The sequence below is a fragment of the Mus pahari genome, chromosome 21 (genome assembly GCF_900095145.1).
Source record: "Mus pahari chromosome 21, PAHARI_EIJ_v1.1, whole genome shotgun sequence".
NCBI lineage: Eukaryota > Metazoa > Chordata > Mammalia > Rodentia > Muridae > Mus > Mus pahari.
The window spans coordinates 33,935,229-33,988,395 of NC_034610.1; the positions used below are offsets into that span (position 1 = coordinate 33,935,229).

Here is a 53,167-nt window from a genome sequence, read left to right on the forward strand (position 1 = left end):
AGGCCAGAGGACAATCTCAAATGTTGTTCCTCAGATGCCATTCACCTTAGGTGTGTGAAAGGCAGGGTCTCTCACTAACTGGAGCTCGTCACGTAGGCCAGGCTAGCTCCAGGGATCCAAATTTCCTCACCTCCCTAGCACTGATTACAAGTACTTGCCACCATGTTATTCTTTATAAAAGGAGATTCTGGGGTCTAATTCTGCCCTGTGCGCTTGCAAGGGCAGAATCTTCCTGGCTGAGCCACCTCCCTGGCCTATTGTAGTTAAGTCAAATTCTCTTCATTCAGCTACTAATCATTCATTGAGCTCCTATTGTGACCGCACAAGGTAGCTTTTTCTAAGCTCAAAAGAAAGCACAAGTCCCTATTTACTGGACAGCGGCAGGACATGTCAATATATGCTCGAATTCTTTAGTTAGTCTTAAGGTAATCTCTTCCACATAAGAGGAAATGAATAAAATAACTGAAATTCAGGAAGGGAGTGGGGGAGAGACAGTGAGTGCCTGCTAATGCTGTGCCTAAGCCAAAGACTGAGAATAGATATGGGCTGGAACAGTTTAAGCCTCTTAAGAAGTGGGGGAGATACTTACTTCTGCCATTTATGGATGAGAGAAAAGAAGCTTTAAGTTTCAGAATTACTTGCCATGATTCCTCAAGCTATACTACAGCTTAGGAACCTAGCAGTGTCACCACAGGAAAACACTCCTGGGGTAGTTCTAGAATTTCCACTACAATCTGTGCAATTTCAAAGGAAAAATTTAATACTCACAGCAAAAAAATATTCATTTTGCTTAAGTGAGATTTCTTCCTCTAGTTCAAGTTATCAGCCACGTTGCAAACTTTTCTCTTCTAAGAAACTTCTTGATCTGAACTGAGACACTATACTGTAGCCAAAAGTTCTTGGTTTCTTTTTCCTGAGAATTTTGGCTTTATTCTTCCCTTAAACTGCTGTTTTCTATGTCTAGAAATCTCGTTCTGACCGCCCCACTTCCTTCATCATTGTGTGATTGTGTGTGTGTGTGTGTGTGTGTGTGTGTGTGTGTGTGTGTGTGTGCGTGTGTGTAAAGCAGAGATGTCCTCTGCAGGCAGATCTTGTCTTGGTTTCTCTGTTTTGATTGTTTCAACACAAGGCCTATAACTCACCCAGTAGACTAGGAGGCCAGCCAGTCCCTGGGGATCTTGCTCTCTTCCTCTCCAGTACTGACAATATAACTGCATATCACCGCGCCTGGCTTTTTTATATGGGCTCCAAGGTTCAAACACTGGTCCCCTTGCTTGCATGGTACAAACTTGACCAACTAAGCTATCTCCACACTCCCTCCTGTCTTACTCTGTTTTGTTCTGATTTGCATACGGAGACAGATTCTCAATACATAACCTAGGCCGGCCTTGAACTTGGAATTCTGCTGGGTTCACGGATGTGTACCACCATACTGGGCAAAGCAGCATTTTGCTTAAGTGAGATTTCTTCATACACTTGCATTTTTTTTAAGCTGTAGAAAATTTTGCTATTATTCTCTAAACCTCTCTATATTATAAACTAAGACCCTGTCACTTATGACTTAATTTTTCTGGGAACTATCAATCATTGACATAATCAAGATCTGAGTCTTGCTGTGATCTTTACATCATTTACATTTAGATATTAAGGAAATCACCAGTGCTTAGATAAATGGGGGAAAAAACACAATGAGAAATTGACTCTTGAAGATAAGTCCCGATAGATGCAATTCAAAGTCAGAATTCCTTTGATGTCTTCTTACTTCATCCTGATTCAATACAAAGGAGTTCGCAAGCTTCTTTTCATTGGTTCTCTTCCAGAGTTTTATTCTTCTAACTTTACCTAAGACATTTTTCTGACCCACTGGCTATTCCACCATCCTAAATTGTGACTCATAACTTAGGTAGATTATTGTTAATTTCAAATTCTAATAGTAGCAAGGAGACAAGATTTAGATTTAGTCAAATAATTGAAGTCAGACATCATTCAAATTGAAAATAAAGCTTGAAAGGACCCAAGGGCCCTTTTTGGTCGCAGAAGATTTTATTCTATTGCCTCCGGAGAAAATAATAGATTTTTCAGAAATTGGGTCCTTGCTAGCCACAGTTCAACAAATGCATGCAAATGTACATCTGTGAAATAAATCTGCCACAGATGCGGCACCTGGAAATGAGGTCTCAACCAGGAAGCCGTTTATTATCACAATAAATCATATCGGTAATCTATGCAGACACCCTCACCTCTTAAAAAAAAATATAACAGGTATTTTACAGATCAGTTTATTTGAAAAGGTGACAAGCAGTCGATTGTCTGCAGCTCATAAGGGACAGACAACTCACACGTGCTCTTAGAACTTAATTTCCTTGCATCTGTATTTAAGCCCGAGAAAGGCTTTAGCACAGTGCCTAAATTCACCTCTGAAGGCAGCTCAAGTGGTTAAACTTTGAATTTTTTTTTTTTTTTTAAAAAAAAAACAGTATTATGTCATGAGTGCCTCTGGAGATGTAATCCCTTCTTAATTGCCTACCTATTTCTAGAGACAAAGTGAATGTCAGGCTCTTGCCTTTAAAAGTTTCCCGTTCATGTCCGTAATTATAGTGGCACAAGCTTGCATCTGTGCTGTACTCCCGAGTAGTGAAAGGGTGGTTCTACAGTGCGTACAGTACAGTACAGTACAGTACAGTACAGCTAAGGGTCTCGCCAAGCTCGCTAGCCTCAGCTGCTTGTTAACATTGTTAAATCACCTGTAGCCTTTTCTCAAGGAAGTTTAGACCCCATCATCATGGTTGTGTTTTCTTAGCAGAAAAGCAGACTGCCAACACCCAAGGGAAATAATGACGAGAAAGAAAAAAAATAATAATATTCCAGGTTTCCTTCTCACTCCCCCTTCTTTCCTTTATTTTCCATGCACAAAGATGTGCAGATAAGGCTCCTCTTGCCCACTGCCAAGGCCGACGTCCCTGCTCACTACCTGGTATCAGAAGCACATGGAAGGGGTGTGGGATGAGAGAAAGCAACTCGGGAAGGTGGGCAAGGGCCAAGAAGAACATGAATAGCTGACATGCATCAGGATATGGTACTTCTAACGTAACAGTCATCCCTCTACCAGATTACACTTTAAAACTCAGAAAATAATTTCTTCTTTAATCTGTCAGTGTTATGGTTATACTTATATGCGAAATCACTATACAAAACACCTAAAGTAAGAGTTCCTTCACCAAACTAGTTTATATAGAACTATGTGAAATGTTGTAACGTAATGAAAACAAAGTAGAACAACATGTACATTAAAACATAAAATGAAAGTTACTTTTCCCGAGACAGAGGCTAAATTTGAAAACTATGTAATTGAGTAGAAACCTACTTGTAATTGTAAGAAACCTACTTTTATGTAGTATACTTAAAATCAGTAATTTCCCCACAAGTCTTAGTCAACCCTATCTATGAGAGTGAAAGACTCAAAGAGCAAAGGAGAGAAATTCCAAGAGATGTATCAGACTTCTTCCCGCATGGAGTGTCCATTGAAAACCAAGTTCAATATATTTCCACAGGTGGTCGGTCACTGCCTTACTCCTAACTACTACAAGAGAGTTACTCGGCTAACTACGTTGATAATTCCAGAATTTTCCGAGCAAAATGATAAGCTGATAAGTGTTTGCAGAGTCACCATCCAGTTCCCTTTGTGAAAGAAGGTCCTAAATACGCCCCTTTCCAGTCTTCCGCATCTCATCATTCCGCCACGGCCTCTCAAAAATGATATCTAGTGGTTCTGTGATGACTTCGGCCAATTCATTAAGTACTCTAGGATGCCGGCCATTGGGACCTGTGGATTTGAACATATCTGGGTTACTGAGGTTATGTTTTATCCCTTCTTCCCCACGTCCACTGCGGATGACTGTTCCTGTCTTCACGCCAGGTTTGTACCTTTCTGGTTTCCATGAAGACTTTTGAAAAACAGCTTTCAGCACCTCTGCTTTTTATGAATTCACTTTCTCCTTTAAGCTAATAATGGAAGAGCAACACATTATATTCTTCTCAAGCCTTCGCTTTACTTTTAAATGGTCTCCTTTTTTTTTCTCCCCTCTTGCATGTCCCTTGTAAGAAAAGGAAAAATGAAAATCCCACATCGACCTTATAATAGTTCAGATTTCTCAACCGCATTATTCAACAACACGTTAGCAACTTTTAATAACAGAGCCTTAGTCAACATTGTGCAAAGGCTCCCAATGTTAATGGCTGCCTCTCTCACGTGCAAAGGCAACTTTTGTATTCAACTTGTAACTGTAGTCGCTAGTGCTAATTCTGAATGCATCTTCCAAAATAAAGACGATTCACAATCATCTTTAATCATTATCATTTGTATTCACAAACAATGATTTCTTCTGCAAGGCATTTCAGAACCATGAGACGGAGGGAGACAAATAAGGATTTCTGTGAATGCAGTAGCAGAACAGAATGAATTTGCTGTGTGGTCACTGGCGTCCGGGGCCTCAGGTTTACGTTACATTAATCATCTCCACGGTCTTACAGGTGTTGACAGTTTTAACCCCTTTATTGTCACACGGACTCCTCTGAAACTGAAAGGCAGGCACAGATGATAGGTTTTGTCCCATCTGTTATAGTCTGTCCTATGCTGAGCATCCCCCGACAGGCTCAGGATGGAGAAAAAGAAGTAGGAGAGAAGGAGAGGTTAAAGAGACAAAGATACTTAACACTTGCCCCTCTCTGGGTTTCCTGTGTCTGGGATCCAACATGGGGTTGGGGTTCCTGGTCTGTTTGTTTGCTTTGTGTTTGTTGTTGTTTTATTAGAAAAGGCTCTTGGCGGGGGAGGTTGAATGTGGTTTGGTTTGGTTTTGTTTCCGAGTCTATCTCAGTTCACTCTTACACTGAGGTTTATTCTTTGAAAGGTAACAATGCCCTCCAAATGCAATGCCATCGTTTTTTTCAGATTTCATGACGACTCTTTTAAAGAATGATTCTACACATCTCTCAGAGACCTCTCAGAATGGGCCTTTCTCCCCCTTGCTCTTGCAATGGCTCCCCGCTGACTGCAACTCATAGCTAATATGCCATTAACTATTAGCGTGGGAGACGCCATAATCAGGCAATCTAAGCTGGTAGGAAGTATTACTGACCAAGCTTAATCATTCCCCTTCCCAGAGAGAAAACTATTTATAGTCCTCTGCTTTGGTATTGGCTCTCACTTAAGAAAACCTTACTAATAATTAATATATTCAAAAAGTCACCTTTAAAACAATCTAACTTAATTCAATGCCTCTGTTAAAATCCCCTCCTGCGATTGAGCAGTCTTCAATCTATCTTAACAAGCAGAGTTGTTGGAGTGGCCTGGAGGGGGATAAGGGAGTATGATAAAGTCCCAAAGAGGAGAGATTATTGAAACACAGAAGAAGCTAAAGTTGCTTCATTTTTTAATGCTTAGTATACAAATAAATGACAGGGTATTAACAACAACTATCGTATTTACTGTGTTGTACAAGATCGCTGGCTGTTAGTATTCACAAGAAAGCAAGTTGTCAGAGTCTCAATTTAGGATGTAAGCAGTCCTGAGAAAGGAAGACCTTGGCTGAGGAAGAAAAGGTTGAGAACACACCTACCCTGGGTGAGGCACAACTCAGAGTGAAGTCAGCCGAATGGCCTTCATGCCCTCACATGCTCCACAGACATGCAGAGAGAGCAAATGCCTTTGGACAGATTATTGTGCTGCAGAGTTTGACACGCTCCACATTAAACTCGTCTGGAGACTAGAAGCATGAACTCACTTCATAAATCTAGCCTCCGTCCAACGACCTCCAGCATCTCTCCTGTTCTTGGTTCCACAAAAGCAAAGCAAATTCATCCAAGGAGCCCGGTCTTGCCATTCGCTCTTTCCCATTCCCAGGGGAAGAGGTTGGAAGGCAGACAAACGGGATTTCAACAACTGGGGCATGAAGAGTTGCAAGTTGGGAGAGCAGTAATTAGAAGAGCCCGTGTTTCCTCACGACGTGGGAAATGTTAAGATTCTCCCTGTTACCGATGCTTTCCGTGCTCTGTGATATCCCGCAGCCTAGCCCTCACAGGTCTCACTCAATGGAGTAAAAAACAAGCAGACTCAGAATCTTGACAAGCTAAGCAAACGACTGAGACCTCTTAGAGTTAAACATGCATTCAGTGGTACAACTCTAGAACCTTACTTTTTTTTTTTTTAATAGCCCATTTTCCCTAAATTCCCTGGCATTCTCATACAAGACAAATGGGTCTCTTTTCACTCCAGCAAGGAGAGTATCTATATATTCACAGTTGTTTATGTCTTCTTCCTTGGTTAGTAAGCAAGTGGGCCTAACAAGCCAAAAGGTGAGATGGAAATGTATCTCCATGGTAGGTCAAGAGCTCACCTCTAACATTTAAGAGGTCTGGCCTTATATTTTCAGTACCACAAGAAGGGTTGGGGGGGGGGAAGGAAAAGTAAAAAGAAGACCCGTGAAAGTAATAGTGTATCTGGTGGCCTCTCAAACTTCTTCAAAACCAATCCTAGGATGAATGAGCGCTGCATTGTTCTCAGGCCTTAAAACAGCTGCAGCTTTTTTGTGTTTAAGGACCAGATCTGCCAAAAAATTAAAAGAACATCACTAAATTAAGTGGGGTGCCACACGCCTGTACTTCCAGCACTCGAAATTTGGCACAGGGCTTTCAGAAGCCAAGGCCATCCTCAGTTATATGGTGAATTGGAGATCCACCTGACTACCAGAGACCTTATCTCAGAGAATGGGGGAGGGGGAAGGAGGGAGGGAGGGAAGGAGGGAGGGAGGGAGGGAGAAGTAGAGGGGAAAGAAGAATACCAAGTTTCCTGATAGGCATGGTTTCACACATCCATATTCTCAGTATTTGGAAAATAGATGCAGACTGATTTCTGTAAAATGGAGACTGGCCTCCAACCATAAAATCATTTTGTTGTTACTTCATAACTGTAATGTTCTACAGTTACGAATCATAATGTAATATCTGATAATATAGGATATCTTGTATGTAATCCCTGTGGAGTTGAGAACCCCTGTTCTAAGCAAAGTCCTACCTTTTCTAGTCCAGTAATAACAGGAGGTATGGTATGGTTGAATGTCAAAGCCTTAGCTTTAGTAGGTCATGAAGCTAAAAGAAAATATGTCACCAACTGCCTACGGTTTTCCGGCTTTGGTTGTCTTCTCTTGTTGTCTAGGAGACAGCATCATCCTCCTTAATAAGTTTTTCTGGGAGACAGCTGCTACCCGTCTCACTCCCCAGGGCATGGAAAGTACAGAGATGCTTAATTGTTCAGGAGGACCACTTTTTTTAATTTGAAAAACTAAATATGGAGACTGTGTGGCTATTGAATTTGCATCTTCAGTTGCTCTTTAGAGTAATATCAAAGTGGAGCCTCACTTCTCAGGATGTTTAGCTTGTATGAAGCTCTGGTTGCCTGTAACTAGGGGAAGAACCACAAGTTCGAAAGCACAACAGACTTGAAGTTGCCTAAAACTCAGAATAATCAACTGAGAAAAGGAGGATCTCAAGAAATCTTGATTTTTTTTTTTTTTTTTAAGTACAGAGTCATGGCTTCTTTGTGGTTTGAACTGTGTCTCCTGTCCTATCTCCCCAACCTCATTTCTCAGATTAAGGTTAAGAGCATTGGTAGAGATTTCCAGATCTATCTATAGTATATCATTCTTACATATGCATTCTCATCAACATAAGCTCTTGTTAGGGAATTTTAATCTAGAAAGTTATTTCCTTTTACCTGCAAAAAAAAAAAAAAAAAAAAAAAAAAAAAAAAAAAAAGTGACATGGGTCACTAAAGCTCCTGTGGGTCCCGACAGTCATTTTCAGTTTTTCCCTTCAGCCTGCAGCTTGGAGATGCTTAGACCGGCCTCTGGCCCCAACAGAAAAGAAGATGTGATGCCATACTGTACAAAGAACTGGTATATAAAACACCTTCACCTGTGTTGTATTTTAGAGAAACTTTCGGAATAGACGTCTTTAGATGCTATAGACGAGAATAACACTTCGTTTTCTTTAGAAACCAATATGTAAAATGCCCTCTGTCAAATCAAGACCAAGTTCTGTTGATTATCCAATCTGTCTCCATCCTTGTGGACTTAATGCTCCCTTTCTGGAGCAAATTAGCTAGATTAAAAGGAACTGCCTCTCCATGCCTCCTCCAGACACGGTCCTAATCTTCACTTCCCAACTTATCTCCAGCTTTTCAGCAAATGCAAACTCTCCTACAGAGGCTGCCTGGGAATTTTCCTACACACTTATTATTCATAAAACTCTCAGAAACACACCGAGGTTAAAAAAGTAAAAACATCTTTGTCTATGTTATCCTCGGGGCATTAACTGATGTTATAATTTTTCCAACTGAACAGTTATGTAAATTCACAACTTAAAAAGCTGCTCTGCAGACCTCAGCACTTCTTGAATGAGAGGACTTCCCACACACAGAACCACCCCGAAGGCCTGTGGTCAGCCAGGGACAGCCAGAACTGCAGGAGCTTCTAAGGGCCTGGAGTCAGAGCCTCATCTAGCTCCCCCATCAGTAACAAAGGCTCAGGAATGCAACTGCGGGGGATTCAGCATGAAGCTTTCTGTTGATCTGTAATAATTAACAGCCAGTCAGAACAGGAACCCAAGGTTAGGTCATCTCTCTTTTCAGAGGTTTAATAGTATGGCTGAAGAAGCGAAATGGAAGTGATGTCAGAATAGACAAGGAGCTTAGCTACAGTTCCAGACTGGGGGGTGGGGAAGGGATCCCATGGTGTGGACAGGGACAATTAAGGTGATAACGACTGCTGATGTCAAGAGGGATAATGGGGTGAGGTGGGGCAGAGGATCTAGAGGGGCCATGCCTCAGGAAGACTCAAGAGACAAATGACCAGAAGGGCTCAGATACTGGCCCAACTGAGGTCAGGGAAGAGACAGCTCGTGAGGGAAGCTCTGTTTTCCTTCTGCAGCAGAGGCAGGCCAAGGCTGGCTGCAGGCCAGGCAGTTGGGGTAAGAACTCTAAGAAGAGCATAACAAGACTGAAGTCCACCCACCCAGACCACTTCAATGGGGACATTGGTCTCTTGTAAGAAAGCAGGTCAGGCGGGGTGGCCCAGTGCCAGGGCTTTTGGAGTTTCTCTTCACACTGTGATGCCCATGCCTCCAAACACCATCCAAAGCATGATCAAAGCATGGGCCTAAGATGGGAAATCCCAGGATGCACAGTTCAGAGTGGTTGGCTCTCTAGTGAAGTCCTTTGAAACACCCTTACTTGGTGTCTCTGTTGCTGATAAAAGCTGCTGGTGATATTGATCTCTAGGCAGTGTTCTTGGCCCCTCACCCAGTTACTCCTCTTTCCCCAGTTACTCCTCTTTCCCTATCCCCCGTTTCATTTTCTTACTTGTAGTAACAGCATCTGTTGCTATTAATTAACAATCTTTGAAATCACAGTTAGCCTCAGTGTCTGCTTTCTCTTACTCCACTGATCATAAATATATTTGTCACGACGGTAGGTACCCACCACACACTAGGAGAGCTATTATCCGCTGCTCCACGATAGTAAGGACACTATCACTATTTACTGGGGGGAAATCTCCCAATGGCAGGCACCGCATCGAGAATGTGTGCTTGCATATAATCTCTCCTCCTCATCCCACACCAAGTTGATAGTGAACCAGAACCTAATTAATAAATGAAAAAGCTGAGGCTTTGGGCTACAGATGCACGGCTCTGGGAAAGCAGCTAATCTAGGCAGAACAGTTCTGTCCTATGGCAAGTTCCACCTTACCAAATGACATGTGTATTCAGGGCAGTCGAGTTGGCCATTCATAGTAGTCGAGAAGCATCTCAAAAGTGGAGCCTCAGTGGGAAACAGGATGTTCTACAGTGGGAACTTATCACAGATATGAGTTGAACTCACTGGAGTTTTAAGGTGGGCCTGAACCCCCATTGCCTGGTGGACTCCTATGAAGGAGAAAGGAAGTAGAAACCTACTAAGAAGAGGACCACATGAAGGGGGAAGCAGGGATGAACCGCCATAAATCCACCATAAATTCAGGGAGCCCAGCACCACCAGCAGGTCCCAGAGGGAAGGAAGAATGCTTCCCTCTTTAGAGGGATCCCGGCCTCCTTTTACTTCAGGCCTCTAGAAGCCGGAGGGAAAGGTTTTCTGTTTTAAGCCACCCAGCTTGTGGTAGCTGTTACCTCATCCTTAGGGGACAAATAGAGCGCACCTCTCAGCAACAGACATAATCTGCAAAATGATTTTAGGGATAGTAACTGCTTTGTTGTTTTTAGAAGTATATGCAAATGTGAATTTTAGTAAACAGGAATTTTATATTCACACAGAATATATAACGTTATGCAAAATGTTTATTTAGATATTGTACAAAATGCCTATTTTGATTTTGTTTATACCACTAATTATATATATATATATATATATATATATATATATATATATGTGTGTGTGTGTGTGTAATTAAACTGCTTGAATTATGTAAAGTACATTTATAAGACTACAGTAAAGACTGTAACATATATTTATGTGTATATTATATATATGTGCATACATATATATCATGTGGTAATACATCTCATTAAAGACAAAAAACACTAGGGACTGTCAAGATACAGAGTTTTCTAGATTTCTATTTTCCACTTAAACATTCACCTTTTGTCATTAACAATAAATATTGTCTGTTATCTTTCTTGAAATACGGGGCTCAGGGGCTAGAGAGATGAGTCAGAAGTTAAGAGCACTGGCTACTCTTACAGCGGACCCATCAGTGTCCCATGCCCACACAGCTGCTCACAGTTGCCTGTAACTCCAATTCCGTGGGATCTGACACTCTCTTCAGGATTCTGCACACACACACACACACACACACACACACATGCTCACACACACATGTATACATACACTTGTTCCGACACACACACACACACACACACACCTATGCTCATTCTCACACACTCCACACTCATACACACACACACATACACACACATGCTCATTCTGACACACACATACACATATAAAATTTAATTTTTTAAAAAAAAAAGAAAAGGGAAATACCATATTCAATACTATTTTCAAGTTGTCTTCTAAATATCCCACCGTGAATACCTTTGGCTTACCCACAGTAGCTCCCTCCAGTGAGAATAGCACTTCATGGAAAAGAACGTTCAGTAAGAAGAACAACAGACAGCAGCAATGTCTGCCAGGGACACAGGTCCATTCACACTTCCAGTGCTCATGGAAGAGTGCCACATACTTTCATTCTGTCACTTAGAACTCAGAATGGAAAAAAACAAAACAAAACAAAACAAAACAACTACACCCAAGCTGAGATTAAGTGGAATCGTTATTAATTCTATTGCTTCAGCGAGGTTCTAATGATGGGGAATGGTTTATTAGGATGGCAGTGCGGAGGTCAGGGGTAAAGTACAAAGACAGAGTAGCTATGTGCCAGCATTTGTGCCCGCCATTGCCCTGCTGACAGTACGCACGTTTACATGGCGAAAAGGCAGATAGTGGCATTCTTGTGACATTATATCTCAAAAGTTCCCTAGAGGGAACCCTCGGGGGTCTTCAGGCCACACTCTGAGACCCACTGCTTTGTGCTAGTTCATTTCCAGGCACCCCAGACCAGAGAGATCACAAATGCAGGAAGTCTGAGACCAAGTCCCTGAGTCTGGAAACAAAAAGCACCCTCCTCCTGAACAATCGCCGCACACTTACCCTTCTAGCCGCCGCCCGCCTGGCTTAGTCCCACAGACCTGGGACCTCCCTGTCTTGAAGGTGAGCTGACCTTTCCTGTCTAACGAGAGGATTTGCAAAGATGGCTGATCTGCTCACCAATGCCTGTTTCTCTCGGGGGCTCAGTTTGCCAGCTTTGAAAACAGCAAGCACTTTTGAACACAGGCAGCCTCCTTTATCAAAATTACCCATGCTCTCCTACCATTAGACTCAGCCCCCCAAATACTGAAGCGTGACCTCCGATAGGCCTTGACCTCACCTGCCAAATTGAAATGGGCAGGGAAGCAAGGCAAGTGACATAATCCTCTTTAGCAATTCCATCCTGGGCATATTTGCATGTTTAGTGGCAGCCTGAAGGAAGCACTGGGGGCGGGCGACATCATTTCCCACTGCTCTCTTTGTCTTGGATGTTGGCAGGGGAGAGGAGACCCTTCAGACAACAGCATGTTCTCATGGACTAGCAGCTTGGACCTGTAAAGGAGCAGCGGGTACAAAGTCAACGGATCCGCCCTCAATGGGCTGACCTCACCTAAATGAACTTTGAGGAGGCGTGAATGGATACCTGCAGCAGCCAAAGATGTAAGTCAGGCCGTCGTCTGTCTTTCACCATGCCCCAGAGGTCTCAACCATGCACACTGGCTGTTACACAGTGATGGTACCCAGGAAAAGCGGGGGACAGAAGGTGAAATAGGCCGCTTCCCTGATAGCTCAAGTCCCTGTGCACTCACAGTGTGTGGAGATGCTGCGAAGCGAACGTGGATGAGGAAGCAGAGTGGCTAGAGGAGGGGGAACAGAGTGCTTCAATGGCCAGTCAGCTTCTAGGTAGTTCTAGGACCATCTTATCCTTTCCTTACGGAGCAGCTGTGAAAAGCCCCTGGCGGGTGTAACACAAGGCCGGGTTCAACCCCAAGCTTGTGACTCCTGGATGAATGGTCTGTGTCCAGCCATCCAACCTCACCACTCTTTCAGCTTATCCTCTACCAACCCGGAATACCACCACGGTATGCCACATCTCCGAGGACTGTGGCGAGTATTGTCCAGAACAATATCTACCATCATGTAAGCATCTACCCTACACAGAGACATGAAATTACACATTTTTGTTCAATCACTAAGGAATGTAAACTCACCCTTAAGGAAGAATTGATTCTTAGGCACATCTTTCGAACAGAACCGTAATGAGCGCTCAGCAACATTATTGAGTTAGTCACCCACAAACGTTATTAAAATAGATCATGACTAATGCGCATGCTGTAAGCACTGTTTAGCCATTAACTTTTAAAATTTTCATTTAGCTTTGTGAAGCATGCCCTATAGAACATAACTGCCACAGACATAGTCCTCAGCTTGTTGGAGCATAAAGATCTCTTTAATTGTTTTAAAAACATAGACCTTCCCTCCAGGTACATGTGTGCATGCACATGCGCGCACATACACACATTATAACATGATATTCGCATTCCCCCGCCCCCGCCACGGTCTTCTTTTATTGAGAAAAAAATACTGTTTTAAAAGTGATCAGGAATTCAAGAACTTTGAATACATTTATGTAAAACATGATATTTATGGAGCAAGTTGGTACCAAACAGTTTTGGGATCTCTTGCATTAACTTTAGGCTCTGCTGCCTTTACACTGGGAACACTTTCCTAGTAGAATGGGATCTTCATCCACTAAACATGGGTCCTTAAAAAAGAAATACAGATTTTTTTTTTAAATTGGCAAAAGGGTTAAATAAATAAAAGCCATATCCCAAAATTTTAACTTCAAAAATGGCCTGAGTGTTCTCTCTGTACTTGTACTGGATAGTACATAACAGACAGGAATATTCTAAAGCGATATTTGAAGGAGCAAACATTTTTTTCCTTTTAATGCAGAGGGTTGACTTGCTCCCACCCATCTTTCCACAGCTGGGTCTTGAAATATCATTGTTTGCTCCTTCAGTAATCGGCCCCACTGCAGCAAAGACATTAAATAGAGCCGCGAGTAATCCCTGATCAGCTCTTTGGAAACCGAGATTCCAGAGATGAAATAGAAAGAACCTGCATCTCCTGGAACTAATAGCAGATCCAGGGAAATGTCCCTAAACAAAAACACAGCCCAGGAGGTTGGATACATTTCAGAAAATTTACAGTAGGATAAAAGGATTTTAGAATCTCCCTTGTCCGTGTGTCACAGGACCCACCTCTGAGCATTGTTTTTTGTTTATCAGAAATGCGTATGTGTGCGCACACACACACCCGCTGTGATCACATGTATTAATACTTTGTTTCTATATTTTTCATTCCCGTTGAAACTAAATATAAAGTCACCTTTCACATTAAAGAAGCTGTTTTTGTATTTTCAGGCATCATGTGCGAAATCATGCTACTTAGCACTACCTTACATTCGCAGATCATGCAAGTTAAATAAAGACACCTTGCAGGTTTCTTAATATAGACTCCGCTAAGATTAGTTATGCATCTGCCACCTTAACATTCAGATTGGGGGGTAGGAAAAAAAAAAAAAGCCGTAGTTAGAAATCACACTTGCATTGCAAGTACTTAGAATTTCATGGTTCATTTAAGAGCATCACAATCAAGAATTTAATTATGTCAAAAAGGGAACGGTATCTTTCTAACAGTTCAGATCGTGCCCCTCTTTATTCTTTTCCCTACACCACAAAATGAGCTAGTTCTTGTACTCTCTGTAGACCCAGTTTCTGATATATGAAATAAGGAGGTGATTCGGAAGTACCCTCTGACCTACTGAGTTTCAACTTTGAAGTTTGCAAGGACAGACAGAAGAGGAAGCAGAGGAGGGTCAGAGCCAAGGAATTACTGGCATATAGTCAAGTCCATCCATAAATAAAACAGTATTTACTGTGGTCCCCTCCCCCTCCCAAAAAATAAAAATAAAAACGGCCCTACAAAGCACTAACAGTGGACTGGCAACTCAGAACTGAAGAGCAACAAAGTATTTTAGGATAACAATGCTAACAAAACCCCTATTGAGCTCTAACAGTTCAGATTTTTCTAATGTTCTGTTTAAAAAGAAGTCTCAATCCGACCATTTGGGTTGGGGATGTAGCTTATTTGGTACAATGCTTGTCTGGAATATACTAAATACAGAATTCAGTCCCCAACACTGCATAAAACCGGGCATAGCAGCACACACTGTAATCCCAGTAGCTGGGAGATAGAAGAAGGAGAATCTATAAAGTTCAAAGTTATTCTAGGCTACACGACTTATCCAAGGCCTGGCTGCATCATAGAAAGCTTATCTCAAACCAGCAAATATGGCTTCCATCCAACTAAGACTAATGTGCTATGTCATGAATATACTATGACTGAGTGCCCAGGGCAGGGGAGTGACATAGTCCGGAACCAATAAATCTAGTAAAAATAACTTCTAATGTGACTAACAGAATAGTCATATTTTGAAGCTACTGCAAATACACAGTATGTTCATTTATATGATAGAACTACATAAATAATTCACTGTGGTGGTAGACACTGCTTTGAGTGGTTCCATTGAAGCGCAATCTAATAAAAGGTTGGTTTTATTCCTTTAGGAAGCAAAGCCTTTGACAAAGGTCTATGGGCAGGTGTTTAGGAGTACAATCCCTGAGAGAAGGGGGGGGGGGACAATGAAACAGAGTAAGCCAATACAGGATGTGGGATGGAATTAGCCACTTGACTCTGTGTTGCTCAATTACAGGAGCATTCTCAGAAGCATTAGCAAACACATCTCAGAATATTGCATGAGGAAAGCAAGGAGGGAACCATCTCCCCACCTGCTCCCATCCCCCACTTATCCAAACCATCCTGGTAAGTATTAATTTTCCTGTACTTCCTGTTTATCCATGTGAGTGCTTAGTCAGCTCCTGTAGGGAGTTCTTGACAGAGTGAGTGAAGCCATCGCTGGAGCTAAAAGCACTAAGCCAGCACAGGCCTAAACCAATGAGCTGTCAACTGGTACCTAGGTGATGTCAGCTGAAGTAGGTGTGGAATCGCTTGCTCAGCAGTGGCTCGAATAAGACTTAAGGCCAAGATCTTCTGAAGTGATGCACACAAGAGCCAGGCCATCTGTATCAGTCACGGTAGTCCAATTATGCTGCAGTAATAGATGACCCAGCATTTCAATAGTTTGCAACAAAGGCTTATTTCTCACTCATATTATTTCTCCCAAGTCAAGTCAGGGTCAGCTATAGTTCTGCATCATTTTCTTTGCTGAGGTTCAGAGTTGACCAAACCAACTCTTAGCAGGAATATAGCCAGTTCTAAGACTAAGGGAAAAGAATTAAATATGACCTTCTCACGGGTTTGTAAAGACGTTGCTTAAAATAAACCCAAATCATTTCACCATACCTTTCCTTGACCAAAGCATGTCATAATTTAAAGGGCAAGGGCTTTTTACCACGCCCTCCAGGGATTTTGAGGGTGCAGTGATAGGACAGAGCACAGAATAGACTGGAGAGGAGGCTCTGAGGGTAAGCAGCTTGCTGTAGAAACATGAAGGGTTGAGTTTGGATGCCCAGCATCCACATGGAGCTTGTCTGTATAGCCAGTGTGGGTGGGCAGATCTTGGGGACTCACTGGTGGCACATCTAGCTGAAATATCAAACACCAGGTTCAATCTCAGGACTGATCTCAAAATACATGATAGACAAAATTAGAGAAAAATGTAGATTTCTGGACATATGTGAGCAAGTGCACATGCACACACAAATACATATATACACACAAACACATATAAACATACACACATATAATACACACACAAACATACATACAAACATACAAAACACACACATTATATATATGTATATATACACATATATGCATATATATACATATAAAACACATACACACATATACAAAACACACACATACACACACACACACACACACACACACGAAATGTGCTATACTGTGCCTTCATTTAGGTGGAAGAAATCAGAGAATAGGAAAACCATTCATTCTGGGACCCCCTATGAAAGCTTGCTCACAGTATTATGTTTTCTTTGAGCACAGAGCTCAAAGGAATGTTTTTAACTTAGAAATTAAAAAAGAAAAAAAAAACCTAAAATGCAAATGTTTCGAAAATATTAACTCCTTATAAAAGAAAACAGATCAATTCCACTAGATTTTATTTCCAATGAGAAAATAAGGCACGAGAATACCATAGAGGGCACCCAAACTCATTGAAATACTATTTGTAAGTTTAAATATTTTATAGCTGTTTAGTCAGCCTGGGTTCCTAGAAATCAGCGATGAAGTAACACTGGAGCAAGTTAAAAACAGAACTTGTATAGGACTCCAATCTCTGCGTTCCCTGCCAGGGTGCGGGTGGTAGCCAACATAGTGCTTAGCATGTGATACTCTAGTCTAAATGCAGACACCAAGCAATTAGACATGTTAGCAACCAAGATAACTTCAAACTCTTGTCATTTCTGTAAAGATCATTAAGAAGTGATGCAACAGGGAGAGATTGTGTCAGTTCACAAGAGACAATCTCTTTGAGGAGACAGCATATAGGAAAACCATTAAACCTTACGTGTAAAAATCAAAGCATGTTTTTTAATATTAGTTAGAAGCTCTATTCTCCACTCTAGGGGATATTGCTACCCACTTGTGATAACACCCTCTGCCTCTTTCTATACTCTCCACTTCTTGTCAAATCAATCCTTTTTAATTCCATATATATATTTTTCCCAAATATACATATTTCAAATATATGTATATATATTATATATATACACGGATTTCTTATTGTACTCATTAAGTGAAATCTTGTGAAAATTGTTGGTAATTTTAAATCTATGCAAATTATTTTATATGACAATTAATGGCTTATTGTTTTGAGTTCCAGTGGTGGGTGTTAGTTTGCTTGGTTTGCGGTGTTTGAAGGGGGGATAATATTTGGTGTTTTCTGTGGGCCCAAACCAAAATTTATCCTTTCTCCTGACCAACTCCAAACACTCCCACAGCTAATGTCTTTTTGAGGAATTTCTTTTTCAATCTGCACTTGGACAGAAACACGGGGCTCCACAGAGCAACAATTTGTCCTTCCTAACTCGTTCTGGTGAAATGCATGGTGATCAGGGTTCCCTGGCAGACCCTCTGATTCTTGCCCTTGGAGCTTTTGCCCTTCCTAAGTAAGTGTAAAAAGGACTTGGGAACGCCCAGTAAGGTGTTCGCCGAGAAGGTGATTACAGTGTATGAGAATAAGAAAATCATTAGGGTTAGCCCACTCTAATACTGTTAATTTTCAACGTGTTTCTCTTGCTGGAAAATGAGAAATTCGCTTGAAAAGTCAGCTCACCACTGCTACTTTGACCACAGTGAGGGCCACTTGAGAGAGAAAGGAGCCAGCTGCTCTATACACAGAGTGGTCTGAGGATATCAGCTAGTAAAACATCGGGAGCTCACCTCCACTGTAGCAGGGAACTGACTTCATGGCTTCTTCGGCCCCTCTATCAGAACCCAATCCAGCTGATACCTCGAATCTCACTTTGAGCAGGGAACTCGATCAAGCTTGGAGCTTGCCCAGAAACTTAACCTACAGAACTATGAGATGATAAATGGGTATTATTTTTAGCCACTAAGTTTGTGGTAATTAATTATGCAGTAATAGAAAACGAATACACCGTGTAACGGGATTTATCAACTTCAGGGTTCTGTTAAACAGCTAAATAATGACTCTTTCCCATCTTTTGAATGTGCACCATTAATTCTCCCGAAAGGACGGAATTCACCTGGGACAGAGTAAGGAGGTCAGTGATGGAGAGGCTGGGCCCAACGTGGGACAGACTAATTGGAAACATCATCAGCCCACTGAGCAAGGTACACTTAGGGGATGCAGCCAATGACTGTAAAGAAAGAAAGAGTCAAAAAAAAAAAAAAAAAAAAAAGACCAGGATAAATGACCATATATACCAAGCTACAGGGATAGGAATTGGAGAAAAACCACCTGATTTTCTTTCCATTAATTAGCATGTGGGTCGGGAGTAGCAGGGAGATCATGAAATAAAGATGTCACATATTCATGATATTTTCTTCATTGTGAATTCATGAGATTGTAGGCTGATATTTCAGAAGCATTTACATAATGAAAGACATGAAAAAGCATGTCCATCTGATAGTGTTTTATCTCCCCTCTCTCCGCAAAGAAAGGCTTCAGTTTAGTTTCTAGCCGCACTCACCAATAGATGGAGGCCCATGAATGGAGTCATGGTCTAAGGGATACAGTTGGAAATAGCCAGTCACACCCAGCTGTACTCTTTTAAAAAAAAACAAAACAAAACAAACCAACAAAAACCACCAAAGGCCACTGTTTCTGGAGAAACCAGTGTTGAGATGATAAGTCACAAGAGGGAGAGAACATGAATTCCAGAACCAAAAGATGGAAAAAAAGCCTTCACAGACAGCAGCCCAGGACTCTGTCTAGCTCCAGATGAGTGGTTGGCATGCTTTGGTTTTAGAGATAAGAGAAGGACCAGGTATTTTTCTCATTAGATAGGAGCCTGGCTTATCATGAATACTCATCAATCTTCCCAACTGAGTCCTCCAGTTTGATAGAGTCTGTCTTCCTCGGATCTTTTTCTTCATTTAGTGTAATACCTAAGCACCACACAGGAGCTCATGTATCACATTTAGTTAGTCAATGCTGCAAGAAATGTATGTTCTGGGCCACGCATGGTGAAGCACACCCTTAATGCCAGCAAAATTAGGAGGCAGAAACAAATTGATCTCTGTGAGTTTGACACCAGCCCCGTCTACACAGTAAATCCCAGAAATCCGTACTCTGCTTCCCCTTTACCACTAAAGTGAATTATTTCTTATATAGAACTCTAAGAAGCCTAAAAACCCCACTTTTACATGTATGTAAGTGAATACATCTTTGAATTTGTAAATCTGTACATGATTACTAAGCATAGGAACACTGACTTGCTTCCTCCAAGAAAATCACAGAAATGTACTTATATCCAAGTATACTTCCACCCCCCGCTGGTTCCACCCCAACCAGAGGAATCTCATTTAAGGAAGGTTAACATGGAAGTACAACGTATCACAATGACAAGCAGCATTTGCTTAGCATGGTAAAGGCCCATGGTGAAAGGTTAAGATTGTTTTCCTGAACATTCACAAACCACGTGCAAAGCAAGAGGCAGAAATGAGCAGGCCAGGCTCGCGGGTCCTCTCACACACTTTTCCCATTCACTTGAAATGAATTTCCAAAGACCTAAGAAGAGACAAAGGACTAATACGTATTCTTTAATGTACAAGATTATAATTAACCTAACGTCTGTTTCAAATTTACTATTGTCTATTAAGAAATAAATAATTTTACAGCCCTCTAATGTAGCTCTTAGGCTTTAAATCACTGACCATAACTAATAAGCAGCTTAATAGCAAGAAATAGCCTAAATAGAGCCACAGACCACAGTTTCACTGAGCATAAATCATCATCATTTTTAATGCAGAGGCAACAGCAAATCTCTGTAATTACTGGGAGCATTTTGAATCATTTTTATTATTACTGCACTGGCCCCATTAAAAATCCAAAACACTGAACTGCATGGAATATAAAACTGGAATTATGATACACTACAAACTCTAATTGAAATCCATAAATTTCCTACCAGTATTCAGAATTACTTTGTGGCCAAAAGAATTCCAACTTTGCCAAATTAAAGAATTAACTTTGAAAGTGTGTGCTCAGTCTGCCACAAGTAAGAACAAGATTTGAGGGGATTCACTTTGGAGCAAAAATATTATGAGGTCTATTTCCTATTCACTCTAGATTTTATAATTCTAAAACCAACATTACTGGGCCAAAAAAAGAAAAAAGAAATAGAATTAAAGAATTTAATACAATATATTATGTGCATCCCAGGTCACCAACAAACCGTCTTGCCCATCACAGGCAACTCTGAAAGATCCTGCAATATCAGCGTCCAAATCCTCTCTGTGAGAATAATGAAGGCGTGGCACTAAATCTGCAGAAGGGGAACAAATGCATCATGGAATCTCTCTTATTTATGCGAACGGCATAAATGAGCATGCAGGGTGAACGTTGAAGCCATTGTGATGGGAAGCCATGCTCCAAATATAACTTTAATGGCTAATAACAATAATAGTCTCATAAAGCATCATAATACCGCTCTGATCAGCATTTTTGATAACTATGGGCCAAGTTGTTTCGCTAGGTGTATGAATCTGTGCAAGTCTGTTTCCACAGAATGGTTGCTTAGGCAGGAAAGGCTGGTGCCTGCTGTTCGGTTCTGCTTTGGACCAGGTTTCAGATGGTCAGGACCGGGAGCTTTAGAGCATTTGCATTTATAGGACGAGATACCTTGATACAGGAATTTGAGTCTGAACTACACGGGAAGTTTATTTGCTTTGTATATACACCTCACACACCTCACCTGAAGGAAACCTTACCCGACGGTTTTCACATGAATCAGTTTTATAGTGTTGAAGCTTTCACTTCTGCTGTTACTCAAAAACCTCAGATTTAGGAGGAGCTCGGGCTGTTGACTTTTGGATGGCAGATGCTCTGCTTACATATCTTTTAGACAGGTAAATAAATATTTGCTAAGTGCTGGCACTTAGATAAATATATGTGCATATATTATTTCTATCATGTGATGAGCTTGCAATACAATTCATCTTATTAAAACTCAGACTTCCTAGCCAGTGTGGTGGTGCATACCTGTAATCCTAATACCCGGGAGGCGGAGCCAGAAGGGCCAGATGTCCAAAGTAATTCTTAGTTCATGACCACCCTGGACTATTACGAGACCCTGACTCAAATAAAGCAGAAGGAAAATAATAACAGACGTTGGAGGGATGGCTCCACTGGCAAAGCATTTGTACCCCCTACCCTCATCTCTTCGTATCGTCACTAATCCGATTTCTCAACCTCATCGCTTTAAGTTGATCTTAAATCATGCGTTAAATATTTCAAATTCCTGTCTTATGTTTTTTCGACTGTCAGTTCATCACAGGGTCATTCTTTGTGTCAGGAGTCAAAGAAAACTGTGCAGAATTTTAAATACTTACTCTGTCGCTTGTATAATGTAAGAACTGTATGTCCTTCCTCGAGTTAAACTTAAATATTGTGAACTCTACTAATTATGCTCAACGTTGCTTCAGGCACTTCAAATATGCCAGCACTGATATGAACAATCTGGACATTTCAGTAGTGAATTTTTTTGAAGGTTAAGCTTTTCTCACTGTCACACAAATTCATCTAAGTTCTAATTCTGATGTCATTGTCATGAGAGTGTTCCTCAGCAATGGAGCCTCGGTTACCTCATGACATCATTTTAAGCTGTATTAATATCTCTAGATGTCAGAAGGCAAGGGGGCTCTGTTTAAGCAAACCAACAAAAGACCAAAACTACAGGCCCTGCAAAATCAATCAATAAAAGAAGGGGAGGGCGTGACTTCAAATCATCTTGTTTCTTGTCACTCTATGATCTCAAAAGTCATTATTTCAGTGATGTGGCATAAGACGGACACTATCCAGTGGTTTTTCAGACCAGACAACTCAAGGGAGCTTGTCTTCGCTGCTTATCCCAAACATACATTTAGATAAACAGCTGTTCACTGTTGGGGAAGGTCAGATTTCTTAGTCATTTTTTTCCACAGGAGTTACATAAGAGAAAATAATAACAATACAATCAGTCCGCTTGCCTCTGGCAGGATAAGGGCTCTGAAGATGTTCCCATTTTATGTGGGAGAAGTCAGGCTTGAGACAGAAAGCTGTCTCCTCCCTCAGACTGGAAACTAGAACGGCTAGCAGCGGAGCAGAAATCTCAAGCCCTGCCTCACCCGCTGTTCCACCCTCCGTTCTAGGTGCCAGAAGCTGGCTCCACACCAGGTCAGGAGGTGATCCGTGCCTGTAAGACTCCCACACAGTCGAGGCCATGATAGTACATAATGTTAATCTAGATGTCTCTATGAAATAATTTCAATGTGACTAGCAATGTAAATGGTACATTTTAGTTGGTTTTCTACGTTGCTTTGCCTGATTCTCGTCCCCCGCCCCTCCTAAGGTCTATTCTTCCCCGTCTCCCTGGCTCTCACCCCCAACCCCTCATGACCCAGTATTCTCTCTTCTGCCCTCATATTACATGTGTTCTGCTGTCTTAATGATGCAAGAAAATGCTAGAAGGAAACCTAACACTTTGTAGTCGGACTAAAAAAGTAAAACAAAAATGAAAACAACCACAACAAAAAAACACCACACGACAGTTTTTAAATGTTGGGACATGCTTGCTCAGTGGCAGAGTGCTTGTTCAGTATGCACAAGACACTGTCCTAAATCTCCAGCACTGAGAAGGACAGAGAGAGAACCGAAGTCGGTACGTTAGAGTCAAGTAATTATCCTGCATGATATAATCATGTGAGCAGGCTTCATCCAATCAACGGAAGCCCTTCGAGAAAACGTTAAAGTTCTTCCGGAAAGGGAATTCTGCTTCCAGGCTACTTTCAGACTCAACACTGCAGTGTCAGCTTTTCTGTGAGTCTCAGACTGCTGCTCTATCCTTCAGACTGTAAAACCCTCCAAGGCACCTCCACTGCATGGCACATTTGCTTAAGAGGAGGCGCACAGACATTCTGTGGTTGTTTATCCAACACAATGTTTGTCATCCTGCCAGAGTTGTGGGGGGGACCCCTCTAGCTGTCTCCTGTCACCACCGACGCGCATACAATGTTATCTATCTAACCTTATGATAAAAGAGCGGTAAGCTTGGTTTCTGAGCTGATAGAAAGCTGAGCCACCACGAAGTTTAAGCCCCATGGCCCATTGCCCGTACCCTTTATCTAACTTTGTCTTCTTTTCCCTGAAGGTTTTTTAAGTATCACTCCCCAGAATCCTGTTTTTCATGGGCTCAAGATTGGTCTGGGTCAAAGTGTCCTATCTGAAATTCTCATGCACTGCCAAGGCCCTTATTTGTCCAAGAACAGTGCTGACTTCCGGGTCCTGGTTGCTTTCCTTAATTCAAGTTTGACAACTAAGAAGTCAAAAGCAGTGACCAATCCAACATGAACCCTGGTGTGTGTGTGTGTGTGTGTGCGCGCACATATATGTATATGTATGTATATGTGTATGTGTATATATATATATATATATATATATATGTGTGTGTGTGTGTATGCATGTGTATATGTGTATGTATATGTGTATATATGTATGTGTCTGTGTGAATATGTGGCATTTGTGTATGTGTGGTGTGTGTATGTGTATATATGTATATATATGTTTGTGTATATATGTGCGTGTGTATGTTTTTGTGTATATGTTTTTATATGTATATGTGTATGTATTTATGTATATATGCATATGTGTATATGTATTTGTATGTGTCTGTGTGGTGTATATGTCTGTGGTATGTGTGTGTGTGTGTGTGTGTGTGTGTGTGTGTGTGTGTGTGTCTTTACTATCTTGAAAAGGAGAACCCACCCTTTCATTTAGGGCTGTACACACTAGGTACCCACCAGGTTTTGTTGCTTGGGTTCAGTTGACAGCATGACTAAGCCACGGGAACCTGCCTTCACATCTTATGGAAATAAGAAGACTTAAAACAACAATTATCCTGATAATAATCTAAGATTACAATTAAACACTGTCATTTCAGGCAGGGTATTTTAAATGCCTAGCTAGATCTGTCCTACAATTTACATAATCACAACTGATCATTATGGCTTTAGTGTAATTTCATATGTGGACTGGACTTGATTCACATAAACAAGAGTAGAGCATTCCTCTGAAAAATTAGAAGAAAAACAGACAACACTACGGAGCCTAAAACACTTATCTTAACTCTAAAATTGGACAGAAATGAAAAGGAAACTTTAAAAAAAAATTCAAAGTTTTAAATGTTCTGAAATAAATGAAATTGCTATTATACAAACTTCCCAAACTAGGAAGGATCCGGGTTTTATAAACAGGACATTATTTCATATGCTAGAGTCAAGACAGCAGTTTACATTTTTAAACAAGGCTAATTCTAAATGAAACCAGGTCAAGTTCAGAGGTTAACGTGGATTAACTTGGATCTGCATTTCATGATTTTGCAGTTCTCAGAATAACACATTAAGACATCAAATAGAAACCACAAGAAGGTTGATTATGCAAAACGCCTCAGGCCCAGCACCCAGAATATGCCTGTTCTGCCACTGGGAGCCTCTGCCCTGGCCACACTAATTCATCAACTCCACTCCCATGCGGCTCTGCAAGGCTGCTCACTTCTTTCAGCTGGTGTCTTTTTTAGCAATTACAAGAACTCTCCCAATTGCAAGGTTTGCCCCTTACTGCTGTTCTGCTTATTAACTTAATTGCAGGGATCTCTATAAGGGCCACAAGATGCAAAACAACACAGCAGCCCATTTGAAAGTAGGGAGGCAGGGGTTGGGCAGCGTGGCTTGTCCCTGGGATACCAAGGGAAGGAAAGAGCTGGCTGGCCACAGAAGGCACTGCAGACTGCCTCCTCCTTACTCCTCAGCTGAGAGGAAATGAGAACTGACGTGCTCTATCACCAAAGGGGGATAAAGCCTTCTGCACCTGCCTCCTGCAGGCTCCACACAGACCTTGCTCCTCCAAGGAAAATTCCAGTAATAAGTTCAGGTACTTGCAGCCCATGTGTTGGTATGTGCACCGTACAGGCATGCATACTTACATAGCATGGTGTGCTTTTCCAGAACCACCAAAACACGTTTCTCCTTGGATTCCTGGCCATACTGCCTTTACTTATAGCCAAAAGTGCGAGGCTAATTAATACTGAACAGAAATCACCTATACCAGTAGTTTCCTTACTGAGATAAAACCTAATTCATTTATTTGATAGTTCTGTCGCTAGTGTGGAAAATATAATTTTGATGTCAGAAAATTAGATTCCCCATATACAGTAAGGGCTAAGCCATTTTGAAGGAAATAGAATGATTGTTCTAAGAAAAAGAGGCAGAAAATTTACAGCATATGTATATATACATATATAAAGTGTTCTCCCAAACCAGATCAAAAATAAGAAAGCCCCAATTTACTAACATTATTCTTTTATACTTTGAAGACTTATTTATGTGTTTCTATGTACATGTACACATATATATGGGTGCCTGTAGAGGCCAAAAGCTGGAGTTACATACAGATTACTGTGAGCCTCCTGACAGGAGTGCTGGAAATTGAACTCAGGCCCTTTGCAAAAGCAATAAGGAGCTGAACCATCTCCCCAGCTACTAAAGTTTATTCTCTTAAACACACTACATAAGTATATGTATCTCAGTGACATTGTATAAACTGAGGAAAGTCTGAAATTATATTTTAAATGCTTTATGTTATAAAATATTTCAAAGTACCCAACTCAATTTCATTGAATTATCTTAATATTTTGAAACCTTTATTCCCGTGTATGTAGGTAGGTGTGCACAGGCACGTGCCAGTGCTTACGGAGGCTAGACAAGGGGCATCAGAGCCATAGAAGCTGGAGTTACAGGCAGATATAGGCCACCTGATGTGGGTGCTAGGAACTAACCTCATGTCTCTCTGTAAGAGCAGCACATAATCTTAACTACTGAGCCATAGCCCGTGTCCCTGAAGATTTTTTTAATGTCCTAAAATGAGCATTAGACTAGCAAAATACTGTATGAAACCCACCAGAGGTAAAATGACGGCTTTTCTTTGAAGTAAGGTGGAGTCAGAGGCTAAAGATGTTTATTCAGCATTTCCTACAACTGGTATGCTTCTCTTATGTAAATCTTGTGCCAGGTTTCCTATATACGCATCTATCGTGAAATGTCCTGTATCTTTACAAGACAAAGAGATATTTTATTTGTTTCATAAAACAAAGAGGTTTGGATAACTCTTTAGATCAGTGTATCTGACAGGTATCCAGTCCTTAGAATAAATTCTAAACTCATTATGACTACAAAGAAGTCTCCCAACAGCCCACCTCTCTTACATTTTGTACCCAGAGTATCCCCCAAATTCTCATATTAAAGGTTTGGTCTCCAGCTAGGACAAGCAGTGCTCGCAGGAGGTTGTTGAGACACTAGGAAGTGGGGTCTGGAAGAATTAGTCACTGGTGACATGTATTTAAAGGGTGTGTTGGAACCCTGGCTCATCCCCCTCCTCTGTTCTCATCCCAGAAGGGAAGATACAAGTAGCTCTGAACTTCACCGCATGCCCAAAGCAACAGGTCAAATAACCATAGATTGAAATCTGTGAAATTGTGAGCCAAAGTTAATCGCCCCTCCCTTTACAATATTGATCTCAAGATGTCGTGCCAGGGATAGGCAGCAGGCACGCAGCCCACATTGTGCCACTTCTCACATCCCACAGCTACTATGTTTCCGCGCCACCACAAAGGAGGCCGCTCACCCATCTAAATCTTGCCATCAATTGCAGAGAGTCTTTCATTTCACACACATCCTCAGCAATGCGCTCAACAAACATGCAAGGAGCAGCGTACGAGTGCTCATTAAACAGACAAGATCTGTGTACAACCCACAGGCTTGCCTACAGTTTCCAGGGCCTAGGCCATACTACAGCTCCCCTAGTGAGCTCTATTACCTATTCTATACATTTCAGCTCCTATGCACAGAGTCGTCAAATCGCAGCCAAAATGAACAAGACTGTCCTTGGCACCCCCGTAGAACTCTGTTTATATTTCTTCTTGGCATTCACATCACACTAAAATGGTATGTTGATACGTGGATGGATTTTATACATGTGCATATCTCTATCTTCCTCCAGATATATATTCTCTTAGAGACGAATTATACCACAGCCAACATAACGACTAACAGTGCTTTGCATAATGGAATATAATAAATATGTATATGTGTAATGAATGTAATTATCAATATTAACAGTAACCAGATAATTTGCTAAGGGCGATAAGAAGCAGAAGTATGTAGTCCATCGATCCTAGCCCTAAGAACACCAGACTTAATTAACGCAGCGCTTCCCCTGGATCATACTTGTCCCCGCACCTTCTGCGCATGCCCATGCTTTTTGTTAGTTTTGTTTTGTTTTTGTTTTTTGTTTTGTTTTCGAGACAGGGTTTCTCTGTGTAGCCCTGGCTGTCCTGGAACTCACTCTGTAGACCAGGCTGGCCTCGAACTCAGAAATCCGCCTGCCTCTGCCTCCCAAGTGCTGGGATTAAAGGCGTGCGCCACCACGCCCGGCTATGCCCATGCTTTTTAACTAAACAGCCAACAAGTTCGCTCTCCAAATTCTGTCCCAGGGATTAATTTCTGGCAGTCCATTAGAACAGGGTCTGTAAGTAGCATTGATGAAGTACCAAGAAGCGGCCGGGTGTTGTCTCTGTGGTGTTTTCAACCATGTGAATCTGTTCCTGCTTTGGGAACTTAAGACTGGTTTAGACCACCATACAAACATCTCCCTTTCCAGGACACAGATTGGCTTTCTCGGAGGTGTTTTTCTACCTGTACGTGGCCAACAGACCAATCCTGTTCAAGATGTAGAATCTGCCAAGTACAGTCAGGGTTTATGGCAGTTAACAGTTGTGGAGTGGATCCAATGCTCCTTGTGTTAATTAGGCTCCCCAAATTACATGGAACCGCACATCTGCCTTTAAGACGCTGAAGGTCCCTTTCCCCAGTTGGCTTTGATTGGTAAAGTTGCCAGCAGCCAATGGCTGGGCAGGAAGGCAAGGGGAACCAACGAAGAAGCTTTTAGAATCGCCAGGAACGGAGTAGGATGCAAGCGGAAGACACAGTATAAATCATACAAGAGCCGGGGAAGAGAGGACCAGCCCTTCCCCCAGCGCCCACATTGGGTTTAGGGTAAAAAAAAGATGGAATATAGATTGTAGTAAGTAACATTTCAGGAGTATCAGAAGGAAGGTGTTAGCAATGTGGAAGTTTGGGAATGCCCTAGCCTTTGAGCTGATTTAGGCGTACTAAATATAAGTGTGTGTGTGTGTGTGTGTGTGTGTGTGTGTGTGTGTGTGTGTGTGTGTGTTTCATTCAAGTATCCAGAGCATTTGGGCAGGCAGGGAGGAATTCGGGAATTAGGGCAGGGAGGAACTCGGGAAGCCACCACAGGGGGGATTAGAGCAGATTAACATACCACTGCTACAAACAGTGTTTTCCTCTGGCGGCTTCTTCATTAGACTGTAATATAGACATTGCCAGTATTGATCACACAGTAACCAACCATATGGTTTATGCCTTAATTAAAATCTACAGTACTCTCTTTAGAAGGCTTTGGTTTACATTCGACCTTCCACAATGCCAAGACACAAATGGGAACAAGCCAGAATCAGACTCTTTGTGTTCTCTGGCTATCAAGATACTGATTCCATGCAAGTTTTCCTCTTGTGTCTTAGTGTTCCACGGGTGTTTATTTTTAGTCTCTTTTTTACTTTGATAGTTTGAAATACACACACACACACACACACACACACACACACACACACATGCATGAGCCCATGCAAATGAACATGCATGCACACACACACACACACACATGCATGAGTCCATGCAAATGAACATGCATGCACGCACACACACACACACATATATAATAAAATACATATATATATATATATATAATTTTTTCCTATTATCCTGCCTCATTCTCCCTTTACCTTTTCTTCCATTGAAACCCTTCTTTCCAAGTTTACACCCAACTCTCATATGTGTGAGACTCATAGAATTTAAATAGAGTTGCTTTTGTGGGCATGGCTGGGAGGTTATTTACTGAAGCATGGGAAAATTAACAATAGTTACCCCATAGTGCTTATCACAGTAGATATAGTGCCTATGAATTTGTCTGTTTCCCCAGTGAATCTATGAGGGTAGAGGCTGAAGCTTCAACTTTGCATCACATCATAACATAACTAGAAAGAATGTTAAAAAAAAAAAAAAAAACTTTGAATGAAGGCAGAAATAAGACCATTCAACAACATAAACACCAATTTAAAAATTTAATAGTAACATTCTCCAAAGTTTTTTGACAGGGCCGCAATAACACATAGTGATATAATAAACAGAAATTAAAGTAACTTCAACATAACAGACACATTGAGTACTTACTGTGTCCTGGGCATTTCTAGGTACTTCATTAAAATTAGTATTCTTATATATAGAAAAGCAAAGGTACTCAGAAAAGTGTTCAGTGCTGCCAGACAGCACAGCATCATTTTAAACAGACTATTAATAGTTTTTTAAATTTCATTTTAATTAGGGATTTTATGATGGTTTTTGTACGTTCTTCTACAGCTTTACGTCTTTGTACAGGCTTTTAAAAAATAACCTATGTATGACTGTCTGTTTTTTAAAGTGAATTTGAACAAATGTATGTGGTCATGTCGCCACCACCATACTCAAGCTACATATCACGGGCATCCTAAATATTTGCCCCGGGCCCCTTTCTAGTCGATCCCTTCCTTCCATCCTGGTCCAGAGCAGTCACTGATCCACATTCAGTGTAGTTTCTTCTAGAATGCCACATAAATGAAATCAGATGCAATCTTTTGTGTGTGGCTTATTTCATTTGATGCAGTGACTGTGGGGTTTATCTCTGTTGCTGGAAGCACTGGGCAATGCAGCTCTTTATATTACTGAGTTTATTCCACACCAGGAAGATATGACTCTCTGGATTTTTGTATTATCAAGTACACAAACATTTGTGTTGCTTCCACTTTGGAGATATTTTCAGTAAAGCTGTTGCGCATACTCATAGATAGGTCTCTAAAGGCCTCTGTTTGGGTGGCTCTTGAGTCATTTTCTAAGAATGGGGTACTACTTGGTTATTTGAAGGATTTATCCTCAACTTTGTCAGAAAGCCACACATTATCCTCCAAAATGGTTGACATTTTAAACTAGTATTTTCCATTTTTATATTTAGCCGCCATTTTAAAATTTGTATCTATAATTCCAACTTTCTGACCACTTCCATGTCTAGTTATGTTAACATTTTTCTTTGTAGCTCAAATCTTCTTGTTTTCTAATTCATAATTTTTTATTGAATGCAAAACATTTTATGAAAATAATAGCCAAGCCTAATAATTTATTTCTTAAGTATGCCTATTTCTTCTGCTGGCTATTATTGGGGGTGTTTTATTCAGAATGTGGCTCTATGACCACATCCAAAGAGTGGTAGAAAGGCTAGTGGTGTATCAATGTTAGTAGAATGCTTATTTAGCATACACAACATCCCCAGGTCCATATAGATGAGGCACGTTGGAGTATGTCTGCCATTCCAGCACAGGAGAGAAAGAGGTTGGAGGAGCAGAAATTCAAGATCATCCTTGTTACACTCAGTAGTGAGTTGTTCAGTCTCCATGAGCTTGCATATTTTCTGTTGTCAATATCCAGGTTTAATCCATGGTTGTCAGACAGGATATAGGGTGTATCTGTTGAGGCTTGCTTTATTTTAGTTTTGTGGAAAATTCCATGAGCAACCGAGAAGAAAACATATTCTTTTTTTTTTTAATTTGGGTACAGAGTTTTGTAAATACCTTCTAGGTCCATTTGATTTATGACATTATTTAACTCCAGCATTTATCTGTTTGGTCTTTGCCTGGATGATCTGTCTATTGGCAAGAGTTGGGTATTAAAGTTACCCACAGTCACTGTGAGGGCCAGTATGTGATTTTTTAGCTGTAGTACCATTTCTTTTAAAAACCTGGATACCTTTGTGTTTTGTGCAAAAATGTTTAGAATTATTAATGTCCTCTTTGGGGAATTTTTCTTTGATAAGTATGCAGCATCCTTACAAATCTCTTCTGATTAATTTTAGTTTTACGTCTATTTTGTCAGATCTTAAAATGGCTGTACCTTCTTGTTTGGGGGGCTTATTTGCTTAGAATGTCCTTTTCTACCCTTCCTTTTATCCTGAGATGATTCCTATCTTTGATGGTGAGGCACATTTCTTGGAAACAGCAGAAAGATGGATGCCATTCTTTAATTGAGTTCAAGCTAGGACTTGAAGCCCCGCAGACCCAGAAGGGGTAGTAGGAGCTTTGCCTACTCCCAACCCCAGGCCCAGGTCATGTAGCCACAGCCCTCCATAGAGAGAACTGTGCCCATCAGTCATGTGGGGCAGCACCCACAAGTCCCTCCTCATGGAGACTAGGTGTCTCAGGGCAAACCAATAAGGAAGCACCTGCTGTCATACCCAACCCACCCCAAAACTCTATATAAGATCCTATGCAGAAGGAATAGAGGTGTGTGGGAATTACTCTGTCACCAGGGAATATCTGTCACAAGAGCTGTAACAGTGCCTGGGAAGAGAACGCTCTCTCAAAGTTTTCACTGCTCCCCTGCATTTTGCTTGCTAACCAGACCCTTCTCCCATCCTCCCTCCCCCTCAGAGTAACAGAGGATGCCAGGGAAGCAACACTTCCCCTCTTTGCCTATCTCCTTTCCCCTTCGCTTGAACCCTTCCACCAGGCTGGGTCTCAGAGGGCTCCGCAGATAGCCTCTGGTAGACAGACCAACAGATATATATGGCTTGTTTGGTTTTATTGTAGAATGCTTTTCTTTCCTTCTTTCTCTTTCTTTTCTGAAACTCACTCTGTAGACCAGGCTGGCCTCGAACTCAGAGATCCGCCTGCCTCTGCTTCCAGAGCGCTGGGATTAAAGGCATGCACCACCACGCCCAGCTTTCTTTCTTTCTTATCCATTGCGATGGATAGTATCGCCGGGTGTCGTCATCTGGGCTGGCATCTGTGGTCTCTCAGAGTTTGTAGAACATCCATCCAGGCCCTCTGACTTCCTGAGTGTCCATTGGGAATAAAAGTTAAATGTTACTCTAACGAACCTGCTTTTATATGTTAATCGGTCTTTCTCCCTTGCAGCTTTTAATATCCTTTCTCTCTTTTCTGTTTGTTTACCATTGTGATTATTATGCAGCATGACCATTTCTTTTCTGGTCCTGTGTATTTGGTGTTTTTGACACTACTTGTAGCTATGTGTACCTTGATAACCAGCTCCTTCTTTAAGTTGGGGAAACCTTCTATGATCTTGTTAAAAACATATTTTCCGGGTTTCTTCTCCTTGCTTTGTTCTTACTGTTCATAGCTGTGGTCTCTTCATGGTGTCCCAGATTTCTTAGCTGTTCCGTGTCTGAGTTGTTTTTTCTCTTTCTTAGATTCATCCTTTTCTTTGACTAGGGGTTCTTTTCCTTCCTCTTTGTCTCCCATGCCTAAGATTCTTGCTTCTGCGCCTTGTCCTTTGTTGGTGAAGCTGACCTCAGAGATTCTTGTTGGCTTCCTACATTTTTCATTTCCAGTTTTGTTTCAGCTTGGGTCTTCTTTGGATATTCTATTTCTACGTTCATATCTCGAACTGTTTTCATTTTATTCAACTGTTTTCTTTAGGTTTTCATAGCCATCATTAAGTGCTTAGTCCATATTCTCTTTAAGGTTTTTGAACATACTCAGAATTGCTGTTTTGAAGCCCTTGGCTTGTGCTTTGGTTCTGTTGCATCTCTCTGGGCCTACTACAGTTATTGGTCCTGGGTTCTGATGGAGGCATATTGTCTTGGCTGCCCAGAGTTAATGCTCGACACATTTCTAGTTGTTGATATCTCCTCTTGTCTTTCTTGGGTGAGCATCCAGTTCTTTAGTTGCTGATCTTAGCCAAGTGTGACAGCTATAGAGAGTGCTTTTGCAGGTCAGTGGGTGGCAGGGACCACTAGAGAAAGACTAGGAGAAATGGACTGTGGGAAAGAGTTAGGGAAATCTGGTCCATACCAAAAGAAGGGGACCCCGGGGAATGGAATGTTGGGAGAAGGGGCTCCTGAAAGTAGGTTGCATATCATATCTGGAGAAATGGAGATGAAAGGGTTAGTGGGACGCTGAGTCTTTACCAAGAGGTAAAATCTCCAAAGAATAGATGTAGTGTGCGAGGAAAGGTGGGTTTCTCCTGTACCAAGGTCTTAATGAAGGACAGAAAGGATAGTGAAAATTAGCTACTTGAGTTTGAGACCAATGTGGTTACTAAGAGTCCCCAGCAGAGGGTCCATGGTCAAAACTTTGATGGTAGCCTAGATTTATTTCCATAAAACACACGTTTCACAGATAACATTCAGGCCAAGTCTCATCAGAGCTATTTAGCATAAGAACTAGGAATTTGGTTCAGCTTACATCTCCCTTACACAAAGCCAAGGAGAGAGCCTGGTTCCCAAGTTCCTAAGAGATTCTAATGGAATTTCAAATATTTACTCTCATGATTATTCAAATGCTTGACTGTATAAATTAGCTGCTTAATAGAAAATGTTAGGTATATTTCAAAGCAGACAAATTAAAAAAAGTATATGCCATAATGCATTCTTTCAAAGCAGTTATTGCTGAGAGACCATACTTATGCCAACAGTAGAGTTTACTCATAGGATCAGGACAGAAGAATAATTCCCTTGTGATGTCCATTCCTCATAAGACCAGGCTAGATAATTTGCAACTTGCTTTTTTATTTTACTGTTTACTTAATTATTGGGATTTGGATCTTATAAGGAAACTACCACCAACTAATTTTTCTTCCAAAATGACTATCAGGTGTTTCCAAATTTTACCCCAGATGCCAAGCAGTCGTTCTGGATTCTCAAAACTATAGTGTGTATTATAACAGCAGCCCAATTGATGTCTAGGATTGGCCTACAAAAAGCATCATTTGATTAAATGGCTGCTGCCTTCACATTATTTTATATGTTGTCAAAAGGAAAGAAAGCCGTGGGTCCTCGGGGTGGATGATGAACTAACATGGAAAAGCCTGGCTTTAGCAGTCTCTGGCACGGTTAGACCTCCCACCGTGCTGAGCTTTGCTAAGAAAGATGATGTTTTGCTCTTCGTGTGACACAGTCACACCCATGTGTAGGTAGTAAAGACAATCTCTTCACACTATAAGAGAACATGGAACAAGACTATGAAAACCCAAATTTAATATGAACTTTTCTTATCAAGTTGCTATGAGTTGACTTTCATATCACTGTTTTTCTGTTGTCTATCATAACTAAAACATGCTTTGAGTCAATAAAAGAATCACATGCTATGTGGAATATAAAACACGGGCTCATTCTACTATATCATAGAAATTTACATAGTATATTACCAAGCTCTTTTAAAACAGTAAAAACTATAGGCTATATCTACTTCCTTCCCCATGCTTCATAGGCTGAGAGCATTGCCAAATCCCACAATGTAATGTTTTCAGGCAGAATCGCAGCCATGGGCTCCGACGTCAGTACATGACTTTCGAGTGAACGTTGCTAATTGTATGCCTTTTGCATATTTCCCCTCAAGCTGTTTAAGCTCCGTTTTGTTCATCCAGAAAATAAAAACAACCAAAAGAAGCTTCTGCCTCAGAGGCTTGTCATGATATTGGAATCAAGCAATACCCTACAGTTCTTCCTTGAATCAACGACAGGTACAACCCATAGTACAGTCATACCCTGGCTTGTCCCAGCCCACTGTCTTAGTTGTACAACGCTGACTAACAACGCAGAGCAAGGTGGGACGTGACAAGAGCAGTTGGGTTTTCCAAATTCATGAGGTAAGAGAGGAAAGGAGTACAGACTTTCCCTCCAGATATGAGGAGGAAAAACAAATATATCCATAACTGATTAATATGTGGTCAGGTGAAGAATACGTCTAATTATCACACTTCATAAAATCAAAGCCCGAAGCAAATATCTTCAAAGATTACCTTCAGGTAACTGGAGAGCTCTTGCTTTTCAGTATACCTGCCAACAAATTCCACCATCACCCTCTCCCTTCCGTCTAAGATCTTTTTTAGTATAATTTAGCATATGGCTCCCAAACCAGCTTTCCTGGGTGTGACTAAGAATAATATGCTTGTTGTTTTTATTTTTGGACAGAGGGTCTCTAGTAGCCCAAAGTAGCCTAGAAATCGTAGCTAGGGATAACAGTGAACTCCCAATATTGACTAATAGGCATGCCCAACCACAGGATGTGAGAGATCAAACCTACCAACTGAGCTACATCTCCATGCCTGGCTAGATCACTTCTTGTCAGAAAGCCAGCCCGACATGGTCCAGCAGTTCAGGGGCGTCCGCCATGTTTTAATAAGTTATCAGAAGATAGAAGATTCAATTCAACACATTTCCAGGGTAAGTGCATCCATTCAGAGATCCCATTAACAGAGATCTAGCTCTGGCCCAAATTGCTATGCCAAGGGCAGCAGTAAAAACTCTTGATTTAAAATGACATAGCAATAAAACCAAGCATGAACATGGCCAATCTAATGGCAACTCGCCACCACCTCTCTGTAATGAAGTAGGTCTCCAAGAGTAAATTACTTTGCATACCCTCTGGCTCCATTCTAACATATAAGGGATGCAAGAGGCATCTCCTGACCTGTTTCCTTGGCGCACAAACCTAAGCTGGTAGTGATGCAGTGCGTCTGTCATCCCAGGTGGCGACTAATCCCATTCTCTCTTCAGATGCCTACAGATGACAGGGGCTTGGATGTAATTAACGACTTATCAAATTATCAGCTTCCACATTAGCTGGAGCTACTTCGCACCTTAACTTAATCCTGTAGGAAGCACGTCCCAAACGCTGCTCTGGGGGGTTTCACGTCAAATATTTTCTTTTCATGGAGCTTGTGTATAGCTTTATTACTTTCTGGCCATGAAAATATTGCTACTACTTAAAGCAGTACTATTTTTGTCAATCAAGAAGTTCCCAGAGGAGTGCTTTATAACACAGCAGGGTTGCATTCTGCCGCGTTGATACATGGGTCCTTTAAAGTGGCTATATCTTTATTGGGTGATTGATGGCTAGCGTGGGGGAGTGTTGGGTATATCCATTTTTGCAAACTCAGCTGACTTCAGCCCCTGATTTACACATCTTCCCCACAAACAGACTATTCCTAAGTTCCATTTTTAATCCTTGCTTCACTGACTTTCATATATATATATATATATATATATATATATATATATATATATAACATATCTATCCATTTGACCTTTCAGTGAAAGTTTAAATAGAAATTGAGGTGTGTTAAATTGGTATTCCTTGGAGAGTTTTCCAATTCTACCTTTGTTACACATTGAGCTGTTACTGCTATGCGAAGCCAAATATTTAAATTAAAACGAATGCCCTTTCCACTTCCCTTATAAGGGTTTTCAATTTACCATAGCATCCTGCAAGAAGCCCCAGCCTGCATCTTCCACTAAAAGGCCTGGGTGTTATCTTAGAACAGAAAAGGGCAGAGCATGGGTGGCAAAGGACAGAGCATGAGTGAGGGGGTTGGAGGGACATATTCCCAGAGCCTGGGAGGAATTTCCTTAACTACATTGAGCAAAAACGAAAAACGAAAGCATTTCTTGCTTCAAAAAGATATTCATTGCCTCTCACCAGAGTCTCTGCTTTTTGGGCTCCAAACAATATACCCTGGAAGCCAAGAATAGTTAATTATCACCTATACCCCCATACAGACATCACTATTTAAAAAAAAAAAACAACACTATTGTTATAAAGCCAAATATGACAACATCATGACAATGGTTGTTGGCAACATCAAATGATTAAAGGTGAATACCAAGCATTTCTTGATTTAAAAAAGAAAACATAGGAAAATTCAATAAAGACCAGATAGCAAGATTGTTATTAGTTCTGTATCTCACACTTTGGTTTCTTCAAAAGACACTAACTTCATTACTCATAAAGCTATGTAAGAATGCTTCCGTATTAGGACATTTGTTAGTTGAATACTTTCTCAACGTGGAGCTCAATAAGCAGAAAAAAGGTTTAGCTCTTTTTAAATTTGTTTTCTACATTTATGTGTGTGTGTGTGTGTGTTTGACAAACTGAGGCCAATGCAATAACACTAGGAAAAGAAGTGAGAATTAGAATTCCAATAAACAGGTGAGACAATGATGTGCCTAACATTGTTATAAATAGCAGTAGCATATTACATCATATCACGCACCAAAATAAAATTCAGACACATTAGACAGTTTCAAGGAAACCAAGAAAGGTGTTTATATGCATGTTTACTGACAATAGACTTGAACAGAACTTTTGTAAGGATGAAAACAATCACAAAAAAAAAAAAAAGCAAGGTTGGTTCTTTTTACCCACGCAAAAGAAAGAATGTAAGGTAAAAGAAAATCAAGTAAGGCAATGGTTTCAACAGCTGTCATAGGTTCAAAAGTTCTTGTTTGGTTGGCTTGATTTTTGGTTTGGTTTAGTTTGCGTTTGGGAAATATTTCTCTGAGTTGTTTGTTTTGTTTTGTTTTGTTTTGTTTTGATACACGGTCTATGTACCCAGGGTGGCCTAAAACCTACTATGTACATAGATTGAGTTTGAACTCTTGATCCCTACTGCTTATAGTTCCCCAACTGGATCACAGGTGGGCACTCTGAGTTGAGACTGGTCTTACTACGTGTCTGAGGCCAGCTTGGAACTACCTATGTAGCCCAGGCTGAGCTTGAACTTGTATCCTTTCCATGTGAGACTCCTGAATGCTGGACATCATATTCAACAAGTTGTTCTGGTTAGAGTTTTAAGAAAACAATTAAATTAATTTTGACTATGAAGGAATAATCTTTTCTCGGCAGAATGGCAAAAAGACAAATGACTGAAAATATGACCTTCAGGTTAAGAGTAATTTACAATTGTTAAATTATGTATAACAATAAAAATACTAGCCAGATGTTTTGAATGACCACTATTCTGGGTACCATATAAGGCCCTTCTCAAGTAATATATTTCATTCGCTCATTACAGAAGCTTAATAAGTGAGTGAGATTAAGCCATTTTATGAATAGGGTTCAGTAGAATGAAACTATACCTCCAAATAAATAATAAATAAAATATTTGATTATATATGTCCTGTATTCCTCCAGCTTAGAAAAAGTAGCTTTAAAATTACACATATGAAATTTAAATCTATGGGCATATTTTTAAAAAATCTGTAAAATTGTAAACTAAAAACATTCTTATGTTTGGAAAAATGTTTGCAACTTCTCTTAGGGCATGGTTAACATCCTTGACATATAGAAAGCACCGAGAACATAACCGAGAGAGAAGAAAAAGTGTTTTGAACTGGAAATATATAACCGGAATTATAGGAAAACCAGAAATGTAAAGTGGTAAAATCTGTAATTGAAGAAATGCAACCCAGAGAGTAGAAAAAGGGTATTTCCAAATGACAAAGATTATAAAAATCAGTAACAATACTCACAGGTATCAGAACAGTAAGAGAGAGTGCCAAGGTCACGTGTGACCAGCTCGAGACTTGTCTTGGTATTATAGTCACTTTTGAAGTAGGGCATAACTGGGAACATGTTGGTTAAAAGGTATAAAGTTTCAATTAGGATAAATTGTAGAGATCTATTATATAGTGCAGTAATTAGAGTTGATATTAATGTTTTGTACCTGTAATAATTGCTAGGAGACTAGATCTTCGATGTATTGTATCACAAAACCACAATAAATAAGGGAGATGGTGATAAAAAATTACTTGACTGATAGAATCATTTCACAATGAACTTATATATAAAAATACCACACTGCACACTGTAAATACATCCAATTTTGCCAACTGTATCTTCACAATGCAAAGTAAAATTAGTGTTCACACGATACTCGCTGACCAGCTTTATGTGTTTTATACAAACCAGGCATTCTTACACATTGTAGTGACTGATTTTGTGGGTCAATTTGACTCAAGTTAGAATCATCAGAGAGGAAAGAGCCTCACTTGAGAAAATGCCTCTGAATTCAGCTGTAAGGTATTTTCTCAGTTAGTGATCAATTGCAGGGGTGAACAGCCCATTGTGGGTGGTGCTCCTGGCCTGGTGGTCCTGTGTTCTATAAGAAAGCAGGCTGAGCCAGGGGAGCAAGTCAGTAAGCAGCACCCTTCCATGGCCTCTGCATCAACTCCTGCCTCCAAGTTCTAGCCCCACTTAAGTTCTTGTCCCGACTTCCTTCTGTGATGAACAGCTTTGTCGAAGTGTAAGCTGAGTAAACCTTTTACCCCACAACTTGCTTTTGTTTGGGTCATAGTGTTTCATCACAGCAACAGAAACCCTAAGACAAACATATATGGTTCTAAACATGAAATTTAAATACAGTATCATGCTAGAAATGTTAATACAGGCTATTTACAAATTCTCTTGATCCATTCACTCCATTGCTCTCTAAATTACCTCAATATAGTGGTCCTACTCTTCAACATTTAAAAATAAATTCCTGTAAGCATAGTGATTTACACTGCCAATAAGAACACCTTAAATCTGCTTGGCTCATTAATATTTACAGAGTAGCCTCACATATATTATATCGTTGAGTTAATGCTGCAAGTCCACGAGATGAATATGGGCATCATTTTCAGCAGAAATAATTCTTTTAAAATCATCAAGATTTTATATTTCATACTAACACGGGGGAAAAGCGTATCTCAGTTGCTGGCAGTAGGTGTCATTGAGAACAAAACGACTTCCTAATGGGAACCAAGAGGTGGTTCCATGGATGACGGAGTTTACTGGACAAGAACGAGAGCCTGAGTTCAGATCTCCAGCACTCGTGAAGAAAGCCAAGCATAGCCCTCCACACATGCAACCCCACAGTGAGGAGGATGGGGAAAGGAGGATCCCTGGGGAGTGTTTGCCGCCAGCCCAGCTGTGGGTTCAGTAAGAAACACTGTCTCAGAGCAAGCCGAGTAGAGAGAAGTGCATGTCCTCCTCTGGTTTTCATAGACGCATACATGTATGTTTACTTCACATAGCTGTACAACACTCACACATGTATGCCCCTACATGAGAAGCACATGCCCTAGCGGTAATCCTCAGCAGTATCCCTGGGAAGATATTTCTTTTGAGCAGGGTTGAGAAGACATATGCAGAGCTTCAGGGGTCTGTAAAAACATCGAGTTCATAGCTCCTAGCCTATGTCTTTGTCGTCTACGTTGACTATAGTGGTGCCACACTCCCAGTTACACAGTTGACCCCCACACCCACAGAGTGGCTCCAAGAGTCCTTTGAGGAGAGAAAACTTGGGGTCTCACACCTGCATTGTAGTACACATACTCCCAAGAAAATCAGTTGATTCAAAACTGTAGCAATAGTATCAGGATGTATAAAAGCAAAACAATAACACATGAGCTACTTCAACTCTGTTGTTATTCCTATCACTTTAACTCTATTAGTCCTACGTGGCCACTTGGAGTTTATGTATTAAAATTTTTAGCGAGTAAACCAGAATACACGGTGCAAGCTGCAGTAGCTACGTGAAAATTCTATTCAATACATAGCATGTTTCTCTTAAGTTTGAACACTTTAAAATTAAATTATCTCATTTTAATTATTAATTGTTTTAAAATTAAATTATCCCATTTAAACTATTAATTGTTTTAATTATTAATTGTTAGATAAAATAAAAGTGAATTATTGCATGACTCATACTTAAAATAATTTGTCAAATAAAGATGAAATATTGAATAATGATTTACTGGTGTCAAGCATGGTAGGTGCATCTTTAGTCTGTGTTCTTAGAGGGGAAAACAAACCTTAGAACTTTTCATCTCTGTTCATTATGAGTTTGGTTAGTAGAGAATACATACCAATTATTTTTCTTATCTTTCTGACCTGTTCAGAATGAAGTAGATCTCATTTTGTTTATGTTTGTAACATTATGGAAATTTAACAGTAAGATTTTTTAGAGCTCCTCAGACCATTTATTTCAATTAGAAGTGGTAATGAGATCTCTTTAAACTATTAGATGTCACTTAGTCTTTATGGAAGACAAATTGTATGCTTAATGCCTCTTGGCGTGTTCCACACTCACTGGTCTTTAATAGTTTTTATATTGACTGAAAACAAATATCATCTTATTCCCTCTCCTATTTCTCCCCAAGCCCGAATCGGTGGTCAATTTAAATGGCAGCATTTCATAAAACGCAGGAAAGAACTGATAAAATCCATTCCCCTCAATACCAGGAGTGGTAATAAGCAGTCTGCTTCAGGCCGGAGCTACGTGTCTCTTTGAGCGTTATCCAGACTGTGAGCTCAAGAAGCTACGAGCACTGCAGTCCCTAATGCATGCTTGTCACCTTAGAAAATGCTCTCCCAAGGATCTCCGGGTAGCACTTGCTATCTTAAGAGCCAGCCCCAGTCTTCACCACGTGACAGACCTTAAGGGAAAAGAAATCACTTCACAGCATGCCTTGCCATGTAAGAGCAGACACAAGTCTCATTTTGGGCCAGGGTACCTTTGCCTTTAGCGGCATTCTCTTTTATTCCAACTCGCGTGGAGGAAGAACAAGTTAAACACTGTTAAGACTTGACTTGGAAGCATCAGGAATGGATTGGCAAGAACATAAAAACAGGCAAATGCCAAGTCCTAAGGATGCCGTGGCACCATCTGAGTCCCGCGCACTCTATCACGTGCAGCACAGTTGATGGATCTCTCTGCAGTCCCCCTCAGTCTACCCCTGTGTACCACTGACCCCTTTACCGTAATTACCTTGCGGTAGGGATCAGTACTTCTGATTTTTTTATTTGAAAATGCCATGGAACTGTTTGTTGTCCGTTACGAATCCTTCGGGGAAGTTTCCATATTGGTAAACATGATTTCGCTCTAAGGGCATGTTTCTTGTCGCAAAAATAAAAAGGGGTTATAAATGCCATGCATTCTAAAAGCCACTTTGTACATCACAGCAAAATTACATTATTTTGCTGACAGATTCTGCTTCCACCTCACAGTTTATTAAACATCATCCTCTTAATTGCCTGATTTGGTTCCAATTACAGAAGGAGTTTGCCCCTAATCAGATCTACCTGACCGTCCAAAGCCATGTTTGTACCTGTGGCGTTCAAGAAGTGCTTCAAATATCTAGCAATACTATAGTCTTCTAAGTGAATATTTTAAAGATCATAATCCAATTTTGAACAGTTGTATTTTTAAGAAATGATTTTCATTCTAATCTTACCACGTGGAATTGATTAGAGATGGAGATGAAAATTCTACTGTGGGTTTAGTACCACATAAATGGGTACTACCGAATCCCCCTACCATTGGTGTCAGGAGGCCTCTGCATAGACAGAGCTTCCGAATTCAGTGGCATACAGCCCTTTGCATGTATTACACACCATGAGGGGCTGAGATATCTGAGCAAACCTTGATAGAAGAGCCCTGGGGATGACTTAACCAAACACTCATCATAAGCCACGCCACTCATCTGACAAACGCTCTTTCTGAATGTCTGTTAAGACAGCTCACCAGAAGCATTTGATATCAGCTAGCAGCCCCAGCAGCATGACCTTCACTGCCTGACCTCAAGTCAAATGTGTGTCTGCTCTAGCCAGGTGTGGCGATTCATGCCTTTAGTCCCAGCACTCAAAACATGGAAGCAGGCAGATTCTCTCTGAGTTCTATGCTGGCTTGATCTACAGAATATACCTTCTCAAAAAAAAAAAAAACCTAAAAATTAAAAATAAATTAAACTGTATGATTTAATTTTCCTGTTTGCACAATACTAATGTATAAGCTTGAAGTGTTCCTTTAACAAATACTACAGAACTTAAACCATGCTTCAAAAGTAAAAGTATAACATCTGTTTAAGGCAGGAGTGAGGAACCAACCCTAAGATGTATGGGGGTGTCACCAGAAAACTCAGTGTGAGTGAAGACTAAGATGGAACCAAAAAATCAGCCCCTCTCCTAACTGAGAGTTCAAGGCCCTTGGTTTCTAAACTAGATTTCCAAGACAGATACAAAATTGCTTTAGCTTTACCCAGACAACACAAAGGCGGTCACAACAATGCTGAGTGAACTGTCACCTGAACTTCCCAATGACCACAGCCTTGAATGTGAAACCAGATGGGTGGTTTGCTACCAAAGTCTCAGACAAGCGATCAGTTCATCTGTGACTATAAGACAAGACCTTGATCAGAACGGGGACCCTAAGACCAGAGTTCCACCACCAGCCCCAGCACCCTACTTCATTGAACTTGGCAACTGGAATAATCACAGGGAGAGAAGACAAACAGCTGCCACAGAATGGGAATCGGGAGCACTGAGCCATGCCAGGTCTAAGGATAGGACCCCTCTGAGTCATTTGTGAACTGGAGATTTACAGGAAACACTTTTCATCGATGAAGTTTTTCTCAACTAAAGGGACGAACGCATCTGTAGCCCATGGGATTCCCTTTCCTGTTCAAGGATTCTATGGTCACAGAATCTAATGTTTGCTTATTGATTATTATTATCTCTCTTATTAAAAATCCCCCCTCCCTCACACACACCTGCATTTATATGTCACAGTTTATTTAACAGAGATCTTGGTCACATAGCTCTTTCATGTAACCTCACGCTGTTCCTGGGCCTTGATGGCTTGGACAAATCTGACAAGAATGCAGAAGGCTTCCGTCTCGGGAAATTTTCAGGTGTCCTACAGTTTGGAATGGTGCATAACGAAGTACCTCTTCAGAGAAGAAGGACAAGTTGTAGCAGCCCGCATCCTCCAACAACCGAGACAGAGGCACAGGAGGCGGTGCCCAAAGTGCTTCTCTGACTTGAGAGGCTACACTTGGGGATGCTACTCCAGCCTGTGAGGATGCAACCTGCGAAGCTGCTGGTTAGAAGTCCCCAAACAACAGAAGGTCTCCAGCATGTCCAGTCTAGAGTTAAGTCATTCGGTCACGTCGGCCATATGACCCTGGTGATCTGACGGTGCCTGAAGTTCTCAGGGCAGACAAAGAGAAGCTGTTTGGAGCCCTTGGCAAGACCTTGTTAGGTGAATCACACTGAAAGCCCTTAGGACTTTTCATGCGAGGTCATGCTATTCTCTCAATCTTGAACTTGAAGCCTCCACAACTGGCAGAGAACAAATTTGCATTGTCTTCAATGCCAAACACCCTGTGTGTGGTATTTGTTGGAGCAGCTCTAGACAGACATGATGCTGATCTCATAAATTCAGGAGGCTGAGCTCCTCGAACCCACTTAACAACCCCACGTGGCAGCCAATCATGTTGGCTTTTCCTGCAGTGCTGCCAAAGGTAACCTAGCGCAGACTAGAGCTAGGACTTAAATTTAGCATCTAGTCTGAGCCTGTGTTCATAACCATTACACTACACTGTCCACAGTGGGGTAGAAATGCACAGTACCGTTCTCTCCGGGGGAACCCCAAAGGCCATCTAAGTCACAGAAACCATATGCTGGTGAAGTGTTGGGGAGCAATGTCAGCCCATTACTCCCAGCGCAGTTTGGATAAGTGAAGAAAGACAGAAGCCTCCTTACCGGTGGTTCAAATGCTTGCCATGCCTCCTTACACTTGATAGTTCATAGGAAATTGATTTTGATCCTAGCGGCGGGTACTCCAGGGAGACCCGGGAAATGAGCACCTCCTTAAACCATATACTGTGAGGACCCCACTTATCTCCTCTAATACCCACCCCACTGCATAACTCTCTTTTTACATGTTCTACAAGGCCAGTATTGGAATAGCTGGTCCTTCAGTATCCTTAAGAGATAAACTCTTTTGATTTTTAAAATATAATCATTAGATTTACTCCCCTTTTCCCCACAATTGACTCTTTTGATCACCAAAATAAACTCGGGCATAAAATTCTCTGATGTCTAATGTTTATAAAAATAACACTGATCTTTGATACGGTACAACTACCACATATCAGGTACTGGGCTCAGCACTGCAAATGCAAGTAAAGATAACGTCTGTATAGCGTACTGTCATTCTAACCCAGGGCCCTAATCCATGGCATACATTCGATATTGGTTAAATGGAAGAAGGATGGGTAGGTGTGTGGGTCAATGGATAGAGGAACAGACAAACAGGTAGATTAAAGAAAGCAAGGATGGATGGATGGATGGATGGATGGATGGATGGATGGAAAGATAGATGGATGGATAGATATAACAATTGCACAGGGAGGTAGACAGCAGAGGGTCCACTTACAGGAGAACTCTATGGAACTGTCAAGAGCATGAAGAAAACATCAGCTCTTATTTTCTCTCCATCTCTTCTTTCCACGATGTACCAATTGGACTGAAAGCAAAAGCAAAAGCCTAGAAGGATCTAGATGGAGGGTATTTTAGGATATTAGTTGAACTGGAAAAACTAAAGTTTGCCTGCTTCCAATCTGTCCCGGTAATGTCACACAGGCAGAAGGAATTCTTGGGAGGAACAATATTTATTGTCATGTCAGCTTCTGCCAAGACCCCAGGCAAAATTCCAAAGGACACAGCATGTCTTTGCCAGGATCTCTTCCTTTCTAATACTCCACACATAGAAGTCTTCGTGGCAACTTTGTCTTTCCAAATCCCTTCACCTTAGGCTAGCTCCTCTGAGTATACTCACAGCCTCACAGCCGGATTACCAAAGAGCCTTGTTAATTTAAGCTAACGTGTAAATGACGATTACATCATTATTAAATAAGGCTACACTAATTCAAAGACCTTCTTCCACTGGTAGAGAAGCAAGAAGACATTTTTAGGGAAGAGCTACAGTAGAAGGCTATCGAGAAGATGGCTCAGCAGGTGTGAGAGCTCATTGAGCAAACCTGATGACCCAAGTTCAAACCCAAATAAAAGATGAGGAGGAGAAACAACTCCAAAAGCTGTCTTCTGATCTTCACACATGCGCTGTGGCACGTGCATCACTCTCTCATGCACACACATCACATACAAAGTGACAACAATGAATTAATTTTAAAGAACTCTATAAATCTACCCCATTAGTATCCTACCTGGCTACAATCTCCAGCTTCTCTGCCTGGAAACATCACGGCCTCCAGTGCTTTCCAGAATTCTGCTTCTTCCTCTGTCCCTGCTAACACGCCCCATGTTCCCGGCTCCTGTCAAAGAGTTCATGATCCTGCTCTTCCCATCAAAACAACGCTACAGTTATTACTGTGGACTGTAGCGTATGTCTTCCCTGCTAGACCCTACAATCTCAGAGGACAGGATGCCTGCATCCTGCCAATCACAGTAAGGTGGAACCTAAGGAAGGTATGGGGTAGAGAAGCTTGGTCACAAAAGCTATATGCATAAAAATGCACATGAAAACTCTATTCACTTGTACGTGTCCATTTGTGCATGTAAGCACAGGTAAAGATCACAGCAATGAAAAGCCCTAAAACGAGGCACCAAGGAATGCATCCGTGTCTTCTGACTTGAAGCCTGGGATCCCAAGCTCTTGGTTTTCCGATATAAAGGAGAAGCAAGAAAACCTTTCTTTTTTACTTTGAGTTTAGCTAGATGATCAGGAAACATGGAGTGTTTTCCTAATGCAAGTCCTACAGTCCTTTCAGGTCATTCTTTAGAAAATTCCTCAACTCACAATTCTCTGCTCAGCAGCCCCAGTATGACCACTCTTGGCATGATGACCCCTAAGCCACATAGTATTTTCATTGCAGTACAATGTCCAAAGGATTGGCCATTCTTGTGACTGCCAGAGAGAGTGAGCCTGCTCTACCAAGCCGAATTCCCAATCTGTGTAATGAGCAGTGTACATTCTGACCATGACCATGAGAGAGCCAAGGTACAGAAGAAAATAGAAACTAGAATGTGATTACTTCTTAAAGAAAAGGTCCCAGCACTGTTCATGGGAGAAATAATTGCATCAGAAAACAAACTCCCACACAACAGAAAATCTAGACCTTAAGAGACCATCATATATAAACAGCAAATCCCGAAGAAAAACATGACTTGCTACTTCATAGTTGTGTGTTCAGTTTTATATGCATTAATTATGCTTTAATTCCTATGTCAATATGTGTTCTTCTTTCATACGATGAAGTTCTCCAGATCCATTCATTTGCTCACTAGAAAGAGCACATTGAAAAGGGTGATGAGAATTTTACTGGGTTCTTCTATCAGTTAAAGAAGGAAAACTAAATACACATAGAAAGCAGAATCAGCTGGGTCACGGTGGCATTTGCTTCTAATCACAGTACTTGGAAGGTAGACACAGGCAGATCTCTGTGAGTTCAAGGCCAACCTGGAATACACAGAGCTGGTTCTAGGACAGCCAGTGCTACACAAAGAAATCTGCCCTTTAAAAAAATACAACAACAACAACAACAAGAAAGTAAAAGTGGACAAGTTTTATTGTGAAGCATTACTGTAATGGAATATTTAGGTAAAAGCAACCTGGAAAGCTATGCCTAGTGGTACATGCCTATAATTCTAGTATTTTGGGAAGCGAGATAGGACTGTGAGTTTGAGGACAAGTTTAGGCTACATGGCTTGGCTAAAGAAAGTTGACAGAAGTAACTCTTTACATGGAAAATGAACAATGTCAATGCAAATTTTTTTATACAAATCTGACTTACAGAAATGTGTTGTCATTAGGTGTGCTGGTCACACCCGTGATCCCAGCACTCAAGAGACAGAGAGACAGAAGGATTTGGAGTTCAAGTCCAGCCTCAGCTATACCAGGAGTTCTTAAGCTGCAAGAGATCCTGCGGGGGGGGGGGGAGGCATTGCCATGGTACTTGTTGATCTAAGCAGGAATCGCAGCCCAAAGCCTCTGCTCAAACATCGCGTGTGTTCTTTAAACACTTTCCAGCTTTGTAAATTTGATGTTTGGGTTTGTCTTGTTTTGCCTTGTAAGAATAGAACCAAAATGCATCGCTTTAATGCTGTCTGCTCCCCTGCCCATCCCACACTCACCCATCCTCATAGCCGCTTTAATGCCGTCTGCTCCACTGCCCAGCCCATGCTTACCCATCCTTATAGCACCCAACACTGCACTATAGTCGTCCTGACAGCCCTAGCTACTGTCTGTCTTCCTTTTGTCCAGGATTTGAACTGAGCCCTCCATGGGCTTGGTTACACATCTCTCTTTTTACTCTCTGGTATATTAGTAACAAACAGCGAGTTGGCCTCCTGCTCCTTAGTCCTTTGGGACTAAATTTCTGTTCTGCTGACCCTGATCCTTCTAACCACAGTGAGCATCCTTCAGGCTAGTACAGCATGTGACTGAGTTTCCCCATTCCTGACCCCGACACCCATCCATGGTCCTGTCAGAGCAGATGGCTGAGACACGTGCTTGAGGCAAACCTCCTTTCCAACCTATCCTCCTTATAAAAAAGCAATTTGTATTCTCAGGCAGGTGATCACGGCTGCCCACCCCGACCAACCACTACCTGCAAGACAGCACGTGGATAACATTAAACTGTTATTTGCTTTTACTGTATCTACTTTGTGCACCACTAACCCTTGAACTTGACCATTAGGCATCATGACCTTCGTTCAGTCCAGCCCTCTGGGGCTAATGCCACCCACACAGCCTTTAGACCAGATATTTCCTCCTCCGGTGATGTGTTGACACACCTAGCCTGCTGCGAATTCTTCAAGGAGGCTTCTCCAGGCCCCTTGTTTTTTTTTCAGGCTGAGATGTTCATTTTCCTGTGAGTCCCAGGCAACGCCAGACATTACCTGTGCTGTCAGCGTCTCTGCCAAATAGGCACTCTCTAGGAGGACAGCTTCAGAAAGGAAGCCAAACCAATTCACTTCACTAAGCCAAACCAACCCCCACCCCCACCCCTTGAAGCTAGAGACAGCACTCTGGTGTGAAAATGCACTTTCTGGTACTTAATTGTTCAAACCTCCTGCCACAGGTCTGCGTGCCACACAGAGCAGCCATGAGAACTTTTTGTAGCCTGCTCTCACGTGTGAGGATTTCTTTCTAGGCACTGAAATGTCACTTCTTCCTGACCGTCCTTAGACAGGTCCACTTGGAGTTTTGAAAAGAATCTACCTTTCCTTTCATCCGAATCAGTAAGTCGAACTCGTAATACCACGGATCCCAAATTACCCTATTTGCTCAGCATTCCATTACCCTGGAATACTTAAGCTTTAGGAACCTGTGTTTTGCGTTTAGCAGCCCCTCTCCCACAGACACACACAGGTTCATGTTATAGTACACTTCTCCATGGAATTGAGAACAGCAGGCCCTGAATGCCCTTACTCCTCTGGCAATAGTCACCCATTCCTCTTGGAAGTTTCTCAAAACTCAGAAGAAGAAGAAGAAAAAAAAAAAAGTAAAGAAAAAGAGGAAGGTTGAAAATAAGGCAGATGTGACCCATCTATTTTTTGCACTCTTCCAAGCCAGACACTACTAGAGGCATTAGGATCTCCCAGTGGCCACCAAAAGCAAGCACCCATTGCTCAGACCCTGACAATCGAGCCCGTATGCTAGGGTGCTGTATACTCGGTTAAGAGTTGTCTACATGCAAAAGCTGAATGAGCAGCAAACATTAGAGACGCCAGCACGGAAGGAATACATACACAACGCAGAAAACTGGAGAACCAGACACCCCCAACACCCTGGTTTCTCAATTGTCACCTAGACTGACTGCTGAGCCGCTGCAGAAGCGTCAGGCCTGGTCCCCTCCCGCCATACCCTGTCGGGGCCTCCTTACCTTGCGCGAGTATGGGGGTTTGCTCAGGTGGATCCCATCGCGGACCAGCTTATCCCGGATCATGATCTTCAGCTTCAGCTTAGGGTAGCTCACCAGCTCCCTGCTGCGGGGAGCGCTCGGCTGGCCACGGGGGTCCCCGCGAGTGCCCTGGGCTGAGCCGCCACATGGCTCCCCCCGGCGGCCTGGGGGCACCGCTTCCACCAGCGGTGCGGGTGGCACGGGCTGCGGTTCGAGGGTGAAGTAGAGGCCGGCAGCGGCCGCATCCTGTTCCCTCAGCCGGTGCACAGCCTCTAGGATGCGCCGGCGGTGCGCGGGAGCCAGCACCCCGATGGCGTCCAGGTCCGGGTCTCCGATCTGCTTGCACACTTCCAGGTCATCGTAGCCATTATCCACGAAGGACTCAGCGTACTGCGGGAGCTGTAACGCTTTCAGCCACTCATAAACTATGTTGGTGCACATGGCTGAGACTCGGAACTCGCCAGCGAGTACCCAAGTGACTCGGGCGGCACCAGTTCTTGCAACTTTTAATCCTCTCCTGGAAAGGTGGGGAGAAGAAACAGCAGGAAAAGTTTCTCCCTTAGTGGTTAGGCTCCGGCCGCAGAGTCAAAGCCATAGAAAGCAGCCGGGGAGGGAGCGAGAGTGAATGAAGAGCGTCTAGCGGCGAAGTGGATTCCCCGAGCAGGCGCGGCGCTCGCGGGCACTGGCGGCTGGGCGAGCGGCTCGGCTCCGCGCCGCCCCTGGATGCGCGGCCACCGCGGGGAGGGGCGCGCAGGCGGGGCCGGGCACACCCCTCGCACCCGCGCGGGTCACCGTCGCGCTGCGCCGCCCAGGAGGTTCCCCAGCTGGGGCAGTCTGGGGACTGCTCGCTGCATGTCGATATCTGGCCGCCTCCGTGGACGTCTGCAACCGGGTCCCACGCCGTGGAGGCGGCTCCGGCGGACAGAACCGTGGATGATGGCGAGCGCCTGGTCTGTGCGCTTGTCAGTCACTGTCGCTCTCGGGGTCACGGTGACCCGGTGGCTATTAAGCTTCCGGACTCCGGTGGCTGCCCTGGATATCTTTCGACATTTCTTTTGAATCCGATTTCTCCAAACCCCTAGATTTTTTTCCTCGCTCAGGTCCCAAGCCAGTGGTGACTCTCGCCTGGGTGTCCAAGGGCAGGACCCCGTCACTGGTCCAGAGTCCCTTCTCCTTTCCCGATACACGTAGAATGTCCCTTCAAAGGAGCGGGCTGCTAAGGTTCCACAGGCACGGCGTGTCTGCCTCTGTGGTCCTGCGCTCTGTGCCCCGAGCAGCTGCGTTTTGGCAGCAGGGTGGGAGCGACGTGGGGACTGTCCAGCCTAATGGGCGCGAGGCCCCTCCACGCTACTAGTCACACCGGGTGGGTGTCGGGAGGGGCACGGCTGCTCCCGGTTGCCTTTCCCTTCCAAGGCTGTCTGATCTGCGAAAGTTTGGGGGTGGGTTGTTACTTTCTCCTCCTCGGTCAGCGCATCCCTACCTGATCAGCATCTCTCCTCACCCCCACCTTCCTTCCAGCCACAGACGCACACCGAGTTGTGTCAGACGCCCCCCCCCCTCAATCTCTCCCTGCCTTTTTGCTTTCCAGTCACCTCGCATTACAGCCCTTCTGCCCCGGGTGGCTCCCTGCCCAGGGACAAGAGAGGTTTTCTGCCTCCTAGACAGGGACCACAACCGACTCCCCCTTCTCTGCCCCAGAATCGCGTGTTAATCGACATACCACCACGCAGCTTATGTTAAAGAGAACGCTAGGGCATCTAGCACTTCTGCCTAGGTGGGAGTAACAAAATTAACTGAGATTCCCTCCTTCCTGGTGTCCATGTCCCAGCTTTGAATGGAGGCGGGGGAGTGGGGAGGAGGAGGGCGACCCCCAGAACTCCTGGACCTCATTTCACTGCGTCTGATCTTGTGGAGAAGTTAGAACCTTAAGAAACCTTGCAGGCAGCAGCAATTTCCTTTTCACAAAAGTAACATTCAGTTTCACTCTAGAGCTAGACCTGGCCAATACCTTTCCTGAAAGAGCCCTTCTAGGCACAACACTGATGATGGCACTGCCCTTCAGTGGCTTTAGAGTCGTCCCCCCTGGCTCCAGGACCTTGGCTGTTGGTAAAGGACTCTCTGTGCCACCTTTCCACTAAATTAGTGGAGCTTAAACCTCTCTTGGGACAGAGACTGAGAATCAAACTCTCTCTCTCTCTCTCTCTCTCTCTCTCTCTCTCTCTCTCTCTCTCTCTCTCTCCTTTATGGTCTGGAAGATACCTGATATGGGTGAACCCAAAGTGGTTCCCGTATTCATACAGTTGTGGGGGTCTGGGTGCTGAGTCCCAAGCTCCTGGATCCAAAAGTCTCCCACTGAAAAATAGCTACCAGGAAAAGCTTCTATTTGGGAAGAAGACAAATACAACGCGGTTAGTCACGGAGCCGTGTCTGCCGGCAGTCCTAGATCACCCGCGTCTCCGTGTCCAGAGCCTAGATTATGGTTCTGGTCCTGGAGCAATGCTCTGGGTTGTCCCGGACCCTCCCTCCCTAGCACAGATTGTAACTAGCCCTCTGTCCCTTGCCAAAGCAAGCTCACAGTGCCCTCTTGTGTCCAAGTGCTGGAATTTTAAGGCGTTGCCCAAGTCCCAAACTTGTTTTGTTTGGCTGAAGGAAGAGGGCTTTGTGGTTCCTATTTGCCTTCTTAAAGTACAATGTACTCGCGTGCACCTTTATACCTCAATGCTTTGTCATGAAAACCTTTGGGTTTTGGAGAGGTGGATATTGCAGTACTTTCAAAACAAGTATGCTTCAAGGGAACAGAAGTTCTCCAAAAATGCTTCTTCGGAAGTTGGTACTATATGTCAGGCATATTTCCATTTACATCTAAATAGATGTGGCTATTGGTAGGTAGTATTATCCGCATCCTAGAAGAAGAAGAAGAAGAAGAAGAAGAAGAAGAAGAAGAAGAAGAAGAAGAAGAAGAAGAAGAAGAAGAAGAAGAAGAAGAAGAAGAAGAA

The 53,167-nt window shown here is 42.2% G+C and overlaps 1 protein-coding gene across 1 annotated transcript; it reads right to left on the reverse strand.

Annotated features, from left to right (window-relative positions):
* Window positions 1-2,256: 2,256 nt before the first annotated feature.
* Samd5 (sterile alpha motif domain containing 5) lies at window positions 2,257-51,247 on the reverse strand. The gene is made up of 2 exons (XM_021221464.2): window positions 50,154-51,247; window positions 2,257-3,823 (listed from the first exon to the last, which is right to left on the reverse strand). Exons 1-2 carry the CDS (start codon window positions 50,610-50,612, stop codon window positions 3,761-3,763), a joined length of 522 nt encoding a protein of 173 aa, XP_021077123.1. The 5' UTR covers window positions 50,613-51,247; the 3' UTR covers window positions 2,257-3,760.
* Between the last annotated feature and the right edge of the window lie 1,920 nt (window positions 51,248-53,167).

Bases quoted from the DNA above. Each gene is read 5' to 3' on its own strand.
- Samd5 (XM_021221464.2), bottom strand. From the start codon at position 50,612: ATGTGCACCAACATAGTTTATGAGTGGCTGAAAGCGTTACAGCTCCCG. The intron at 3,824-50,153 runs GTAAGGAGGCCC...TCAAATCCACAG, and splicing joins AACCCCCATACTCGCGCAAG to GTCCCAATGGCCGGCATCCT.